Source organism: Amblyomma mixtum, chromosome 2, assembly GCF_055824585.1.
Source record: "Amblyomma mixtum isolate Tamu chromosome 2, ASM5582458v1, whole genome shotgun sequence".
Lineage (NCBI taxonomy): Eukaryota > Metazoa > Arthropoda > Arachnida > Ixodida > Ixodidae > Amblyomma > Amblyomma mixtum.
The window spans coordinates 19,822,161-19,879,029 of NC_143013.1; the positions used below are offsets into that span (position 1 = coordinate 19,822,161).

Genomic DNA, 56,869 nt, shown 5'->3' on the forward strand with positions numbered 1-56,869 from the left:
AGAGTATGTTTACGCATCTGACTTGTTCATTCCTGTGAGACACTAAAATGATGCCTTAGATTACTGCTGAGGTTGGCTAACGGAGTCATGCAGGACCCCATGCGCCACGGAGCACTCTTGACAATAGCTGTTAAGTAGTATCCTACCACTCTAGCGCTGAAATTAGCAGCAGCTTTGATGGTCGCCTAATAATTTTTTTGAGAACAAAGATAAATTTATTTTTAACGAATATGTCTTAAACAAGGGACGTTATAATCAGGAATGTTTTTGCAAGAGCTCATTGGACCTCTAATTCCAGTTGAAAATTTAATGTTCGAAGCGTAACCGTTTTTTACCCAGAAATAAATATATGACGGTTTCAAAGCACAGCCACCGAGGTTTGTAACTTGGAAACATTTTAATGACGTACCTGCCATTTATGATTTGAGACGAGTCAGCATTTTAGTGCGCAGCTGTAAACAGCGGCAGGCGTCAATCCGTAGTGCACGCGCTTGACAAGAAAAGGGCCAGCGCTCCCCCATGTGCATAAAAGTGGCACAGAAGATGCATGAAACGAAATGTGATGTGTTCTAAGTGGTTTCATCGCTCACGTCTGCTGTTTAAATCTCTCTGTGAGTTTTGCTGTTGTCTTTGTGTGACGCTGCTACACTTGCACGAGGGTCCACTAATTTTTCGAATAAAAACCCAGGAAAAAACTACCGAAGACACTTTGAAAATTCTAAAGTGTCCTTGGCGAAAGCATTGTGGTCAACTCACCGCCGCTTCCCCGAACCGCTTGGCGTGGAATCACTGGGCCACTCCGGAGCCATGCGTCTCACTCACTCGACTGCAACGAGACGACTGGCGAAGGAGCGGCGGTGCAGCTGCCACCGCCGACGCAAGCGCGCTCGTTCTAGGATGGATGGATGGATGGAAAAAACTTTATTGCCGATAAATTTAAAGTGTTCTTGACCCTTACGGATCACTAGGCGCCGTGGTTGATCCTTGGTCCAGGATGCCGCACTTGACTGCTGTCATCGTGGCTCGGCGTACAAGAAATCGCTGCTCTTCCTCGTCATCGCTGGCCAGCAAGTGCTCCCACTGCATCACACTCGGGTTGTTTATTCTTGGCTCTAAGCATGCCTTAGGGCAGGTCCATGTGACATGCTCCAGTGTAGGTTTACCCTGATACCACGGACATTCTTCTGCATATTGTGTAGTTTGTGCAGGCGCGGGTAGGTACCGGTCTGTATTCTGCGCCAGTCTACCGCGCCCTCTTTGGTAAGCCTTTTGTGTGGGGCTGGGTAGCGTTTCTGCTGACCCCTGTGATGGTCGAGTATATCTGAGGACGGGGGGGCAACTGGGTCAAAGGTGCCCGTGGTGCAAAGTGTTGTGTCTGCTCGGTTGACGTATCCTCGAGCTAACTCGTCTGCTGCCACGTTGTCCCTCATCCCCTCATGTCCGGGAACCGACACAATACTATGTTTAGTGTTTTTGTGTCCACCGCTACTGTGTGACGTCACGGTTGCTGCGCACAGCTGCGCCCTCCACCGGCGGTCCGGTTGCTAAGGGGGGGAGGAGGTTGCGCCGCTGCACGGAGGAGAGGCCATAGTTGGCACAATTCCAGCGCAAGGACGGACACCGCGAGCATGAGCCATTAAAGGCCTCCGCCTTAAAATTCTAAGCTACAGTGCTTCGTTCAATAAAGTGCGCGTGCTTTGCAGATGTTCGTGCACCATTATGCCATGCCTTAGGTCAACACAGAGAGAGTACTTCTGCCTACGCTTGCTGGTACAGAGCGTTCGTAACGTTACCCTGCACCGACGGAGCGCGTGGTAGACTGCAAAAATTTACATTTCTTTTCCTGTTTTCTTTTTTTTTCGCTGTTGAATCTCGTGGAGATGACAGCAGGGTTGTGTCTTGCATCGCGCTTGAATCTGTCCAAGAATGGTTTTAGTGCACCTACGTTTGTAAAACACGTTGGGGGCCGCTTACAGCTGCCACTGCACAGGTAGCCAGCCAGTCATCAACCACACTTCATCACCATCACCAGCCCAGCTACGGCCACTGTACGACAAAAGCCATGGCCATAAATTTCCGATTAACACTGCCCCATACCAGTTTCGAAACCCACTCATATGAGAAAAAAATTGGCAGTTGCTTAGCTCGGCCATGCCAGGATATACGTAGCGAAAGGTAAGGCATAGCTTGGTTAGTCTTGGTTAATCTTGATTGCAAGTCCTGGTTATTCTGGTTATCTAGCTATGTTGTTTCAATCCTCCGACATGATACCAGGCGCACGACAGCTGGTGAAGCGAGCGGAGGCGAGCGCAACGACGAGGCAAGCAGTGTGACGTCATACCAAACGGCGGTTCCGCTGCGAGGCGCGCGGTGTGACGTCATGCCAGATGGCGCGGCGAGCGCGCGGCATCCGCCAGCTGCGGTGGTTGCTAGGCAACGGCTCGGTCTCTGTGCCTCCTGTGAGCATCGCCACAGCGAAATCGCAAGTCCGTGGCCAATGTAGCTTTCGCTACAAAATCCGTCAGCTTGTTCTTCGTTCCTTAATTCGAATTGACAAAATTCAATCAGCACAGTTCTGATCACCTTTATTGACAAAACTCGGTAGGTGTGACAGCTCAGACAGTCATCACACAACGACAAGTACAAAGCCTCTGTGCCAAACGGCCACGGATTAGACATAAATGAGAAATACTGTACATATGTCTCAGCATATCAGCGCTCTAATATTGTCAGGTAAAAATAAATACCCCCTTCCCAAGTGGACTTCTCTTCATGTTGGCAAGAAATGTCTCGGCAGTGTTCTGCGTGCGTGAAAAACGGGAAAACCAAACACGTTTAATACACCAAATACGCTGACAAGAGGCAAGGCTTAACGGCAGGGAGTTGTTCCCTTCACAACGTGTTGCTCCTGGCACTGTAGGTCTGTTTTTGTGACATTCGCAACCACCAGTTCATTGCCGCACACGTAGTTTGTGCATCTAGACGCGCTCAAGACTTTGCTAAGGCGGTATGCATGAACGAAATTTTTATATCTGTGGCCTGTAGAGCGCACAGAAGACATGCATTCGGGTAAGAACAAAAAAATCAGAACAGCTGATGCACTTGGAGGCAACCACGTTATTAATGCAGCCGTTCCAATGAACGTAGTGCCACTTTTAAATTCTCATTAATTTTCCAACGTTTCCATATGCTACTTGTCGAATAAAAATGTTTTCAGTGCCTCTGTTTTATGACACTGCCAGGAAATGATTGTTACAGCACTTCTATTCTAAAAAGGAAACTTTACATTAGAGTGGATCGGGCAGGGTTGAGAAGAGGAGGGTTTCGTAAACTTTTGTACACACCACCCAACTTCCATTTGCCGCAGACAAGGGTTGCGTGAGACGGTTGTCGGCGCAACGTTTTGAATTAACGCATGTCCTAATGTATACGTGCGCTATTAATAATCTGCCGGATGTATCACAGCCTCAAGGGAAAAGCTAAGCGATGTTCACGTGGTCTGAACTTATCCGGTATTAGGAACGCCCCATCACTGGCACTCCTTGCTCAACGGATCTCCCTCTGGTGTTTCATTCCCCACAAGCAAGTAAAATAGCCTCGTTACTCCGCCACATTTGTTTCACAGAAATTTAATAGCACATATCTTGAATGCGCAATTTTTTACCCCTCTAATTTCGTAATTTAAGCGGCATGCTTCCAACGCGGAAGAATAATGAATTGCTGCTTTGTTATTGAATATTGTGAATGCAGCTTTGCTTTTTTTTTTGCAACATTCGATTGCTTCTGGGCTCTTTTCTGGTATACTCTCGTAATTCTTTGTTTATCCACCATTCAAGACATGTCTTCATAAACTCTTTTATACGCTCGGGGCTTTGTACGAGGGGGTACCCAAAAGAAACCGGACTAAATTTTTTGGTCGGCAGAGCTTCTGTGGCACCGCGTTTTGCCACTAGGAGCGCATAGAACGAACATTCCAGAGTCAGTAAGCCGAGTGCCGTCGTTGAAGGAGGTCAGACTAGTTTAGGCAGAGTTTTAGAGTGACGACTGTTTTGTGTGAATGTCGTTTTTGCAATGGCTGATTTTCGTGAACAGCGTGCGCCGGTGAAATTCTGATTTTTGCTCGGAAAAAGTTGAATGGAAACTCTTGAACTATTAAGAAAGACGTACAGGGACGATGCTATGGGGACAACTCAAGTGTTCCTGAATCGAATCCTGAATCAAAGCAACAATCATGCCAATGGAAAACTTCAAATTCACCTCGCCTCAAGAAAGCTCGTCAGGTGAAACCAAACCTCAAAACAATGCTGATTTGTTTTTTCGACGTGAGAGGAGTCGTCCGTTTATAATTTGTTCCGCAGGGTCAGACAGTTAGCCAGGCTTTCTACTTGGATGTTGTGAAAAGATTGGGCAACAGTGTGCGGTGGAAGTGGCCAGATTTGTGGCGGTCGGGTGACTGGTTTTTCCATCATGGCAATGCCCCTGCTCACACAGCCCTGTCTCTACGACATTTTTGGACCAATAATGGAATGACCCCTATTCCTCAACCCTCATACTCTCCCGACCTTGCACCGTGCTACTTTCTTTGTTTCCTAGAATGAAAAAATAGGTGAATGGAAAGCGTTTCGCTGATGTTGCTGAGGTGAAGAAAAAAACGACGGAAGCACTGTCAAGCATCACAAAATATGAATTTAAACAATGTTTTGAAAAATGGAATGAAAGATTCGACAAGCGTATCATTGTAAGTGGGGAATACTTTGAAGGAGATTGAAGATCTGTGCTTAAAATGTGAACAAATAAGTTCAAACAAAAATAAGTCCGGTTTCTTTTGGGTACCCCCTCGTATATGAAAACGTATGTGATCTCGCCGCATTAAGCATATGGTGACCAATCAGAGGTTAGGTTCTGTCGGTATTAACCTCCCATATATACACCTTACCTGGTATTATAAGTACCCTCTTAAGAAGCAGATAATTTACAAGTAATTGTACTCTTAGTCACTTCCTCGCCGAAGTGAAGGTCATGCATGCCATCACTCCTTGGGAAAAAAACTGACTGCACGAAAACCCGCTACGTGATCAAAATATATCAAAGCTCCCAATCGTGTTCCGTGGTCATCAACGTGAGAACCAGACAACGGGGTTTGTTACAAGGTGAATACATCGGTGCTGGTAGCTCAGGTCTCTATTTAGCCTCACTTGATAAAATTAACCGATTTTCTTGAAACAACTTTCAAATGATGCTTTGAAGAAATACACAGTACTTCCAGTACTGTCACATGGTTAACCATTTCGGGCTAAGTTCTGGGATGTATCAGGCAAAGCCGGCGATCCAAGCTGCTCTGTAAGTGAAATCAGCGCACAATATACAAGCATCGCGTGTTCAGTCAGGTCCAGGACGTTAAGTATAAACTTGAGTTCTTTAGAAATCGGCTTTTTCAGACTGGAACCGTTCTAACATCCTCCGCCATCAGTACACATTTGCATGTTCTATGCGGCCGAATACGAGCATGCCTTTCCGTTTATCTGCATTGTCCAGGAAGTCAGGCTGAACTGGAGGAAAACTTGTGTTCTACACAACAATGGCAGCACACCTCAACGACAGGCTGAATGGCATCCGATTGCGGCAGCGTACACCTTGCATCCCACAATTAATACGCTTCGTGCCCATTTTGTGCAGTACAAACGAGCCTGCAGTATACAAACAGGCGGCGCGCGTAGTAGCAAAAAGTCTGGGGCTGAGCGCAAAGACTTTGAATGAAGCCATCACTGACACCGCAAGCGGCTGTTCCGGTCACAGGAATGAGACGATCGAAAAGTGTACAGCGAATGCGTGAGCCCCTTCCACCGATGTCCAATAACAAGTCTAGCGGAAGCGCGACCTCTACAAGTGTGGTGTCCATTAATTCTCATCACGAAGACAAGCTAAAATGTTTCACACAGTGCTCGTCACTTCCTCAATGGGCGCCATCGTCGAGCGGAATAGGAGCGGCTCGTGGATGCAACGTGAAGCGTGCATCTTCTTGGGCGAAACGACAGTCCGGTCTCTGGAAGGCGCGCACTCGCACAGCGGTCCAGCCGCCACAGCACCGCACATAGCACACGTGCCGACTTCCCCTACGAGTCTCTCTTCAACGACACACTCCGACACCTGAGGGCGCGGCACTGCATCGCACAGTTCGTCCTCGACGCACTCTGCATCCAGCGCCAGCGTGCCCAGTCCAGGTTGGTCCAGATAGTCCACCGACGTGGCCCAGGACATGGTCCGCTGGTAACACAGCAAGGACCTCCGACAGGTGCAGGGCGTGTTGACCACTACCACTTCGCCGTCCGCGGGACTAGGCTGCTCGAAGGAGCCCTTGTTGGGGCTGTCGCCGGCGCTCGGGTGGCGAGTTTGCCGCGTGCACTGGTGGTCACCGCACATGGTCTCCTGCGAGTGGTTGCTGTTCTGCCGGTGGTGCAGGTGCTGCTGATGTGGCGGAGCATGGTGGCAGAGCAGAGACTCGACCCTGGCGTCCGGCAGGAAGAAGAGGCTGGTGGCCCCAGCGAATGTGCATGCGGCTGAGAAGTAAAAGCCAGCCTTGGGGTCCTCTCGCGATTTGCTGATGTAACCTGCACAGCGTGAAAGGCTCTGAACTAGCGCGAAGAAACGAGGACAGAGGAAGTAGAGAAAAGAAATGCTTTTGCTGTGGATGTATGTGACGCCTGTTCAGTTGTTTCTTTCTTTTTTTTGCATTGGTTAAGTTTGGGTTTGTCAATCATCTCAAAGTTTAATGTAAACTGCACAGAAGGCTATAAACAGAAGACTGACTATAAATACATAGGCTGCTAGCTTCCTCTTGTTCTGCTTCAAACATGTATTCAGTGCATGTAACCATGTTGAAATATCAATCAGCGCTGCTTTACAACTTCGTTACAAGATATCACCGGTACCTGTGACGGGCACTCCGACGAGGACGGGCAGGCACTGTACCCACTGCACGAAGCCCCAGGCGCGGCCGAAGTGCCTGGCCCGCAGCCGCTCGAAGACGAGCATGCGTAGCGCGTAGGCGACCCCTCCGGCGCTGGCCCCGTACACGGCGGCGAAGAGCGCGTAGCCGGCAAATCCGCTCAGGGCGCCCAGCGCTGTCATGGCCAGGCCGGCGCCCAGCAACGACAGCTGGCAGAGGCAGCGTCGGCTGAGCACGCACTGCGCCGAGCGCCGCCGCACCAGCAACAGGCCGGCCACTCCGGCGCCCCCAGCCGACGCCACGCCCAGCAGAGCCTGCAGCACCCAGGCACCCTGGACGCCCTCAGCCGCACTCAGGGGAACCTGGACAACGGGGAAGTGCAGATATGGGTGATGAAATTTCAGCAAAGCAAACTGTCGAGCCAACTGGGGCATTAATCTCTAGGTAAAAGACAAGAGTGCTGCACATGACGAAGGACTCCAAAAATGAAGCGCTGAACAGGACTGCCACTCAGCTTGCTTTGTCTGTGTGTCCTCGTACTGCATAGCGCTCTTCTCTTTTAGCAACAGTAATGGGTGAAGAAGTGATCATGGGCGGAGCACCTTAATGTACGGAAATGGTGTGTACTGGTGTGGTGTGTAATGTAGGGCCCAAACTCCAGAAACTATGTCCAAAGACGGGAATACAGAATCGCTAATTGAATCCCCGAAAGCTTTGTTAAGACCCTGTCTAGATAAGAGAAGACATGCACGAAGACTGAATCGAACGCAGCATTTTCTGGCCAGGCAGTGTCAGTGCTGGGAATCATCCAGACAGGAATCGGCCCAGTGTCCCGCATTACCTTGTTCTGTTTGCGATTAGGCACGGATTCAGGGCAGCAGGACAGCGTGCAGGGATTTAATTCCATGCATAATGTGGTTGATATAAAATCATTAAAAACGTCAGCAGGAAACCGTAGCCGCTATGAACGTTTCGTTCGAGCATCTGGGCGGTGCAGAAGATAAACTCTGAAACTGGAGGCCTAGTTTTGTTTATTGGTTTATTGGGGTTTAACGTCCCAAAGCAACTCAGGCTACGAGGGACGCCGTAGTGAAGGGCTCCGGAAATTTCGACCACCTGGGGCTATTTAACGTGAACTGACATCGCACAGTACAGGGGCCTCTAGAATTTAGCCTTATCGAAATTCAGCCGCCGCGGCCGGGATCGAACCCGCGTCTTTCGGGTCAGCAGCCGAGCGCCCTAACCACTGGGCCACCGCGGCGGGGTGGAGGCGTAGTGTCAGGTGCCAAAGTCAGTAGGGAATATAGGGAAGGCAGGCGGAGAGTGATCGTCCTGAGTGAAGGAGGACGCAGCGTACACCGCCACCCACTCAGCCAATACATATCTCAATCTCATTGGTTTGCTATACAGACAGCACATACGTACGAGGCAGAAGAATGGCGTGTACAGTCCCGCTGCGGCCAGGGCTGCGGCCACCATGACCACCCTTAGTGTGCGGGTGCGGAGTGCGGCGAAGTCGAAGAAGGGCGGCTTCTCGGTGCGCGGCTGCTTCTCCTTGATCTTGCGTCGCTGGTTCTTGAGGTGCACAATGGCGCGCCGCTGCGGGTGGTACAGCGACGCCGACCGGTAGAAGGCGCCCAGTAGGAAGTTGAGGGACACGATACCCGTGGCTGCCTGGAGGCCGTGGCGCCAACCTAGAGAACTGCGATGCCCAGGGAGGGAAAAGAGGAACAGGTTGTAAGCCAAAGTGGTCTTACTTGATTATTACGTGAATTCGTGCAATCTCGTGGCTGAACACGCGAGTAATGCTGCAGTAAGAATCATAGAGTGCGACGGATGATCAAGGCAGATGGTAACCTTTGCTTTTGTTGGACATTGACGACTAGTGATGGAAGAGTATAACTGTGGTAAAGAACTGAAGGCCTGGTTCCCTGTTAACCGCAGCGTGGAAGGTGACCTCCCTTCAACACCAAAAATTAAAGATACGGAGGGCACTTAAGACTGCTTGCGTGCTGTGAAGGCAAAAGCATCGTGAGTTTACTTTATAAGTCGTCGGTTGGAATCCCTGTGGCGAACTTGCCTCCAACTTGACTAGCAGCTGTATGCTATGAAAATTAGTTTTTGAGGAAAGGAAATGGCGCAGCATTTGTCTCACATCTCGAAGGACACCTGAACCGCCCGTAAGAGAAGGGGGAAGGTGGGAGTGAAAGAAGAAAGGAAGAAAGAGGAGCCATAGTGGAGGGCTCCGGAATAATTTTGACCAACTGGGGTTCTTAAAGTGCACTGACATCGCACAGAAAACTGGCGTCTTTTACGTTTCGCCTCCATCAAGCTTCTCTCTGTAGAAATATAGTAAGAGGAGTGTTCGTATGTAGACAGACTTCGACTGTGGTAACGGTGATAAAAGTGGAAAGGTATAGTGAAAGGTAATCTGATGCGGTTAGTTATGAACCGCCAGTCCCTCGCTAGTTAGGCTAAACGTATCATTCAAGTAAGGTTAGTGTACGTTATCTCCGTAAAAGCAGCCGTACTGAATTGAAAAGAAAGAAATCGGCGCATGAATCATCAGTTGAAGCGCGTTGTTAAACAGGAGGAGCCAACCATACCCAGTAGCGCAGAGCTTCCCTGCTCGCGAAAAGCCAGCTGGGATAAACTCTTAAAGAAAAGAAAGAATGAAACAAAGGAAGAAATTCAGAAAGGAGAACTTCTGTGACACGTGTGACCCAAATAGTGATGCGCTTAGGGGTAACATCCTAATCGTGCGCACGTGTGTAGGAAGAACTTTTTGGAAATGAAGATGTTTCCTGACAATGTAGGGCGAATGCGCCTAACGAGGGCTGTGAGGTACGTTTAATGGCTTTCATAGTTGCGCTCTTTCAGCAACCTCTGCCTTCAAAGAAAATAAACCTAAAAAAAATGCAAAAAGTTCTACTTTTCGCTGCTGTATGCTCACCTCCCTTGGGCTCCTTTCACAGTACCCATCCGAACGCAGTTTAGGCACCGTTCTGCCTTTTCATTTCAACAAAGCTGTCCCTGAAGCCCAAGAGGATTCAACACGAGCACGAGATAAGGGGCTTCCCGCTCGGCAACCAAACGGGGCGGTCATTTTTAAAGCGCGCGGAAAGCGACGATTCCATTAGCGAGTCCGCGACGTCCGGCCGACGCCCAAGCCGAGAACGTGCCGCTGAAATGGATCTGATACGGAGGCCTTAGCAGAGGGAATTTCTGTAATCGCACCAGCTTTCGTTTTTTTTGTGTTTTTTTTTTAGTAGCGCGAAGCACGGCCGCCGCGTTAACAAGGCGCGGCTTCTGCTGCTGCTGCACCCTTCGTCACGCTCTGCAGCCCAAACAACGGCCGGACGTGCCCACGGAACACGAGGATGTTGGGAGGCGGCGACTGATGTGACACTTTCCCGGGCGCTTGCGCTGTCGCCATTCGCCGGGATAGGCCCATGGGAGCGAATAGAGTTGAGATGGAGCGAATGAGACGGTAGGACTGGAAAGCAGACATGAATTGCAAAACACCTTCAAATGGCATGAACGAAGACACAGAGTTTACACACATGGTGCTGACTTTCAACCACGTTTAATCGCGGAAATTTTACATGTATGTTTAACCGTATCAAGTTTTATAATTTTGAAAACGCGATTACCGACGACGCTGTAGCTTCACAAATTAGGGTAAATCGCAAGTCAAAAGACGCATGCCCCGCGAAGTGGCGCATGCGTCACGTGACTTTCTCTTTCCCGTGTGAGCTGGAGCATTGAGCTGCAGTCAAGAGCCAGCGCTGTGTGTTGGTTTTGTGTCTTCGTACGTGTCGTTTGAACTGTTTGCGAGCACGAGCAACCAAATAGACTGTACTTTCAATATCGAAGACATGAATATTAGTTTGAGGTGGTTGAGGGAGGGCGTAGAAAGAGAGCTCCGCAGTTTCAACAGGCTGCATAATGTGTGTACAGGGGCGTCCACATGAGCAAACTATTAAAAAAAAAATTGCATTTTCTCGAAGACTCGACGCTCGACGCTTCCCAGAATTGATTTCCTTCGCGAAAGGAAAGGATTGAAACCTCATTGGTGCAGACACTTTAGAATGTCCTTTGATACAAAAATGCTATTTGGTAACATCACAGTGCCATAGTGCCTGAATGCACGGCCCCCTTAACCAGAATATGGCAACACGGCACATGATCTTCGCGTGACATAAGTGAAACAAGAAAAATATTCCACACAACTTTGACTCATTATTTTTCTGCGTCGAAAGAACAAGCAGTATGCAAAGGCCTCAACCGTTCTTTGCTGTGCCCCAGCTTCTATAGCCTAGGCCTAAGTGACGACAAGACTGCGAGTGGCATTACCAACAGTGAAGAACATTTGACCTCTGAAATGGTGCAGATATAAACATAAGTGCATCCTAGGTGGCAATGAATGATCGTATTTCATGGCATCCTCTTTAAATCAGGCAGCAGCAAGCGCCACCTTTCCTAATATGTTTAAGTATCGATACCAATTATTTCTATACAGTGTTTTTCTACTTTCAAATTGCAAAGAACAATTGTTCTTTGCTATTCTAAACTATCTTATGTTTTGAGCTACATTAGTTTGATTACTGCGATGGCTCATACGATTTCGCCACCACTACTCTAGTCTCCTCTTGCTTGTCTCTCCTGCCAATGTGCTAGTTTCAGTGTGTAAAGACAGTAGCAGCTCACCCAAGCGTCGAGTGGAGAAAGGCCGCCATGGCCGCAGTGCCGAGCCCAGAGCCCGCGCAGGCGACCACCTCGGCGCAGTGACGTCTTCTCTTGAAGTACTGCCCCAGCACCAGTCCTCCAGCGTCCCGAGCCATGCCCAGCCCCAGGCCCAGAACAAGGCCCTGGCTGAACAGGCCCTGGTGTAGCTGCGAGGCGAACGAGGAGAACAGGCAGCCCAGAGCAGCGACCAGGCCGCCCAGAACGGCCGTGAGCCGTGCGCTTTTCCGCCGGCACCAGGCCACCACCACGGGAGACACGAAGAGGGATGAGGCCAAGGACAGAGATCCCAGCCACGCTGCAATAAGCAGGACACATTGGCACTTCGTCTATACAGTCATTAATTCTCACATTCGAGCACGCAGGCCGTAAACATTGCTCAGAATGAATGAGTAAACGTACAGGGTCGGTCAGAAGTTCCGAAGCCACAGGGTCCGCTTTTCGTCGGTATATCTTGGCAATTAAGATGCCGACAAAACTATCAAGGTTCTCGGAGGGTAGAACGATCTTTCTTCTACCCTCTGCAGATATCTTGAGCTTCGAGGCTATCGTAACTGCCCGGTTATACGGATCGCAAGCAAATCCTGTGGCCTGGGAACTTTTTACCAACCCTGTAGGTGAGGCGAGGTTTCATCAGAAGGAGAAATGTTAGAGGAACTGCCAGGGGGGCATTAACAAGGAGCACCAACCCAATCTAAGGCCTTTGGATTTCAAGAAGCACAGCAATATCCACACGTCACTTTTCGGCGACTGTTTCGCTGGCACTCGAAGCGGCCTGAAAAGGTTTAAAAAAGTATGGCGCGTACCACGAAAATTGCTGCAAGTTACATGATGAAGCCATGTTGTTGGAAGGACTGTAGTAGGCAATAACAGGATAGCTTTGCTGACTGACGGCAATCTTAGCAAACGGGAAGCGAAAAGCGCTATAAATTGTTCCGTCTATATATATATACTCTACATCAAGGTCCCGAGCAGCAGGCAGACCTCTCCTTTATTCATTAAAGACGCTCTCTCTCTCTACCCTTAGGTGCCAGGTGGCCACCTAGGTCACTTCACTGAAATTGTCTGCCGTGGCAAGTGGCAGTTCAAATAATGATTTGTTGCGACAAGTTTCTCGGGAAGAGTAACCTGGGTCTCACAAGCACCACCGGTGTCAGCACCTTCCAGCGCAGGGCAGTGGCGCATCGCTTAACCTCTGCGCCAGTGTGCCAGGAGTGGTGTCAGTACTTCTAGTGATCTATGATTGCAAAGTGTCCAGTTGCGTATATATCATCATTAACCCATAAACGCTGTCGCATCATAGCCTTAAGGTGGAGCTTAAGTGTCCATTCCAGTTTCTTCTGTGCATGCTGCCATTGTATGCAGACACGAAAATAGGCCTTGCAAAATGGAGCTATAGACAAGGACGTCATCTCTGGGGCACGACTGAAAGACTTGCGCCAAATGTTTCATGGCAATCATAAGCCGTTCCTCCACAGAACCACCGCGTCTGAAGAAAAAGAAAAAAGGAGAGCTTATTGGCTTAAGCAAACAATGAAGAGCGACATCTTATTTATGCAGGCGCAGCCGCGGATGCTCTTTCATGCGTGGTGGTTAACAGACCGTTAAGAGGAACATAATGAAAACCCTCCAGCCGTCGGCCGCAGACTGGTTACGCCTGACCCAGTCAGAAAGCAAGATATCATGCCTTGAATGTAATTCTCCTTTTTATGTGGCGTCAGAACTCGGTTGAGTATAGTTTCTGTCACTGTACCACAAACCAGGTCGTCTGTGCAATAAAAGGAATTGTATTCCTATCAATTCATTTTTCTCGCAGTGTTCCACGTGATGTTCAGAAAAGTGAGAATAGAAGCGTTCTGAACTCTTGCGTATACCGCAAAGCCAAACTTCTGTGCGACTAAAAGAGAAAAAAGCAGTGTAATGCCTCCGCCACAAAGTCGTTTAAAGTCTTCATGACTTTATCCTTTAACTTTTCCTAACCCTGTCATTTTTGAGGCTGGGCTATATCTACATGAGCGATAAAGAAAGAGTTCACGGGTCATTTACGAGAACGAAAGGAATTCTGGCTCACGCGAAGATCGTTTTTCAAACGTGTGCAGCAGGAAAAGAAACAGTAAGAAAATTTGTAAATGCTTCCTTAACGCTTTAGTTTGTTCGACGAAGTTACCCTGTGCCATAAAGCGCAACCCAGGCACGAAAAATTTCATCTCTTTGCGATGGTAATATTGGTTGGTGCCAAAAAAATTAAGCTAGACATTTGCTCGAGCGCAAATTCTGCTGCATAGTTCTTTTCGCCTCCATGTCCATCTTACTATTTCAGTTTTTAATGTGCACACATCTTACTATATCTATATCATAGTGAAAATACCTAGAATGATGCTGCTAATGAGATTATGTTCAGAGTTAAGAATAAAAGCGGTGAAATCTTGTTCGGCTTGTTAACAGGACAAGGTGCTTTACACCTTTACTGCTGCAGCTTGAACTGTTCCCGGTCGGGCGCCGGCAGTCAGTCACTAGAGCAGCCCCAATACCATGAGTAGTCATCCACACGGAGTATTGGGCGCCGCTGTCACAGCGCTGAAGTGGCAATTCAAAAAGGGTTACCGAAGTATTTCATTTTGTTCTGAAGAAAATGACACGGCTAATGTTTTAACAGCGAACGGAATGGAAGACTCCACAGCACTACCTGTCGTTTGTACACTGTAAACATAAGGGAGTAAAAATGACCTCAAGCGCTTGCCCTTTTTTAAAGGGTGTGCGCTTGAGGACAGCTTTACTCCCTTTTTACCCCCATATAGGTGTATTCGTATTTAGTGTGTACGCTTAGATTTGCTTTTTACATGTTTCGTTCGTGTGCCATGTAAGTAGCCGTATTTATTGTACACTAAATTCTGTTTACCCAAGTTCCATGACCGAAAGAAATAAGCGTTAGTTACTCAAGCAATAACTGAAATGCATGATAAACACACTGCATACCGTTATCCTGGATTTTCAAACTCAGAGGCTATACTCTGTTTTCCATATGCTACATGTCAATATGTGCAATGAACGTAAATCGGCTTAAAGGCTCCCACATCGCCATTGAATACGCAGTTGGGTATTGTTTTTCTTTCTTTCTCGATTCAGTAAAGATGGGCGAGTTCCTTCCCTAGACAAAGACCGTTCACCTTGTAAGCCTTGTTTCCTGAGAAGGCTTAGCGCCTCAAATCCTGTAACTACCGACGAAAACGAGCTGCCTAAGCAAACACCGTGACTATACAAGTACACATTCATATCACACGTGCGTGATTCGCGCCGCACTTGGCAGAAATGAAGCTCTCTTCTCAAATACCTGTAGACGGGGGCGCCAGTCTTTCGCGCTTCTACTAAGCGGCTTTACTCTAGGCAAGAAGCGCGAAGTATGCGAGCGCCGTACTGAGCACTTCGCCTGAAGGAGAGAAAGCCCTCCTGTCGAAGGAATGCGTCGTTCAGCGGCTATTTCCGTAGCGCACTTTCGGCGCCGGCGCTTTCGTCGACGTCGTTCGCAGGAGGTGATGTTAACGCTTGCGGCTCTTACCAAGCGCTTACGGCTCGAAAGAGGAATGGGAGGCGGAATTGTTTGGGGACCTTCTTCTTTTCAGTTAAGTTGTTGGACTGAAGCAAAGAACGCTTCTGACTTGTTATTTTTGGTTTGTTTTTTGAATGCCAAACATTCTTAGAGCCAGCCACAGCTCTTTTTGCAATGCCTTCTGGAGCCTCGACAGAATAAAATGTGATCAAGGCGCTGCTTGCAGAAAGAAGAGAAACACTAAATACAGCGATTTACAGGTGAGCCGGGCAGAACAGGGAGAAGGACAGTGGGATGAAAAAGTGGGAAATGAAGGTGGTGGCATGAGTACTATACATGGGACTCAACAGACGTCAATAGCAACAGCAATAATATGGAAGGAATCCATTGCAATGCACATACACGTGCTTGCATATACGTGTATCCAGACCATTTTTTGGGGGGGTGGGGGCGTTAATGCTGATTCTTTAATTTCCCGTATAGCTGCACGTCGACCTGTACGCCCTACGGCAGGTATTTCGCCAACGCCAGCTGGCGTCGTTGGGTGAAGTCACGATGCTATTCTTCGGTCGTCGAGCTAAAAGCCGCGGCGGTCGAATTTCGATGGAGGCGAAATTCTGGAGGCCCGTGCACAGTGCGATCTCGGTGCACGTTAAAGAACCCCAGGTGGTCGACATTTCCGGAGCCCTTCACTACGGCGTCGCTCGTAGCCTGCGTCGCTTTGGGAGGTTAAACCCCCGTAAACCAAACCAAAGTAGTTTCTGTATGGTGCTGGGTGCCTATCAGTGATAAACCCTCTACTGAAGGCTGATCAATGTTCTTTATTAGCGGCGGCAGCAGCCGGCAGCAGATACTATCAGACCCGAACGTGAAGACACACGTGCTCGCCGGTGCAACTATCGTGTCTTTTTTAATGCGATGGCAATAGAAGTCCCATGGGACAAAAATACGTCGTCAGTCATGAAATTCGCTGATTGGATGGATGAAAGTGACGTCACCAGACCGGAAGGAATATCATATCCAGTGAGGGCATTAACAGCTGCTAATGCTTTCGCATTGACTACATGTAATGCAATTAGGTGTTCCTGTGAATTTTTTTGCTTCTTTGTAGTAAACATTCTTTGATGTTTGCTGTTTAATCTGCAGGGGAGTTCTTGACGTTGCTCTGGAGTTCTGGAGCGCGGGTGTCCCACGCTCCAGAACTCCAGAGCGGTATCCCGCGCTCCAGTCAACGTGCAGATAGTCGCCGGGCCAGCGATACGCGGTGCCAGTGTAAGGCGTTAGGTATTTGCACGAGCGCAAGTCCCGGCTACTGTATACATTTTTGTAAATATCGGTGCAAACAGGCTTCTTCTTCTGAATAGTCCTCAAGTGTCCGATCGCTTCGTTGAACCAGCGCGCTAGGGGAAGCCATATAACAGCCACGACTTCATTGTACGGCCCCCTGAGACCCTGTTGGAGCGGATAATGAGTAACGGAATTTAGACATATACCGTTTCCCCTGCAATCTTGTTTCTGAAATTCGCCGCCCTTCCTTTGTGATCCCTTTTTCCATACGTCTGCGCTGCCAACCTGACACATCATTGACAAGCTCCACTTATTATTACGCGGATAATTTGACACTGGTATGTCACATTATTCACCAGCGCCCAAAATCTAATTGCTCGAAGCAAACAAAAAATTTAAAAAACGCAACGTGCTGGAATTTCTATTGAACCTATCGGTGCCACGTGAACCAATAAATGAAATTATTTTATGAGAGGCGATCGATAGGTTCCTTCACTCCCCAAACATCGACGTCCATGAAATCGTCCTAATGTCAGCACATACGAAAGAAAACGTTTTCGTGAATTCGAATGCGTCACGTTCGCAGCAACCATAGGATAAAAAGTGGATAAGAGTAAAACATCTGCGTATTTTTTGCAAAATGGGTTGAAATTATTTAATCGATGTGAATGTTGGTATTTCGAAGACGTAGCAGACTATTCTAAACTGACTTGCGATGATCCATAAACCACTTTTCCAGCCTTCACTTATGTTTAAATAGGTGGACTTCCATGCGTGTACGTAGAGCACTGTTATAGTCAAGAGGCTTGAAAATGTCTGTAGTTTGTATTTAAATGAGGTCCTGCCGATTTAAAAGCATTTAATTAACGGTAGTTAAACTTGTTTTCTCTTATGAAGAAATAAAGACGATCGATTCATTCATTCATTCATTCATTCATTCATTCATTCATTCATTCATTCATTCATTCATTCATTGATTGATTGATTGATTGATTGATTGATTGATTGATTGATTGATTGATTGATTGATTGATTGATTGATTGATTGATTGAAAACTGCATGGATGGCACAGTTTGTACGACAATCGCACGTTTCGAGCAATGAGACTGCATATACGCGGTTAGGGACGTGCTTCTGAGTGAAAGGCACGGGAGTTTAATGTCTGCGGTTACGATAAGATAAAAAAGGCTCTTTAGTACGTGTTACACGAATGAAAAATATGTTTAGGGAGAAACTATCGCGGGCAAGGTTATCATAAAAATTGACTCGCCAACCTGTGTTCCTTTCGATTTTCGTTGGCTGTGTTTAAGCATTCTCTATCGTTCTTCGTTGACAGGCAGGGGAAACACGAAAGATGTCATTTTTCATTTTTCACAAGATAGCGAATTTCGTTATTTCAGGCAATTGAGACGAAATGGTACTTAGGGTACTGTTCGTGTGGAGGAGAACCATTTAGAAAGAAAAACCAAGAAAGTGCACTTATCCCTCAGACTTACGAAATAAACATTGCACGTTATTGATGTGTTTCTATTCAAACTGCAGCTTCCTCTAATTTTCAACATATGCTCTATGACGGGTATAGAATTTAACCGACGCTTATTTTTCTGCTTAAGTTTTCTATTCGTTTTTGCCATCTTTAGAAGAAAACAGGGCTGTTCTCTACCATGGCGTAAGCCGCGCATTCTCTCCACCGCCATCATCATGCGCAGTGGCCTGCAACCCAAAGCCGTAAAGTCTGTTCTTGGAAGAGGCAGTAACGGACGGATCGTATAACAGACGCGCCCCGCGCTGTAAGGAAAACTTGACACCTAAACCGGGATGGCAGATGGGACGAGACTAAAGCAACGAAGGTGAATGAAAAGCTTAACGCTCACAGCGTCGCTACGCTTTTGCTAGGAGAGCGCAAGAAAAGCTATTAAGGGTATTTCGTTCCTTTTCTTTAAATGTAAATCTCCGCCGAATAAGGTGCTGAAGCAAATCGGTTTTCTTACATCACCTCTATTCAGGCAGTCCCTTGCCAACAGCCGTTATGGCTTGACTACGCCCGTGTCATCTGACACCAACAGCCGGAAAGGAACAAACCTTTTTCTTTTTTTTTTTTCTGGTTAACCCTAAGCAAAGTATGAAGTCGCTTTTGTGCAGCTTAAAAAGTCAGCGCTGTTGTTTTTTCTCTTTGCTCTGTTATTTTTCTCACGCTATTCTAAAGGATTCGAATGTCAAAGAAATAAAAAATACTCATGCATGTGTATGTCGACAAAGACTTCGCACGCAACCTCAATTCGCGGCGCCGTTAGAGTTCTACCTCTTTTTTTGTTTTTACTAAGTGAATGGACTCATGGCTAGAGTGGAAGAGCGGGCAGTTTAACACTACCGCCGCTGTATATGTGCCCAGATTGCATAATTTTCTCCCAGAGAGGGTCAGACATAATATTAGATATAATGAAAATGCACATATGTAAAATTTATTCACTCTAGCTCCTCTTCAGTTATTCTAGACAGGCTCAGTTTGGACAGCACATTCCTCGAATAAAAGCTAGCCGGTGTTATTAAAGAAAAGAGAAAAGTCATTGCCCTATCCTCGCTATTCCGAAGAAAGTAGCGATCAAATATATTGCGATGGTGAACAATGAAGGTTCGGAGCTGGAAAGAACGCGGAGGAACGGATTTAGAGGGCTTTTCGCGCGCACAATTGTTTTGTACCACTGCCTCCTCTTTTGTCCCTTTGGGCGTCATACGCAGCTTGCAACCAAGCTAATTTCCGTAGAGTTAGGATTGAGACTCAAGCCCTTGGTCCGTACTTTCCAAAGTATAGACTGGCTGCTACCTTTGAAGCAAGGTCTACAGTCAGCCTGCACTCTTCCCATATACTCAATGGTGTCACTATAGATACTTTATTTTGTCTATTCTGGTCGTGCGCACTGCCTGTAGAAGAAAGTTGCGAAATCTATTCATTTCTGCGCTACCGTAGTCTACAAACGCAAGTCGATATGAATGTTTGCTTCTTCTGTCATTCTCCAGTCTACAGGCTATTCATAGACTACTGCTGATATGGAATGCGTTTCTCTTTGCCTATTGAGTGCCTACGGACAGCCTACAGGCTCAAGAAGGGAACGAGGTTTCCTCACTGTATTCACGTATATAAAATGCTGATACGTGAACCTCAACAGACACATTTATTTCTTTTGTATTTTTTATTGACATGTTTCGTCTCTTCTTGCAACACAAAACTTGGCAAACTTGATTTATCCCATGGCCTGAATGGCTAGTAGCGAGACCAATTGGACGGAGTATCCCAATCCTGTGCTCCTGTACTCAGTCATGCGGTCAGTCCAGCCTACCCATTGCGTATATCCCCCCTAAAGGCTGAGTACCTCGTTAGAATATTGTTGTATAGCCACAAAAGAAACCCTTGAGTACCGTGTGCGATAAACAAAAAATGGTCATAAGATATCGCGCATGCGACGGTTTTAATTTCGCCTCCCAGGAGACGGATTTACCTGTCTTCATACGCAAACATCATGGGTGACATCTTTTAGGAGTGTTTTCGTGTTAGGTGAGAAAGCTGAGTACGTATACGTGTTGCGCAGCATGCGTTAAGGCGGCCTCGAATTGGCCAAGATTTCTTAGCAGTAAAAGTACTGCAAGAAAATACTGCTCCTTGCTATCGAATCAGATATGGCAACGAGCTATGGCACGCCTAAGCAGGCTGGGACATGGCAGGCATTACCGGTCCTGACAACCTTCTCTGTGGAGGCCTCACAGCACGCACACTAGCTCCCTTCTAACGGACGCTAAAAACAGTCGACAACGATGACAGCGCCATCTTAAAGTAAACTTATAAAGAATATAACGTCAGTGAGGTAGTAAGCCAGGCGCCAGAATGATTAATGCCGACAGCTGTCAATGCCAGCCGCCGTTTGGCCGACAACCGTGGCCCGCGCAGGCAACGCTTCGTTTAGGACGCGGCGATGAGGGAACGAGCTCTCGGGAAGGCAAAGGCCGTGAACGGAACAAGAAAACAAAAAAAAAGAGCGCCAGGGGTAGAAAAGAACGTGGCATCGAAGGGAAGAAGTTTCCAAGAGTAAGCAGATATATGACAGCACCTCCACAATCCCGATGGCAGTGACGCGAGCCATTGGACGCTTGAGCGAATCAGAGAGCACAGGCTGTGATCGATGGGCCTCAATCCAGAGTTTCATCGGCACAAACACCACGTTCAGTGGTTACTTGTGACGACATTGTGCTTGTGAATGAGTGTTACAGAAATTAAATGAATGCGCTGCTGGTTACGCAGGTTACAATAAACCTGTGGAAAAGATGCATGCGTCCGGTTGTTGCTGCTACGTGGCATTGATTCCAGCGCGGTGTCAGTAAACAAGAGGTCAGTGCTTTCTTGTTTGTTTGTTTGTTTGTTTGTTTGTTTGTTTGTTTGTTTGTTTGCAGGTGATCAAGCTACGAGGCAGACACGCACACTATTTCCTCAGAAATCAAATGTACCGGGCACATTTGAAGCTTGGATCAGTCACACCAAGCAAGTAAAAAAAAAGGGAAAAAAGCCACAAGTGTAAAAAAATCCGCAAAAAGCCTGTCATAAAATTCTTATTCTGACAAAAAATACTTAGCATTTGCCCCAGCAGATTGAAGCGTCATCCTCGTTTCACACCTTACAGGCAAGTCAGACATCAAAGAAATCAATAAATCTTAAGAGTTCGATGAAATCAGAAGTGCGCACTGAGATTTGAACGCTTCGTTAGTTATGACAACCAAAGCCGTACAAACGGTTGCATGCATCGATTGGTCAGTATACCCTACGATCAGCCACAGAGCGAGATGAAACACGAAGTGGGGAACGGAGAGTCAAATTTGCGCCGAACTTTTCATCGGTGCTTGTAAGCTAGTTTTAGTTCTACTAGGAACGATAGTTCTGCTAGTAAGATAGTTCTACTAGAAAGTAGAGAAAAAGATGTTTTGAAATGCCCTTTCAGAACACTGCGTGCACTGCACACAATGGTCAGCGGGTAGTAACTAACAGGCATATCCCTCCGAGACTCTAATCCGTAACTCTGCCCAGACTGGAACCTTTAAACTAGGCCCACGCTGAGAATGATCAATAAAAAGGTGGTGTACTCCAGAGGGACTTTCTGGAAGCATTCGGTTGAAATGTTCCATTGTTCAAGAGTAAAGTGAAGGTAACGGCTCAGTTAGTATAAGCTGTAAGCTGAAGTTGTAACACTTAGGTCGCTTTAGAACAGCGCGAAAACGATAGGACAATGGAAGAACCCATTATGATAGGACGGGCGCTGTGCTTAACAATGCTTCTAAAAAGAACTAGTAGCATTAGTGCACTCGCCTAAAACAAGGTTCTGACAATGCAGTTTTGTGACCACGATCATATTTCTCAGGCAAGGTAAAGATAAAGCGATAAATGAAGCAAGAGAATGAAAACTACAGCGCCCTCAACACATACCGCGTGCTCCTTACTGCTCTGGAGCCCCACTCGGACATCCACTTTCTCCTCGAAGAAAAGGGGAGAGTTGTCTGTTCCGACATACTCCCTTATAAAAATGGCCTATAGACTTTCTATAGACTTTTATAGACTCATAGCCATCCTTTAGACTTTTTTCTTTTGTCTATAGACAGTGTATAGACCATCTATAGACTGAAGTCTATAATTGTATTAATTGCCTTTTGTCTACAGACGGTCTATAGACAATCTATATACTAAAGTCTATAACCACTTTAATTTACTTTTGTCAATAGATGATCTATAAACTGAAGTCTATAACCGCCTTAATTTCCTTTTGTATATAGTCTATTCAATAGACAATCTATAGACTAAAATCTGTGACCACCTTAATTTCCTTTTGTCTAAAGACCGTCTATAAACTTTCTATAGTCCAAAGTTTAAAAATGCCTTAATTTCCTTTTGTCTATAAACGATCTACAGACTATCTATAGACTGAAGTCTACAGCAGCCTTAGTTTTCCTTGTCTATAGCCGGTCTATAGACTAAAGTCTGTGACAGCCTTAGTTTTCCTTTGTGTATAGAGACGAACAGAAATTAAGGTGGTTTTAAACTTTAGTCTATAGATAGTCTATAGACCATGTATAGAAAAATGGAAATTAATGCGGTTATAGACGTTAGTCTGTAGATAGTCTATAGACCGTCTATAGACCGTCTATAGACAAGAGGAAATTAAGGCGGTTGTAAAATTTGGTCTATAGATACTCTATAGACTATCTATAGAAAACAAATTAATTCTGTTATAGACGACTTTAGTCTATAGATGGACTATAAACTGTCTATAGACAAAAGGAAAATAAGATGGTCAGTCTATAGACTGTTTATAGACTATCTACAGACTAAAGTCTACAGCACCCTTAGTGTTCCTTTGTCTATAGACGATCTATAGACTATCTGTGTACTAAAGTCTATAACCACCTTATTTCCTTTTGACTACAGACGGCCAATTGACTATAGATAATCTAGACACTATAGACAGTCTACTGTCTATAGACCAGTCTATAACAACCCCAATTTTACCTGACAATCTATACACTGCCTTTCGACTAAGTCCAGAACAATGACGATTTCTTTTTGCACTGCATGCGAGGGGAACCTCATCGGTTGACCGCAACTACGTATGGCTAGAGTCCTCCACGTCCTTCGCCATTGAACGAAATAAAAAAAACAATTGTGTCAGGACAGTACAACGCCCTCCTGCTGTTTTCAGAAGCCTTGAAAAGCACCTTTTCGTTATACTGTGACGAATATTGCGAATACAATTCAATAGTATTTAATACTAACAGGTAAAGCGAGCAAAGGCAGCCAATTCCTGAAGTAAGGGTGCCCGCAAACTGTACTATATCAAACGAATACGCTCTCCCTTAAAGGAATCGCGCGAGACAATTCGATTCCATCTTTCGATCGTTACTGTACAACGCGCTTAATCAGAAATATTTCACCAACGATCCTAAACTTCTCTTAAAAACGTCCTGCAAATAAAGGAGGAAAGACGGGCGTGAGAATTCAAGAATGTACCCATCTCTTAGAAACACCGTTAGAAGAGTCTCAAAGAGCATTGTCTTCTGCGCCATTACCGTCTGCCCTTTATGCCTTTGCAGTTTGCATTCACCTGAAAAAGTGCTGCGACGCAACAATCACAAAGCCAGTATTTTTTTGTTCCTCCTCATACGCCTGCAGCTTCGGGGCTGATGACAAGCTGATGTCGCCCATACCCGTTTTCTAAACGCGAACACAACCAAAAAATACGTTATGCTATGCAACATTATAATTATTATTCAAAAATTGGCTGTGGTTTATCTCTGGTTAAACCTGGAATGACGCGATAGCTACAGCGGGCCGAGTGGAACTCGCTGAGTCGAATTGCACTCAAGTCTTTAGCCGCTCCGTTTCGCTGGGCGTTGCTTCATCGTCCCTAGACGTGGATTCACTCTCTCCCCCTCCTCACCCCTTCTCCATTCCTCCCCCTCTCGGTTTCGCCGGCGCGCCGCGCCACCGGCAGCCGCTCCGCACCCCGCGACCAACCACGTGATCAGCCACGGCGCCGCCACGCTGAAGGCCCGAAATGCTAGCATAATGTAAACGCGCGGCGCGCACACCAGCTGCGTGCTCTGACGTCACTCAGGGCAAGCGCACAACTGACGAGGCGGGCGGCGTCTGCTCCGCCGTCGGTGCAGCGGCGAGGTGCGCGCACCAGCTGCGGTCTATGACGTCATTCCGCACATGTGCACAGCTGGCGAAGCGGTGGTGCCACGGCTCAGCGTGCAGCCACGCTGACGTCGCGAAGCTATCGTAGTGTAGCTATCGCTACAAAAGTGTGCCACATACTTTTCGGTGGGAGATGTGCCGCGTATGGACAAACAGTAAGATTTCGGTTTTGATTTCGCGAAAACAACAAGTTTTTTAAAGCGCGAATGGAGAATTTAAGCTTACAAACCAATTGTCCTCTGTGGTCTTGGGCACCAGATGAAGCTACACACGATAAGAGTGCGAGCGGTAAAGATACGACCACGAAATGGGCTTGTTTCACGTTTTACCCATTTTGCCCGCGAGACGGCGGAAAATCCTTCTGGCTGCAAACAACTGTGTGCTCTGATGTATCGGTGTCGTCAGCGTGTTCTCTCGTGGATTACGTTTTCATCGAAATCCAACTTAGTCGTCCAATTACTGTAAGTCAACACGATTATTTTTTATTCATTTGGTCTCCTAAACCACGCTCTAAGCAGAGCTGTGTGTGCAGAACAGATTATGTGCGCAGCGACAAACTTCCTATCCTCGTTTGTAAGCGGCATTATAAGCGGCGGAATCCATCGGGTTCTCGACTAATGCCGCTTATTTCTGTGCCGCTATATATGTTTTTCTTAACGCGCGGAAAGTCAGTCGGTGCGAAACTCGTGATGGTAAGCCGCTCCTCGCGAGCTGTCTTCTGGCTTTTCGTGTTACAAGCTGTATCTGCGGCCAGAAATATCGCTTAGCCCGTGAATGACGGCCGAAATGAAACTATGCGTTATTTAGCACCCTGTGAGCTCTATTTACTTGGCACCTCCGAAGACGCACACTCACGTTGTGAGGTGGATTACATTTATTTATTAATCTTTGTGCTATCACCTGTCTGGGCAGTGGAGTGCTGTTATTTGAGAGATGTGCATTGCTTGTTACATGTGGACGCTCGCTCCGTGCGCGTCGTGGGCAGCGACGTTTCAGCAAAAATATTTTGTAACGATATAGACTAGAGCACGGGACGTTTGTCAAAGTTGTAGTCAAGCGGCGCTGGAGGAGTGCTTATAGCTTGATGGTTGATTAAAAGTCGCCGGCCCGAATGGCCAGTGTGCATAAACACCGCGAAGAGCCTACGAGCTGCATCCGGTCTCCCCTTTCGTTGCGCACGTATGGATTCGTCCATCCCTGTTATCGCACCCGTTAGCCGCCGCCGCTGGCCTGTGGGAACTTCATTCTGAAAGCTGAGTAATGGTCGCCTCGACAAGAGATGGCTTACATTTCGTTCCGCGAGGCTCAATCATGAACCCCGCTCACGCATGCACAAATTTCGCCCATAGCGTTTGTGCGAGAGGCGTAGTATGCGTTTCTGATCTCAGACTGCTGCATTACGAAACGCCAATGTAACTCGGCGCCTATTTGCGCTACAAATGCAATTCAGCTCACTCTGTGTTATATAGGTACACCTGTTGATGAAGACGTCAATTGTTTCACTGAAATAGTTCCTACTTTGAGCACGTTTGTTTGCTTTCGTTGAATGTTTTAGTAGCGTTAAGTTAGAGTACCTGCATGCAACAACCACTCTTTATTGCGCTGTTCGGGCTGCACTTGAAGGAAAAACTGAGTGATTCAGACGATATTTTATTGTCACAGTAATGCGTATGTTGTTTCAAGCTCGCGACTGCGTTTGAAACGGCTCAGCTGCAGCCACTATGTGCTGTGTGAGTTTTTCTGAATAATGAGCGCGGCATGGAAGCGCTGCAACCCGCTTGCATCCAAGAGCGCGAGCTGATGTGTGCGTACGCAGTTACGTCTTAGTGCTTCAAGTTAAGGGCGCAAAACTGGGGTGAACCGGTTCCCGTCTGCCTGGTAGGTTTTACAGGGCTTGTGCCCGTTTGAGCTTCGGCTTACGTACCAGGCTTCACGCAAGTATTTTGAAGCGCTTGTTAAATAGCGGGTGTAAGAATAGACGCTGCAACATTCTCCTTTTTGGATCCCTGTGTAAGGAGCAATGAATGTGTATTTTATGGGGGCGGCATTCTCAACAGCTCGTAGCGAGTCAATGCGGATATGTGGCACAATTATTCGATGTCTTCTGTTATAATTAATGTAAATGGAATGTCGTACAGAGGTAAGTATACGCCATGTCAGCGTCATTTACTTCGAAAGAAGCCTCGAACAACTCATTGCACAGGAGCAGCGTGCCGACGATACCCACTGAAAGCAGTTTCCTTGTGTATCGTCGTTTCCCGTTGGTCCTTTACAATGAATCCTTACCAACTTTCCAAGATAGCCGTTCCAGCACACTTCATACAACTATCACCGTAAAAGAGAATGCCGGTGACACCACCACAATGTTTCGCTTTCGCAAGAAGTTCAGTCAGCAAACCGGACTGCTTTAAGCTTGCAGTGTACATAAATACGGAGACCTTTTTATGTCGCTCGACCTCATTAACTGTGATAGTGTCGCAAGTGTCAAACTGCTACCCCGGTGTAGGGGCAGTTGCCATATTTGTAGATCTGAATGACAATTTTTCATCACTGCCATGAAGGTGTTGGAGTAAAGCTGCCTAACAATGAAGAGAATACGCTCAAAAACGAAAAAGAATGACATGCAAATATTCACAATAACACGAACACGAGCATACTGGACTGGAATGTGTTCGTCGAATGAGTTGTTTAGTTGTTGCTGCCAAAGAACATGCTCTTTGCAGATGACTAAATATGCATTCAGTTACAAACTGCGTACGAACAGGTGTACTTGCAATATTTATAGCCGCGCTCGTCTCAGCGAAAGAGTAAAGCAATCTGCCCTTACCCTCCTGCCGAAAGGAGGGTATCCGTAAAGAAATAAAAAAAGCCGCACTAGCAGATGCGCCCCAAAAGCTCTACCCGTTCTTGACCTGAATACCATACTCGGCTATTATTTATGGCTGCAGCTCTCGAGGCCATTTACGACCTCGACAGGGCCAAAAGCTTCGAGCGCCATCTATCGAATTTCGTCACTCCTGACGGAAATTTTCGTCCCGCGAAGCCTTTTTTGCGGCAGCAGAGAAAAATACGAAGAAGACGATGGCGGCGAAAAACGAATTGCCGTTCGTGGCGCAATTCATGTAACAACCAAAATGTGCCTAAATTTTTCATATCTATCCCATGCCCCACGCTTCTAAATCCGGGAGAGCATCAGCTTTCGATGAGTGCGCTACGTATCGACTTATGAATATTACTTCCGGCAAGCATTCGACGCGAGTGCCATGCCGTGACGAAACTTTGGATGCGGAGGAGTGCGCGTGCCACAGCGTATCCGCCTCTATTTGTTGATTATTTCATATCTGTGAACTTTATCCCTCGCAGCCTTGTTCAACCAAGCTCATAGGAATGCATGGCGCAAGAGAGGTGCATTTGCAAATCTTTACTGTCCGTTCTGTGTTCAATTCACTCAGAAGCGAGACCTCAGTAAGCTTGTGAGGCAGAAACTAAACTCGTGTTGCTCGCGTACAGGTCGAGCATAGCGACTTATAGGCGTCAGTGCAGTTATTATTGCTTTTTTTTTTTACTTCCGCGTTGTTAGTCAGCTTTCTCCCGTATCAAAATCTGCGAAGATGCTACATCACAGAGGTGCAAGTCTCTGCGATATGAAAGGGAAAAATGAATTTACACAAAAAGACAAGACGAGTTTTTTATTTCTCTACTAAAGTTGAAAATTTAATTTTCGATATTGTGCGCTAAAAGGAAAGCCAGTTAGATATCTGATAGCAAGAAGTGTGCTTGTCACTTAATTATTGAGTAATAGTTATTTAAAATGCTTGAACTATTGTTCCTTTTCTTTCAAAGGAACTGGTTTGGTTTGGTTTATGGGGTTTAACGTCCCAAAGCGACTAAGGCTATGAGAGACGCCGTAGTGGAGGGCTCCGGAAATTTCGACCACCTGGGGTTCTTTAACGTGCACTGACATCGCACAGTACACGGGCCTCTAGAATTTCTCCTCCAAAGAAATTCTAGCCGCCGCGGCCGGGATCGAACCCGCGTCTTTTGGGTCAGCAGCCGAGCACCATAACCGCGGAGCCACCGCGGCGGCCTTTCAAAGGTACTGTACATATGCTGTTCAACTAGCGCTATGAACAAGATATTGTGCCTCGCTCATTCACACCTAAATCAGCGGCAGTCACATCGAAGTGACGGCCGCACGGTACTCTGTTAATCAAATCCTAGGGAAATCTTGTTTTGCGACCTTCTTCGACGCGGTTTTTAAAGAGGCGATACTTTGTTAGTTTGACACCGACGGCGATTTGCTCAACTTTGCCTCATGAATACACTAAGCCGATTCGACGTACTAATCACCTACTAACAACACAGTAGTTAAAAAAAGTGTCATTATAAATTCAAGCATGGATTAGCGGTGACGCCCGTAGAAACAAAGACATCGTCTGCTTCTTCATTCCTCGCTTTATCGAAGCTAGAGCGCTATCTATTGCAAGTATTGTCTTTATTATTAAAAGGACACTGAGTTGGCCTGTATCTATCGCATACAGCCTCTGAGAACGGAACTTTTTAGCCTAGAAAAGAGCACACGCGAAATGCAAGTGTCGCCATCACCGGCCGATTTCGAAATTAAAATGCATGCGTCGACACCAATTTTTTTCTACGAATCCCGGAGGCTACGCTACACCACCATTCACTTCCAAACAGTGGCAACCCGTACTTTTCCGTAAGGACATCAAGAGTTCGGATCGAGAGCCGGGAAGACTTTCAAGTCCAATTTTCTGAGCGATAAATGCATCCTTTGCTGCCGGAAAAACGTCGACATAACCAGAAAGAGCCAGGGAAGCAATGTTTACTGTGAACATTACTTGTGTGTAGCGTACTCACTGTTTCATTAACACGAGGCTTGTTGCGAGTGAAGATCTCCGGGAAAGCAAATCTTGTTCCACAAACATCTGATCGGGTGAGTATATCCCAACTCAGGGAAAATATCGAGGACACTGAAGAAAAAAATCGCAGAGCGCTATGTCCGCGCCAAGCCACTGTGTCAAAAAAAAAAAAAAAATGAGGAAACTGCTTTCAAAATACACAGAGAAGGCGATAATTTACGGTTGAGTTCAGAATAAGTGCATTATCTGATATAGAAATCCGTTTATTAACCTTGAAAATGCTTGGCATTTAAGTGCATTATGTAACTGCCTCTGAGAAGGCGTCCTAGCCTCATTTTTATTGTTTGGGCACAAGATTGCGCAAATGTCTTGAAAAAACAGCGACAGCAGCTCAATTATTAAGAATTTTTTTTAATATAAAGCGTGGTAGCTACGAAACAAAACGAACCGTAAAACTGATTCATTAAGCTCTCTATAATGCTGGGCAGCATGTCTATCTTTTAAATAATCTGAAGAGGAAGACTGGTGATTTGACTCTCTGTCGCCGAAATTTGCACATATCTTGACTTCGGTGATCTTTAGAACACTCATAGGTGAGCATATTGGCGTTCAAACGCGCAATCCCATACGAACAAACACCGCGTCTATACATACCCCAAATTATTAACATGCTTGTGTAAAAATCCTTATAATTAGCGCGGGAAATGCCTGCGTCCGCAAGGCATGAGCAGGTTTTTGCATAGGTTAGCAGGCAAGCGGGCTTCGCCAGTTAGGTATTGAGCAGTTACGTAACGTGCTCAGTATTCTCACGATGCGCATGCAATGCATCTTGCAAGTCTATCCAGATGCCGGCCAAGCCTATATACGTTACTCATTTCGTGAAGTTAAGTGAACCGCTAGCGCCAGCTGCACAGTCGTGTTTATTCTTTCTCTTCATTCTTCGTTATTGATCCTGAAGGAAGCACAAGAATAAAAGAGGTAGACGCGGTATTCGAGCAACAGAGGATGATTGGGCCACGCCAGCAAAAAAAGAAAGGCACAAAAGACTCCCTGGTCTCACTCACTCTCCCCTGCAAGCAAGCATCAACTGCGTCTCCCTCGCAACTCTCCTGCAAGATGCGGTTGCCGCTCAGCTATGCACTAAGTGCTGTGTAATATCGGTGGGCTCGTTTAACGGCTTCGTAAATGTGTGGGAAGATGCTGCATACGGCACGCTTACTCTGACCGCTGCCTGAATATCTTATTTGTCAGTTTTAACCCATTAATTTCGAAGACAGCCATAATTAGCGCGAGCCGGACCAGGCTTTTGGTTAATTGCGGCTTCTGCGGAGGCTGTAATCGACGCCTGCCAAATATTTCATCGTGATCTACTGTCCTAATAAAGAGGTAAGGAACGGTTGACCCGGGTTCCTTACATATACTCTTCTTCTTATTACCCTTGCTCGCCAGATTAATTAAATGGCCGCGGGCTATGACGGCTCTTTGATAGCCCACCCTGATGTCTCTTTCAGCCTAACCATGCAGCCTTCTCTGATTCTTTATCCTTCCTCCCCGTAATTTGCGGAAAAGCAAGAAAGAGCAGGACCAACTAATTAAGTCATGATGCCAGCCTTAATATCGGTCGGGCGCACTTTGGTAACCTTAATCTAAATGCTTCGCGTATCCCAAAAAATTGTCTTTTCGTGAACACTGCAACGCATTACTCGACCAAGGCTTCTGCGCGTTCCCCGCAGGTGTGTCGACAGTGTGCAGGTGTTTACTGTGTAGCGACACCACAGACCCAGGCACGCGTCATCTGGAACCGCTCAAGGCCCTGTAGGTCATGTAGGCCATGTCTGGTCTTCACTACACTCTGAAAAAAAAGGTAGTTGAGGTTACTACATTTTGGGGTAGCAACAACCGTCACATATATGACTACCTATGTAGTAACTGTACGTAGTAACTGCAAGGTAGTAACCTTTACTACCTCTGGAGAGAAAACATTGAACATGGATGCATCTTGTAGTAAACCAGAAGGAAAAATGAGCACAAGTCAGGCACAATAGCTTGGGGTTGGTGAAAGAGTGCAATTAAGAAATCAAACTAAATAATGGAACACGCTGCGTATATATTGTATTGAAAAAAGAAACAGCACTGGCAATTTTGTTAGATTTGCTGCCATTTAGGAAACCCTTTTCACTATGTAAAAACATGAGACATTGAGTAGCAATGTCACCGGGAATGTTAGTATACATACATGTGCAGGGTTATAATGAGGTAGTACAAGTGTAGTAACTGCCAAAAAACGTAGTTACAGCAGAAGTTACTACCTTGTTACCACTTAATTTTTTTTCGAGGTAGTAACAAGGTCGTAGCAACATAGTACATAGGTAGTAAGGGTTAAAAAAAGGTTGTAACAGCAGCCGTTACTACGTTTTCACTACCTTTTTTCTAAGAGTGTAGCTCTATTTTCTCTCCCCCTTGCCCCCGTTCTGTTAGGCTGAGCTGACCATTGCTCTGCAAATACCGCGTCTCTTGTTTTCTTGTGCAGAGGTGTCCGCTGGGTGTGTACTCTGTATACATCCATGTGCTGGCAGCTACTGCCGGGCTCTTTTGTACTTTTAGCTCCGCGCGCATGTGTGAAGTATGTGTGTGTCTGTGTACCCGGATGTATGAGTATGTGTGCATGCGTGCGTTTGCACACATGTACCTGACTTCGTGTGCGCAATTAAACTTGCCTGTTTTGGTCTTACCTTGCACTTCTCCGATCAGAGTATGCGGTACTTGCTGTTTTCGTCAGGCGTAAGTAATTAGTGTGAATACGCTGGTCGACACATGAAGGTCAGCAGTGCATGTAATGTCCTACATGTTATCCGCCATTCATGGTCGCTTTTTAACATGTCAAAAAAATTAATGGCCTCGCAATGTTCACCGCTTTGCTTTGAAATGATCATCATATATAAAGAGTAGCCTCTCCGCGCACTAATTCATTAGCCCACTGTTTCATTCCGCATTCAATTGCATGTAATAACACTCAGCTAAAGCCTTTTTGTGCATCAAAAGGTTTGTCTTTTTAATCTTTTTTCAAAGCACCGAACTCTCCGAAACATTCCGCCTTAGGGTCACGCCGACATGCATAAGAAAGCTCATCTCTCCAAGATGCGCTCTTTCTTAAACTGTCTAGTATGGCGCAAGACGGCTTGTCAACGCTAACGATCCCCCCCCCCCCCCCCCCTTGTTAACATCGACGCTCTGCTTAATGAAAGAGCGGCAGGATGTGATTAATGTGTAACTCGCTAATTAAGGAGAAGATCAAGTTAACATCATACCCGACACTCAGCAAGCCTTCCTCCAGTTTCGTCCATAAAGCTCATTCACTCAGGCCGGTAGCGGCTAGATCCTGGGCAGGTTCCATGGCCATCTTCGGAACCTACAGGTTTGCTCACACCGGAAATACCAGAACGTATGAATCACAGAAGACACGCTCGTTTGTGGCCCATCTAAGTGGTATGCATAGTTAAGAACCCATGAGTTAGCCCTCATGCATATGCGCATGTTGTGGAAGGTGCGGCATTGCTGCAGGGTCCGTATAGTCGCCGTTTATGGCTCGCTCTATGCTTGCACGGCAGCAGGTTTTCTGCAAGAGACGAATCGAACGGCACTCAGAATACAAATGACCGCGAATACACAGGGCTCGCTGGTTCCCAGGCTGTGAGGCCTGCACCAGCCTGGCGCCACTTGACAAAGTTTTTTATGTATTCTTGGAAAATGAGAGTAATTTCGGGAAAACATTGTTACTGGTCGTTACTAGGACTGCTGGAAAATGTATTCAGAGTACCACGTTCGATTTTCTACAAGCCAGCTGCCGCTGGTGCAGCCATATTAAACATCAATTTATCCACTGATTTGACTCTAGCGGCCACCTTCTTATAACCTTTTTTGATTGTTTTTGGTTGTTTGTAGGTGTGCGCATTTCTTGGCCCGTCGACGAAGTCGCGTCTACAGTTAGTGACGCCCGCGACATCTGGGCACTGCTGCGTAGTTATTTACGAACTATAGATACGTCCGTACAACTTCTGTCGTCCTGAAAATCAGTCCACCGAAAATATTTGTGAAATTATGCTATCAGGTTACTTAACCCGAACCAATAGAGCTAGTAGTAACTGTCGCTTTGACACGCTCTAAACTGCTGGCTGTCACAAAAAACCTTTGCCAGCGAGCTGTTTATTGCCAGACACTCGTTAAAAGCCAGATCTCAACTCGCGGCTGGGACTAGGAGCTTGATCAGGTGTTTTGTGCATTCGCACGTCCACTCGGTCCGCATCATCACTCATCTTAACCTTCGTTCGTGTCCTTGACAGCTCTTCAGAGCAAAATACCAAAACTCTGCTTTCCTTTGCGAATAAACCTCTCGCGCTCTCACTCCTAGGAACATATAAAATTATTTTCTGTGTCTTCATTCTATGTTGAGAACTTATCTGTTTTGTGCATGGAAGGAAGGATCGAAAACATATGTCAGCGGTTCCTATCAAACAATCTCAGACAGATCCATGCAGAATAGCCCAATCAGCAAGTAGACTTGCGGGGCTATGTAGAGATTTCTTCCTTCGAAATCATGCCAACGTACAGAAAGCTATAACTAGACGCTGGCGCAAATATAAGTAAACTATTTACGTAGACACAAGTAAAAATAAATACAAACGATAGCAGAAAGGACAACCGCTACAAATAAGAGGCTGTGTCTGCAGGTCCCAAGGAGATATGTAGAAACAGGTTTACGTGGGCTGCTGGCGCATCCCTAAGATCGATCTTGGAATGCTTCATGCGTTTTCACGGCCACGGCTGCTTCATGGCCTCTGATGCTTATCTTCAGCCCGACGTTCTCTCGAGGTCGTACACGGCCGATTCGGCAGTTGCTCGTGTTTTCATTTGCTCTTTCTGCACATCTGATGTACCAATACATGAGAAACGACGAGGTCGCCTTTTTGCCTCTTAAAACTAAATAAACCGAAAACACCAGTAGGAGCCTGGACACACTGTATACTAAGAAGACACTTTTCAGCAACATTTTGCCTAAACGATGTGCTAAGATTAGATGAGGGCGTTCTGCAAGAACCATTCTCAGGTGGCGTTTGGCTCACCGACGTGCTTACAGCGAGAAACGTAAAAGAAGCGAAGCTGGCAGCTCAAGCTTGCCTCGTGAAACGACGACTGGTCGTATCTTAAATGGGCGAGGCGATATTACGAACAAGCACAGTCATGTAGGCGTAAAATGCGCACTTGTAACAGCGTGGTGGAATTTTTTTATGCTTCTTGTTATTCGTTTCATATGAAGTATGAGAAAATTAAAAGCAAAATAAATAGACCAGAAGCCAGCTAGACGCTTTAAAGAGTGAAAAACAAAACTGGTTTCCAACACTTGTTGATTTGCCTCAGTCTGTTGTGTACCAAGAGAAGAGGTTGCGGTGCATAGCCAGCTGAGGAAGTCGGCTCTATTGAAGCATCCAAAACGGGAAAGCAACCTGGAAGCTAGCGCTGGCATCAGCTGTCCAGGGTGTCTTTCATTTTATGTAGGCGGGGGTGCGTAATCGTGTTTATTAATTCCGAGATTGGTAGGAGCCATCTTGCGTTCAAGGTGCTCCTGTTTCAGCACCTTTATCTATATAACGCTTTCCATAATGGTTTCCATAAAGCTTTCCGTACCTATATGTATCCGCGATTGGCCTCCTCACAGCGCCCAATCGCGATAGTCACCTACCTAAAAGAGAACGCGCCAGCCAATCGCGGATCGCTCAGTCGTTCCCAGAGGATATCGCTAATTCTGCCTCTGGTCTGCTGACACAATGCCTATCGCATCCCCAAAACTGCACGGATTTAGCGAGGCAGTGTGCGTAGCAGTAGTTTTACTAATAATACGCAGCAGTGTGCTAGTGCTGACGTCAGCTATTCAGCGTCTAAATCGACACATTCGCAAACAAGCTGAAACAGCTTGAGACTGCCAGAGCGCCCTTGCGAGGACTTATCACGATCACAAATATTGCGACATCCTGAGCGCTAGCGAGGAATGAGAACAACTTTACTGGCGGTACAATTGAGGGAATAACAAAATATAATGTAGGACAAAAGGAGGACCCATAGTTGTTGACTGTGTATGGATTTCCTGTCACATGTAAGCGATAATAAATCAACAAGCATCAATGCAGTATGCAGTCATATGTGTCGTGGAAAATACAAGGAAGGCAGAGAGTCGCCGCGCAGCGTACAGTGCGTGCACGTGTGGGCGGGATTGGTAATAGTACAAAAATGAATACATTTTTACCCACACATGGGAAAAGGTAAGTAGACCGAATACGCAGACTGTTCGACTGAACACGCCGAAGGGGCATCATCAACTCAATCGAAATTAACTCACAAATCCGTGAACGTTCGTGAACCCGCCTCTTGATGAGCTGACGCTTACTCTGGTCATTGCAGTACTGTACGCCTTCAGTGCGCACACGGCAACGTCGTGAAAACTGCGCGTGTCGCGCGAAAAGAGGTTCGGAATTCGGCGAATGAGGAGCGCGTGGCACGTGACACGCGCATTCCGCGCAATCCGGGCGATCACCGCGGACCGGGTCACGGAGGTCGGGGAGCTAGGTTGCAACGTGCGGGGCTATTTTCGGGACTCCAGGTCGGCGGATTTCGCCCGTGTCACGCTCAGGGGTGTTAACACTCTACAGAACGGCCTACAGCTGGCTGAAGTGGACCTCATCCGTCGCATCGGAGACATCGGCTGTGCTCACATGTGCTGAAATAGAAGTGAAAGGAGCGCGAGCGCGGGAGTCCTTGTGCGCGGTCTAGAAGCCCTGGTCCTTGATTAGCACGAGGGCAAAGGAAAGCTATGCCCACGGAGGTGACGTTTCGGTCGAACGATACCATAAAAAAATCGATAGTTCAAGGAGCCTTCGATCTGCACGAGTAGAATTGCTGGCGGATGAACATGTAAGAAAAAAGAACGGGAAGCCGGAGCTTAAATATCTCTCATTAGTTACTTTCTCGTTCAGGTTGTGCAGATGCTTAGGTTGTTCAAGACTTTAGTATCATCAGTGAAGGTGTTCCAAGACGCTGCTGAATTCTCCTTGCAGATCTGAATATGACACTGCATCAGTTCGTAAATAAGCATGGGCGTCCGGAAGGGGGGGCAAGGGGGGGCGGTTGCCCCCCCTTGGAATTACGGATATTATTTATGCCCTACCAGAAAACAACTACAAACCTACCGCCTCCCTCATCCCCAGACATCGGGTGCACCCCCCTGGAAAAAGTTCTGCGGACGCCCTTGTAAAATAAGATTAGAGAAAAGTTCACAGAAACGACTTCTAATTTGATTACATTGAGCATTACAACTTTAAAAGTCTCGTACCTGACTTCAGCTCTCCACTTGTTTCTACCTTGCGCTTTCGTTCCCGTCCCCTTCTATTCTTCTTTTTTTTTTTGAGGAGGGGGGGGGGGGGGGGGGGGGGGGCTTACTTACTTCACACGCTTAATAGCGACGCAACGTGAGAAATGAGATGGAAAAAATTTAAAGAAATTACAAAGAACGGCAATCCAGCATAGTTTTACTTTCGCCTTCCGAACACAAATTTTGCAAGATCCTTGTAGCTACCCTTCAGAAAAGTTTCTTCTTCAAAATCAAAATGCCCCAGCTTGCAGTTGATTGCTTTCGCAGCCTCCTGCAAAAACAGCGCATGCAGCTGGCAAGCTTTGCATGCAGACTTGTGGACACTAAACCCCGACCTTCAGCACAAACGTATACCCCTTGCACCAAGCTTGGAGAAAGGGGCAGATGCAAGGAGTAACAGGGGCGGAAAAAAAGACAAGTGAGCAGAACAAACAAGTCTCGCCGTCTCAGTGCATTCGCTGCAAAGGCTTTGCTCTCCTCGCAGGAAGCGGCTTTGGGCGGGAAATAATTGCAATCTAATTAGTCTCCCACGGGAGAGGAAAGCTCGTTACGGCAGCTGGGGCGCGCGCGGTTCAGGCCGGCCGAGAGGGGGCGCAGTGAACCTCGACCGCCACGCAACACGTAACGCGATACTTTCACGTAGCGAGCAGTCATTACGCTTGGCTGTTGTGCCTCTTCGGGACGGAAGAGCGATCCGGCATTATTACGCGACCTGATTACAGGTGCGCTGACAGGCCAGCCTGGGGCTCGCGATGCTGAACTATCACTGCAACTCCTTGGAGGCTGTGATATCGGCGCTGCAACGTCGCTGCAATTAGTGTACTGCTGCCACCCGTGACGTCACTGCTCACGTGGTGGTGTTTGCTTACTGCGCCTGTACAGGCAGGATCTCAACAATGCCTATGCTACGCTTTGTAGCGTACACGGAATGTACGTGTGGGACCGCAGTACATTCAAGGCCCTGTGCCCCAGTTTTAACAGTAAGTCGAACCTCGTTTTAACGAAACGGTTTATAACGAAATATTCGATATAACGAAGGAATGACGATTCCCCTTGGAAGCTCGGTAAACACGGGATATAACGAAGCTACGGCTATAACGACGCGATCGCCGGGCCCCTTCAACTTCGTTATAACGAGGTTCATCTGTATGCAATTTCGAAAAGGAAACTGAGGACAAATTGAAGTTGGCTTGTAACGATAGCGTATCGCGGTCACATCACAAAGAGATCTACCCTCATCGAAAACGGAGCTTTTGTTAGCTAGAAAACACACACAAAAAATTGCTGAGGCTTAACTTGGTTAAGCCTGGAGAATGCGAAGCATCATCGTGTCGCGTAATTTGGAGGCGCACAACCACAGCGACGGCGCGAGGTGGGCCCCCGTTTCTCCACTGTCGTGACGTCATCGTGTCACGTGGTGTGACGTCATGTATCACGTGATTTGGAGGCGCATAACCACGGTGAAGGGCTGAAGTGGTAGCTAAAGTAGTATGCTTCGCATAAAAAAATACAAGTGTCGCCATCAGCGGCCGATATAGGAAGTGAGCGATGACAGCGATTTTGTGGCGCGGATACCGGAGGCTGGGTCACACCGCCATTCACTACAAAACTCTGGCAACACGACGTTTTCGGTAAGGACGTCACGAGTTAGAATCGACTCACGGGAAGATTTTAAAATCCAGTTTTCTAGGTAATAAATGCGTCTTTTGCTGCCAGGAAAACGTCAGCTCAGCCTGAAAGAGCAAGAGGAACAATTTCATGCTGAGAACAAAAATTGGGTGGAGCTTTTCTTTGTGTCCCTTTAAGCTACCCCTTTTAATTATTGGCAGAGAACGGTGAGCCTTAGGTTTCTGTACAAAGCATATGGCTAACTAATTCAATAGTGGCAGCTAAATTATTGTCCTCGCGTTTTAAAAAAGTGGCAATGTCTCGTTGGGCACTTCTTGTGGTAAGTTTATGCTACCTAGAGAGATGCCGTTACTTGTTTCCTTAGCTTATCGATATGTATCAAAATGACGGAGATATCTCTAGTTCAATATGTACGCTCTGCCGACTGTAGAGCCCACTGTGTCAGGACAGTTCTTCTCGATGGTAAATAGCTATCATCCCTTATGCCACTAGCTCAGATTTTGTAAATATGCGTGTCTTGTAATGTTTCATAAGCCTTTATCTTAGATGTTGCTGCAGTTGTATTTATTAGAGCTCTTCAGTAAACTAAGGCTACGGTGCTCTAACGTACAGCTTAACGTATAACGTAACGTAACATACAGCTTAACTGCCGCAAAGCCCAGTGCTGTGTTCATAAACGTTCATCCATCATACACGAAAAAGTCAACCAAATTGTATTTTCAAGTGACTGTTTATACTTACTTCACGTGGGAGGCAAAGAAAGCTTTTTTGTTGTTTTTACTAATCAACTGACTCGCCGGAGATAAAGGCACCATAACACTGTCAGCCTCCAGTGAAGCGTAGACGGGGTTCATTGAAAACTTTGCACGGCCTGAGAGCCGCAAATGAATGGGTGCAGTGCTCCCAACGGCATCAAAGAAAAAAGAAGAAAGGAAACATACCCTCCGTCCCGAGCAACAAGGGAGGTGGTCAGTACAGCGTAGAAGCAAAGTGCTTGCCTCGGCTCAGCCGTTGTGTCGGCGGTGGCCTCATCGTGCCTTGTTTACGCTATAAACAGTGTTTACGGCAAGCCCGCCTCCAGTTCAAGATGCAACGAATTCAGACGCCGTCGGGTGCTCGGCTCTGTTGGGTCGAGCTCATAACTCTTTAGCGCCGAGCCCGACGGAGCTCGACACCAATGGTGTTTATTTGCTTTCGATGTGTTATTTCTTCGAGTCTTTCGACCGCCGTCTCTACTCTCGAGTATAGTTGAGTCAACAAATAATTCCCCGATATTGAGTCTTCCTTGCCGTACGTCCTATTTGCGGCTCTCAGCTATAGCGTGACTTTTACTCGAAGGCTTTGGTCGAAGATTTATCGCGAATAAGAAAGCGTCAATATGTTCCCAGATGCTCCGTATATGCGTATGCTCTCGAAGTGGTGTGCGGTTAGTTGAATTTAAGAAGAGCATCTCGCTACTGTTTCGGGCGAAAAATAACGCGTTTGCCGAAGAACAAAAATTCATACTGGCTGTGCTTTTCTCGCAAAGTCGTAAATGTGCAATTGCTTCATTTATTTTAACCTCCCTTCTCTTATCTTTTGTACTTCGCAATCCTTTCTTTCCGCACCTTTTGTAAGGTACAAAGCGTTCTACAGGAAGCACGGGCATCTTTTATAGCTTCTTCAACATTTTCCCAGGAAATCATCTTTGTGGTTATGACAGCATCTAAATACAATATTTTTAATGTCACCTTTCCTCATTTTTCACCTCATGATTATTCTTTCCTTCTTGATATATCAGTGCCGGTGGTTGTTGGAACTTTTGATGTAATCAGGCAGCACCTGTGGTGGCGGTATGCTGACGTGAAATGCGCACGCCACGGTTTTTATCGCTGTGTTTGACCTCTACAGTATAAATGTGTAGCTCTCTATGAAATAAACTAGTTGGAAGTTGCGCATTGTACATGTCGTCTGTGTTTCCTTGTTTTCGTCCCGTCTTTCGCGCAAGTACGTACCCCTTTCAGTCTTAGATGAACATGGCACGAATATCGAAAAGTCTGAATGCCGATAACCAGCCAAGAATCTGTTACTTCGACAGCTCTGCGGACATGGATGGAGGTAAACAAAAGGGGCCCCAGCTTTCGCGGAAAGCATGCTGGAAGTCGTTAGCTTTTTTCGCAAAAGAGCTCTGGGATTCTCTGGCACCACAACAGCGTAGCCATAGCGACGAGGCCTGCAGCAAGCTCGGTCACTCGGTTGACCGAGGTGGGATAAATTTTCCGCAGCTGTTGTAGCGCCGAAATGCTCAGCACACGCTTGAGGGTTGCTGTAGCAACGATGACGCTAGTCGCTCTCGGCTTTCTGGTTGGTGGCCGACTTGCATAAAAGCGCCCTCACTTCCGACTTCAAAAAAGGTGACGTGAGGGCCTCACTAAACTGTTTCCACCCTCCAGACAGTCGGAAGAAGATGGAGCTAACCGGAGCATCAATTCAACACTAATCCATTGAGCTTTGAGCGTTCCATCAGCTAGAGACAGTGAAAGATGCTGCGAACATCAGCGGCGGCTGTGCGCTTCACCGTCTCATTTCATCAGTAACATCGCAAGGCGGCTCAGTTGAGCGAACAAAAAGCTCTGAAATAAGCAGCACCTTTTACGGTCGCCTCATTTTTTTTTTATATCATCAACACAGGCTGATGCCAAATGGCCGCTATGTAAGGCATCGAGAGGAGCAGGCCCTGTCAAGCCTTTTTCAGGCTTTTTGCTTGCCCCCCCTCAACATCACACCTGTCTAGCGGACGTTTGATGTTGAAAATAAATTTGGCTTTGTCTTTGACTTTTGACTTTGGCAAACTGCAGAAACCAATTTTCGTATGTTTCTATCCTTTATAACTGCCGCGTTTAATGCTCTAGGAAAACTGAACCGCAGGTTTGCTGAAACCTTGGAGTCGGCAGTTCGGCAGCCTACACCATCGCCTTGCGCTCGTCAAGTAACGTGTCATTCAGTACAGTACAGCGGTTACTGAGTAGTAAAACAGCTTATGATCGATACAGTAATGATCCAAACTGTGGAGAATGAACGAAAACATAGTGAAGATATATATCACGAACACAACAGCAAACCAGCAGCAACAGCGAGCACAACACAACACAACCCAACAGCACAAACCAACAGCAACAACGAGCACAACAGCCCTAGGTATATATCACGAATACAACAGCAACCGCAGACACATCACAAATCGCGTACTCAGGATGGATAGCTGGAGGGAGGAATGGCAGGAAAGGGAAATAGAGATTAACCAGTCAGAAAAATATGGGGAGGCTGACCCCAGACACAATGAATGGGATAGCAGGACACGATTTTGGCCGAGAGAAAAAAAATACGATGAAAATAAATGTTGCGTGTATAAACAAGAAGAGAGAAGTAGGCGTCATTAAAAACGACGCCTGTGTCGAAGGTATTATCAAGCACGCCACCCTACATACAAAACCGCAGCTAGTACTCAGAGGGTCGTAGCAACCGCCGCTGTCGCGACGTTATTAATCGTTGTCGGTTACGTTATTAGCAGCTGTCCGCAGAGGCAGTTTGGTATGCTTTATCAAGTACGCGTCTCCTCCTGCTGACCACGAGCGAAACTATCTGCATTAAGCAGCGGGCAATAAACACTCTGCCGCTTTCCAGCGTAAGCGTTCCAGCTGATGACACTGTGGTTATAGATAGATACGGCAACGAAGAGACAAAGTGTGGTGACGAAAAGCTCGGAGGTCATCCTTATCATTACGATATCACCGGGCGCCAAAAAATGCAGATGAAGCGACCAGTATCGAGGACTTGTAATTAAAAGTTCCTAACCCGTTAATGTAATGAAGTTAACATCTCGGGTGAAAGAAATGAAATTCAATTTTTGCTTCACAGGCAAGGTAAGCGGGAAATTATACGTGCGTATTGCACTTTATAAAGTGTCCCGGACGCGCTACAGGGATTCTATGCGGTACGGAACCCTAGCTGTAGAATCAATCGCTGGGTATCTCTGGAGAAACTAACAAAGTATGAAGACCTTTTATGAAGTTACCTGACGGAAGGTTGTTGGTTAGTCTGCCGCTTTGAAACCTAACCTAAAGTACGTGAGAGCGGTCGAACAGAAACGTACACACTACGGGAAAAGAAGAGTTACTTTAAGCATTAGATAAGCGACAAAAAAAAAATCAAGTGGACAACGAGACAAAAAGTTTCGAGCTTGTTTTTTGAGTGAAAGAGACAAATAATGCTGATATTATGTTGGCGGCCACCTTCCTGAAACCTTGTATTCCTTAAAATAAATTTGTCGATGGCATCTACGAAAAGGGATGTCAAAATCGGCATATCTTGGTTTTCTCGGGCCGTGCTGTTGCAGTGTTGGCTGCAGAAAAGAACTGGGTGTGCCTGCTTCACCTGTCTCTTATCAGCTTACGGCCAATGAATTACATCTCGCTGGCTTGTGCAATGCCACAAGCAGAGAAGGAGATCTGGCAGAGCCTGTCGCGCATACATCCGCCAGGCATGCACGCTGCGACGCCAAGAAGGCCTTCACGTTGTAGGATGAATGGCCTTCGGGGTTTCGAAGCAATAAACACTTTGCACTTTACGAGTCTCATGGCCCTGATCTGGCAGCACGCAACTGACAGGGACGTAAACCTTGACTGAACGTAACGACGATGCAGACGAATCTGATTACAAGTGCTAGTTATTGTTTTGTTTTGTTTTTTGTTTTTTTGCTTTCGTTTGGTTCCTGACAGCGAGAAGTAGCGCCTGTTCCCAAACACAAGAACCAAGGAAAAAGCCAGCACGTGACTTTTGCCTTGTTGTTTTACTTTATAGTGTTGAAACAACTTGAAAAAAAAAAACGACGATAGTTGCAAAACAACAAAAACATTATTTTACACGACCTTACAGACCTTTGCAGACTGCGGTTGATTCGATCTTGAACTGACCAGGGCTTTATCCTGTGTAGGTTCTGCTGTATGCAATGCGGGAAAGGTGTCACGTTAGCTATATACTCCCACTTTAGGCGCTAAATGTCAAGAAGTATATACATTGCCGTTAAAGATTTTGTCGCAGTAGAGTTAAAGGTGCACTGAAGAGGAATCTGGACTCGTCTTTTTCCCGCGGGAAATCGATCTACACGTTCCGAGAATTCTTAGAAGCTTCGAATTATTGCCCTGTAACAGTTTATGATTGTGAACTAAAGTATCTTAATCCAGGTGATTCTGTATCACTATGGATTTTGGTGTTGCCATGCGCTCTTGGTTGTCAATGGAGTATATATTGCGTGTTATTTCTAATGAACTTTCAGTTGATAATCAGCGCCGGTCCTGTTTTCTTCTTCTTTCTTTGTCCCTCGTCTCAGCGCGTTTTATTTTTTCCAGCAGTATGCAACTAGCTCAACTCTCCGTTTTATTGACGTATCACTCCGCCGACGGTAGAGCGGCAAGCCGCCACGGGACTCGTTGAAAGGTTAGCTGACTCCTCCCACCGTCTTTTTTTTTTTTTTAAAAAAAAAAAAAGGTGGGAGCCGGGGCGTTTAATCGGATTTAAATTATGGAAATCGGCCGCACAGGACAATAAGTTGAAGTTTCTAAGAATGCTCGGAACATGTAGATCAAGTTCCCGCGGTAAAAAAATGAGTTCAGATTCCTCTTTAGTGCACCTTTAAGCCACGTGTGTGACGCGATTGATCCTTCATTGATGAAGGTACAAAGCACTGCAACCTGAAAAAGCTGGGGAATTTTACGTCCCATTCCAGGACACACGGATCACGCACAGTCAGGACTAACTTACTCTCATGTTACAGCGAGTCTGAAAGAAGGCACCTCGTTACAGAACGAGATTTCTTCATATAATGCGCAAGCCCAGTTTGGTTTGAATGCAGTGGTTCCTTTTGAGGCGACGATACCCGATTGTCCCCATGTCCACTAAGCATGACGCCACATGATTCAGAATGTTTTTTCCCTTTAGTTAACAGTGCATGTGCGGCGCTCGCCTTTAGGAGAACAGACGAGTGACTTCCCAGGTGTGCCTGTCCTTCAGCAACGAAACAGAGGAGTCAGACAGAATCTGTATTCGCCATCCGGCAGGTGACAGAAAGAGCAGGAAGTGCATTGAGTGACCCGATGAACGTATATTGAAGAAACCAGTACTGCTGACACTTCTCGCAGTAACTCTATTTGTTCAAATTTTTACCGACCTTTGTGAAGGTGATATTTTTCTTGCAAATTTTTTTCATGGCCTTCAGCAACATTACGAGTTTTTGTTTACTTTAGTTTTTTTTTAATGGGGCGAACGACTGCTTCCAATATAGCGAAGCTATTTACCACATAAAAATAAATTTGCTACAGTCGTGTATAAATCTGGTAGAGAAAAAACAGCGGACGTGAAGGATAAAACATAGAGCAAGGCAACTGCATATTCCTACACATTAACGACCCCACGGATGTCTTTAACGCGTCACCGAGTGGGCGGGTTTCGTACGTAACTTTACACCATCTCTACCAGTGCCTAGACGTTTGCAAAAAAAAAAGAAAGAAAAAAAACGAGACGAAGCATTTGTGAGAGAGGCCCAATCTACGACAAGCCCTTTTCGTGGGCAGTCGAGGGGCTTCCTTGTTGACACGTTCCAATACAAAGTGCTCGCCGTTTCGGCTACTTTGTGCCTCACCGCGAGGTATTCAGGAGTCAGGGCGCGGTGGGGGGCTACGGAGAGAGGCGCTCTCACCGCTAAAATCAGCGTGGTCTGCGGATTGCTACAGAGTCGGCCGTAGTCGTTAAAGCCTGCGTTCGATTAGAGACGCCTAATTGTGCGGGCCCGGCCCCTGTCTTCCGCGCCGCCCGATTGATGGCCAGGTACCCCGTTCGGATGCGGGGCCAGCCGTCGGCAAACTTTTAGACCGGCGCGTACGTCGCAAAGGGCGTGTGCAACTCGGAAAAGACTGAATCGCCGAGACAGCGCACGGACTTCCTAGGCAGGTGTGCCGGCAGTATTACCGAACCGAAGCTGGGTCTTCTTAACACCACTACTTGGTACAGTTCATCTCGTCTCTTTCTCTCTCTCTCAATCTTTCTCCCTCTCTTATTGAGATCTATTGTAGACAGATGCGTATATTCGAAGGCTGCCGCATCAGTGTGAACGGAAGCGACTTCTATCTGCCTTTTTGCTAGCGATAAGGAGCCTGGTACAAGCCAAGCACGTGAGCGATTTTGTAGGGTTTAGGAAACGCGATTGCAGTGGCAAGAATGCTGGTTCTGTCTATCCTGAACGCTCCCCACTGCATTGTGTTAGTTCGACTATCTGCATTGTTGAGAACAGCGAGTGTTTTGCCCTCAATACAACTTAGATTCGAGTGTACATCATAAACTGAATGCCCAGAGGTTCCCGTTGGATAAGATAATACTGATTGAAACCCCGATAAAGAGTGAGACGTTATAACTCTATTTGTTATGCATTTAAATGAAATGCATGCCAAATAGGCACGGTTCACGAAGATCTTAAATTGGGCGAGTTAGAAGCGATCAAGCATAGCACGACCTCAGACACAGAACAGCAAGCTATTAACAAACAAGGCGTTGCGCTCTCAAATAAATTTTAATAAATTAAGCACGCAGAGAAACGACTAACCATAGTGCGTTGCACAGTTGAAACTCAACTCAACGAATTCGTCTAGAGAAAGCATAAAACCAAGAAATACAGGCACAAAAATTTACTTAAGAAAGGAGCGTGTAAACAAAAAATAACTATATCTCTGTACAAAAACAGGCATCGAATCAACTCTCCCCATAACCAAGAAAGCTCTGTACCAGTTGAGGTAACAGATGGCTGGCTTGTAGTTGCCGAAGCTTTTTTTACGTGGCAGGCTTCTTTCTCCTCCCTTGCTGGAAAATAGTCGCATGTTACTAGAAACGCATAATAAATCGCATGTTACTAGAAACGAGCACATAACCGCACTGTTCCAATGTTGCGAAACAGCGGGAGTGAGTATTCCCGTGCAATGACGCCAGTGACGACGGGAATATTAAGCGCCTGATGCTTACATACTCTCCGAATTGTTTTTTTTTTTTATTTTCTAAGAATGCTTAACGCTACGAAAGAAGAATGTGTAATATTACATTCGTTTCGTGGGGAATGTCTTGCCGCTGCCGCACGCGTTCGCATGAACACGAGCACATCGCCCGAAATTGCTGGGAGTCCGGGAGTTTTTCTGTTTCTAACAATGCTGAAACTCTTCCCAATCGTGAAAATCAGTTTACAATAGAGGGCTTGAAGCCCATAACATAAGGAGGAACTCGGGCAGGTGCTTGGGTGATCTTTATATCATCTTAACTTGCAAAAAATAAAATATATTCGTGTGCGTACGATGTGAAGTACTAAACTAAATAACAGGAAAATGACCGAGCTGGAGTGCGTTCATTACAATACTGAAGCGCGAAAAGACGGGGACTGATTAAGCACTCGTTTGTCTTCATCTTTCTTCAGACCTCGTATGTTCGCGCTTGATACCAGTAATGAATTAAATATAGCTTCGCATACGTTTATTTCTTCAGACTGACTTTGTAAAATTAGGTCTTTTTTGTCAGTACGTACATGCGTGCAACAGTGCGTGTTTCTTAGTTGCATCTGCATATTTCCAGTGGACGCATTCGCCGTGAGTTTCACCTATGTGATGTATTCTAGTCGCGAATCATACCCGTGATTATAAGCTTAATTATAAGAACAAGAACTGCGCAAAAAATGACGAGACAAGAAAGGAGAAGTATAGCGTAGTAGTGAATACAGCACTTTCGGTGCTTAACACGTATTTCCTTTTCATATGCATATTGTTATGCTTCTTGTTTCGTCAATCTTGACCTTACACGTTTTCCCTGTGCCGTAAATCCCGAGCACTGCACGAATGCTGCCTAAGAACTGTGAAACATGGAAATTTAATCCCGCCAAACTGGCCTCGAGAATTAGTATTTTTGTTTCCTCTCCGAAGCCAACTCGCCTCGAATCCTTGACACGCAAGACGGTGAATCGAAGACGCCTTTGTCCTTGACGGTCCTTGACGCCCTTAACATTTTAAAGTGATTAGTGTCAAAGCCACCCGGCTCTGTGCGACGCGACGCAGCACGGAGACGAGACGCGAGCGAAGGAAATGGAGCGAGTACAGAGATCAACGGAGACGACTGACGGCTCTTCGCTTTGTTCGACGCAACACGATGAGTTTATTGGTGTTTATCTACAGCGGTATCGAGAATCGCTCCCGAGAATCTGGAGCACGAAGAGGTTTGGCTTCCAGTTAGACTTCAGGATGAGCCCGGCTGGCGAATCTATAGCAATGACTAAAAAAAAGGTAAATAAGTTTGGACGCAGCATGAAAAAGGCGGCAGCGATAATGCTCCAGTTCTCGGTGATGGATATCACCGCCAGAGTGACGACATTTTATGGGTTTCACTTTCGACTGCGTCTGTGTTACGAACATAACAAGCACAAACATATTGCCTTTAATGCTGTGTAGGAAGAACGTTTCGCGAACAAAAGCGTTAGCAAACGTTAGATAATTTCTCCGATAAGACCGCGCCTCGCTGTACACTTTTTTTTTTACTTGTTTCAGGTCGAAGTTTTAAGAGCAAGGCAGGGAAACCGGCCTCAAATTCTTGGAACAGCACTTAAGTTGTGCCTGCCGCTTATCGAGACTGCAAGTCTGCTATTGGCATGATGGCGATCGACCCTTCGAATTTTTCGCCGAGCGTTTAAAGTGATACCAGTAATATGTATGCTAGTGACGTTAAATCGACTCTGTTACTCATGCGTGTCTAGGGACTGTCGCAATCTCAGGGAGAAATGGAGACTCGTAAATACTTCCAGTAACATCTCAACTGCCATCAAAAATGGCAGTGCGCAGATTCGCTTGCAGGAATTTAGTTAGGGACTTACAGACAGCACAAATTGAAGAAAATGGCTAGAATAACACAAAAGGACTTTCATTCTCTTGTCCGCCATGGTGGCCCTGTACATACACAAGGACATGGGAACATATCCCGGCTGCGGCAGCCACCCTTGCGAAACACTAAAGACGTACGTGTGTTGTGCCATGTCAATGCACTTAAAAAACCACAGGCGGTTGAAATCATTCCAGAGCACTCTCATACTGCGCACCGCATAGCTCACACGGGTGCTTTCACACGTAAAAATTCATCACTCTATTATCCTTTAAGTGGGCTGCTGTTCGGCCTTTTCATTTGAGGCGCACGTTTTCCTAGACAGTGTTTATGCGAACAGAAGTCTGTTTTTACTTTTCGTTACGAAGCTCAGACTTCATATATGTATACGGGAAACGGAGCCAGATCGCAAGGCCATCAAGCCCATATTTTCCTTTTTTACTTTCCCATTAAAGTTGAGTACCTCGCCTTTAACGAGTGTCGTTACTATACAGAGTGTTTCACCTAAGACTTTACACAATTTTCAAAATAGGCTTTTTGAGTTAGACGAGCGCTTTTTTGGGCATAACATTGTCAATGGTGTAGAACATCAGAATACAGCTAAGATGTGCTAACTAGCACTCTGGTTAACTGATATTGAATAGATAACTTTTTAACTATTACTGCAAGGCTCTTAATTATTGAAAGGCGTGTAGCCCACCGTAAGTGATATCCATATCAGTTTTTAGAATTTCGAATGCATGCTTACCCTCAGAGCTGTGACCCAACAAATTCGGGCTATTTCGACGAATTACGTGCACTGGAAAGGTCGCTTTGCCTGCAAGGTTTCCGAAATCGCATGTATTTTGGCGCGATGTAGCCAGAATTTGTGGGGCCACAGCTCCGTAGGCAACTGCATTTTCTATATTCTAAAAGCTGATATGATATTAATTACAGTGAGCTACACTCCCCTCAATAACTAAGGAGCCTAACAGAAATAGTTAAAAATTTACTCAATATTAGTTAACCAGCCTGCTAGTTAGCACACCTTGGCTGTACTTTGATGTACTGCACCGCTGAAAATGCTGTGCCGAAAAAAGCGCACTTCTAACTCAAAAAGCCTATTTTTTTAAATTGTCCAAAGCCTTAGATGAAACATCGTGTACAGCTGTGGAGCCTTCAAAAACTGTACATCATGTTCATTTTTTCTGCAGTACGCTTCTAAAGATAGTGTAACTGCTCTGATAACCTTCAACTCTTTCTCTGTGTCCATCCAGCCGCAGTTTTGCGTCACTCGTTCGCTGTTTACCTTGTAACAAACGTGAGCCGACTATTGCGGAACGCCGCATCGCTGCCGCTGTACGGTCTCGTTACAGGAAGATACTTAGGTCCTCCGGGCGATGGCCAATAAAACGCCCCCGAAGAGCTCTCCTACGCAGTGAGGGCAGGAGCAGTTTCGAGGAGCAACCCTTTCTAGCCCTTGCCGAAGGAAAAAGCCGCGACAATGTGGGCGGCTATAAAGCCACCTCATCGCCCTAAGCACTTCCGTGTCAACAGCCCATGAAAATGGCGTCTCCTTCGCACCCAAGGTCTCCGAACGCATACTTAATATTTTGTAAAGCATAACCACTTTTTCTCAAGTTTCACGAACATTGCCTCGCATTGTTAGAAGCGGAGGGCAGTGCGAAAGTGAATCTTAAAGCAACACTAACCGCAGGCCTTAGAGGGTTCAAAAGTAAAGAAAATACAGATCGAAACGCAGCGAGTCAAAATGGGAAGCGCAACGTTCATTCACTGAAGAGCAAGCGGGCGTTTGTGGCCTTTACGAGAGGAGCACAATTCTGAAAATTCTTGCTTAGTCATTACTCCTGGACAAAGCAGTGTTTGGATATTAACAACAATGGACAATCCTCTTCGTTTCCCTCTGTTGGGCCCATTGCTTTGGAGCGAGCGTATCGTCCTCGACAAAGCAGCATTAAAAATTAATCTCGTTGCTGCGCGGTCTGATGACGGTCTTTCCGCGTTGGGAAATGGTTGGGAAAAATAACGACTAAAGCTTCCGCGGAATGTGTGAGGAATTTATCAAGAAAGAAACACTCTTTTTTTTTACGCTGCAAATAATTGACGACGAGTGGCGCATTTGGATGAGCAGCCTGGGTTAAAAAGAAAAAAAAAAGCCTGGGCAAGCGTCAGTTTTCGCGACTGCATTTCGGGCAGTGTGCAAATACGAACACATCACTCACACTAAAAGCAGCTGATAGAAGCCACAACACTACGGCTGTCATTGATGTACTCGGGAAGACGTATTTGCCGAGAAACGACGCCACACACACGGTAGCGCAGACGCAAGTTGTTAATGGGCAGACCGCAGAACGCTGGAAATGAATGAAGCAATGGATTCCCTCAGTCTCACCGCATACAAAATAAAAATGGCTTTGCAAGAGGTCACCGGAATGGCTTTCTTTTTCCCGTGCGCCCAAACTGACGACGCTGCTAGGGTGTGTATACATACAGTGCATGCGACGCCGACGACGAATGAGGGCGTCTTTTCACTCACGAATAGCAATGGATGTTCGGCCCAGCAGGGCTTCCCTCCGCGCAGCTCGGCGGCTCCCTGCCTCATTGTGTCCGAGCACTCATTTCCTACTCCGCTGGGCCCCGTGACTAATGTGCGGTCTGCGCGAGAGAGTAAAGAGCTAGACAGGTATACAGACGCAAGTCTAAGGAAAAAGGACGCTGCGCCTAGGGTAGATGAGGGGAAATGCGAGCACAGGCAAGATTGCCGAAAGAAGAATGAATGAGGTGGAGATGGAGAAGGAGGCAGAAAGAGAAGATTCGACGAAAGTAGGTAATGGAGTCGACGGGAAACAAGGCTGGACGTCGCGGTGGCGGCGAGAACGGGAAGAATGACGGAAAGACGCGGGGGCGAAGCTTTAAGGAATGGTCCTTAGCTAATGGCCAATGAGACAGAATGGGTGGAGGTCATCACTCACGCGGAGGCCACACTAGCCCATTGCTGTAGCCCAAAGTGCCGCCCCGCGAGCCAGTTCGAACCCGGTGCGGATCGATGTGAGATGAAAGGAAGCCGCCGAGTGTTAGGTGCCCTTCGCTGGAGGAATGACGCGCCAACGCGTGGTGCTCTGTGTGTGTATACACTCCACGGTGAACCGTGAAAGTCGACGGCTCGCTGAGTAAAGATGAGCACAGGGGAGGATTCGGAAACGGAGGCAAACACCATTTGCTTCCTCCAAACATCCACGTCACTCTTGTCGCGGTAGAACATGTTCTTTAACGTGCAACAATGTTTCGCAGTCGGTGGATTGGAAAGCCTGAGAATTAATTCTGTGTGCTTAGAGTTGGCTGTTTGGAATCAGGTCGATGGCCGCGTACGGCTTTGCTATAGCTTATTCATGGCACTCCTTTCATATATAATGCCAGTGGGGCTCAGAATTTAACGGATGAGTGCGGTAGAAAACGCTCATAAAATTCCAGTGGTGCTTCGAACTTTTTAGGCGTTTATTAAGCATATTTGAATCACCTGAGAAGGTAAGCGTAGCACCGGCCGGCACAAAGTTAGGTGGGTGGATGAGATTAGAAAGTTTGCGGGGATAAGGTGGTCGCAGCTGGCACAGGACCCCACAACGCTCACGTTAACGTGACGTCACGCATGGAATGAAAGTGATTGAAACATGACATTTAATGCGAATTAAAGGTCCCCGCATGTATACCCATACTTTTAAGCGCGATGCGAACCCACGACCCTTGTATTGCGAGGTAGACACGCTGCCGTCTAAGGAACGAAAGGCAGGCTTGTACGGCTTGTGAACAAGCGCGGGTTTTACATTTATGTCGTGTGGTTTTTCATGTAAAGTGGTATCTTATGAATGTACGCTAATTAACAGGTGTGTAAGGTGTGTAATGACTACAGCCAGCTATCGCGTCACAATCTTAAGTGGGAGCTTAAGTTTCCCTAATGTTTGCTCAAGTCACGAACTGCAGTTTAAGGTGAGGCGAAATTATCGAAACATTCATGGAAAACAAATTTAAAAGCAGGAAAGTGGACAACTAACGAAACCACAGCCACCGTACAGATTTTCGCGGATATGCATGCATCCTGTTTGCGGCGGGCTTTGGTATTACCGCGCTATCCGACAACGCACGATTTATGTTCGAATTAGGCGCGCAGCCCTTAAATGCACATCTCGGGGTCATTACAGGGCTCTCGCAAGAGCCACACAACTGCGTGGTAGTGGATGTCGTCCAAGACAGGCGTAACTAATTTCTATTCGTTATCTGACTCCCAGAACACCACACACTCGCAGAAATTCAGTTCGTGGCGCAATTATACCCATACCTCTTGCGTTTGCAAACCTCACTTACACGGAGGGGGACGCTGTAATTCGGTCATCACACGACCATTTCATCGGCTGGGCCCACGAACTGCTGCTTTTTTGTTTCGACGGCAAACAGATAGCTTAAACGGTTAGCTAACCAATGCTCGACATTGCAAAGAAATCCGAAACACTGGGATAACACTCGAGAGTGCTCGTTACAGATGTCAGACATGTTTATTTGGGGCTCATTAACCGAGAGTCGAACCCGTAATTTATTGTTTCAGCGATCAGGCCCATCCGGACATGCATGCCTTCATAGCTTCACATCGGCGGCTTCTTGCGGTAACTAGTGCCTAATCAGTATCGTGAAGCGTGAACTGACGGCAATTATTATCTCTTTCTAGCGTTACAGCTACCTCCACTTGTCCTGAGAAGTGTACGAAAAATTAAGATAACCACTCACGTTTTTGTTTTGTGTTGTTTTTCGTTGAAGGCTCAATGCTAAAGAATGTTTCTGCCTAAGTTATGTCCGGGACCTTTCATCGAAAGACGATTATGTTTCCCGCGACGTCTTTCTTCAGAATAGGGTCATACTCACTGAATTTTGTTTACGTCACGATGCTGCGTGATTGGAGCGGTGCGCAGGTGTACGCCGATCCCAATCACGGCAGTCAACTAATCAACCAACTAATCGTTACAGCTGAAGAGAAGCACGCCGGCCGGCAACACGCTGCTCTTTCACGAGAAAAGTTTCTTTGAATCCGCCTATTTCAGGATACAGTTCTGGACTGAAACTCTCTTCCGCGTAAGCCATCTCGCAGTCCTCCAGTTTTATTCGGGCACTTGAAAATCATTTGTTGGGCCGATTACGGGATGTCAGTGTTGTTAGTTATTATCGTGTTTTTCTTGGCCCTTTAAACTGCCAGTGCTTAAGGGTTAAGATTTAAGAGGCCTGAGTTGTGCGTTGTTTGTACATTTGTTTCGCCCTCATCCTCGTACGAGAAACAGAAATTCAGGCTTCCTGTATGCTGAAATATATTAGTAAACAAATATATACATAAGAATTAAATTCTATATCTATTTAAACAGCAGCCAATAAGTGACAGCACAGAGCAAGGAGACACGACACGAGGCGACACATGTCGTGTCTCCTTGCTCTGTGCTGTCCTTCGTTGGCTGCAGTTTAAATTGCAGTGTGAACCAACTAGTTCAGATCCAGATAATCCTATAAATTTTATAAGCGGAAGCTGTACAGAAATCAAAGGTAATAGGCACAGAAGAAAGTGACCAAGTGCGTGCGCAAAGATGTGAAGGACGGAATGGGAAGGTGAGATGCAGCAAGTATACTCACGGACGTCGTCGGCGTGCTCTTCTCCGAACTGCTGCACGGCGGCGGCGTGGAGGACGCCGTAGTTGAGCTGCAGCCCCCAGCTGAGCGCGTTGACGAGGCACACGCAGGCGCACACCACCCAGCCCCAGCCACCTTCCGGGTAGTAGTGCTGCCTGATGGTGGCCGCTATGCGCTGCTCGGCACTCGTCAGCCGAGGCGTCGCGGTCTCGGACCGGGACGCAGGCCTCTCCGGACGGCCGCCGCTGTCTGATCGTCCGTGCTGAGGGCGACGCTGTTGGTGATGACCGCCAGGCGCCTCACCGCTTTTACCGTCAGCCCTGTCCTCAGCGTCGTGTTCGACGTCCTCTTCAATTTCATCGCAAAGCTCTAACCTCGTTGGCGACGCCACTCTCCTGGAACCCGGCAGTGAAGAGACTGCCTTTGAAGCGGTCGATGCGGAAGCCATGCTTCCCACTGTCTTTGTTCCCATTACACTAATGGCATGTGGTTCTGTGCTGTGTCTGGGCTCGATCAGTTGCTGAGCTGAGGCCCCTCGAGCTCAGTGGAAAAGTCTCATGCACGATGTGAAGTGAAATGTCGCTCTTGTTGCCACCCAAGTTCGACAAGACGTAGCAGTTGAACGGTAGCAGTGAGTGTTCAATCAATCAGGCGGGCACAGAAGTGACATATGCGTTCGGGATTCGCTAGGGGTCAGCGTGTTCCCTTGTGAGTTTTCAAATACTCGTATTAGACTCCTATAAAAATATCAGCATAAGTGTTCCGGTAAGACGTATATTGGTTACTGCCCACTCGCTTCGCATATCCTGACATTTTACTTACAAACGCCGGCTCAACTCATACGTCAGATTATTATTTCACACTTGCCACATCGTACGTTCAAGTTTTTGCAGACCTGACGTCATGCGTTTGCGGTTTATATTCGGTATTTACGTTCACATAGATTTCTGTTGGCTGTGACACCTCTAAAATTAAAATCAATTATTTTTCAAAATATGTACATCGCAATTTTCTTGCTATTAAGCGCAAAAATTAGTGCCCAATATTTCTAAATTTCAATCCAATGCCTATCATTACATGCATCGCCGTAGCTTTTACGTGTATCAATTAGAATTAGATTTTGCAAAAATCGTGTGCTAATTTATAATGCTGATTAACGATAGTTTCGAGGTCAGTTGTGAAGGACACTCTCCTAACATGCAAAAACAAGTCTTACGAGCTCCTCGGAGTGATCTAGTCACTCTGAATTTTAAGGCTAATAGACGGGAAGCAACTCATTGAATATATAGAGCAATACTTCACCCGGATAGGCGCCGCACCTGTGACCGCTTTTCAAAGTAAGCAGACACCATTTATCATGCCTGTGGTAGACAACACGCTCATCGGAGGTTTCAGGGCAGGAAATCAATCACTTTCTATCTGTTCGGGTGACAGAAAATCTGGGGCACAGAAAATATTGCGTCCTAAAGCACAAGTGTATATGGCAGTGTACGCGTTAGCTGAAGTTGCTCTCACATGTGACTTTCAATGTTAGGCGCTCATCACTGTCCTTTGTGTATCTCTCCCACTGATAAGGCGATCTACTCAACTGCAGTAACCATTCTAACATGGTAAGGTGAACTGCGATGTGACATTAAAATTCGCTCGACGTACGAAAATGGAAGCAGTTTAACGAAATAACAGAGACAAATCATCGTATCCTTTTTTCACGTATTGCAAGTTGGCAATAAACTATCAATCCCGAAAATTTCTGAGAAAAACCGTCATCAACCCTAAGCCCGCTGACTGCAGAGTAAAAGAACGACTGCCGCTTTAATTTTGTGGTCCTGTCGTTTAACGAGATTTACCGTGTTGTTCTGACAAATTCAAATGTGCGCTCTTAGTGGTGAAAGCTTGACAAGCTTGCTGTCTGCAAAAGCACGGTTGTAATCAGCCAGAAGTGCTGGCGGCGTTCAGGTGATCGTCAATCACTCATGCAACGTGACGAGGCTTCGTCATGAACACGCGCTTCAAGCTTCATGAACTTTCTGTCATTCCTTCGATGAAGGTGGTCTCCCACTCAAGTGATCCAAATCTGTCGTCCTTGCTTCGCAGTGAAGCCAGATCGGGATAGTTCATTCCGGTTACAGATGCGTGCAATACTAAGTCGGCATGAATAGTAACGATGCACTCACTTATAAAGTCGCCTTGGTCTCTGGCACTACCACGCTTACAATCACACTCACCATTCGCCTTCGTCCTACCAAGTCATGTACTGATGTGAACGTATTCTGAGTGCTTGCGGAGAACAAAAAAAAAGAAAGAAAGAAAGCTCAGTGATCTCGCAAGACCCTCGGGAGCCTCCAGAATAATGAGCAAATCGTTGGAGGCGTCAAGTGCAGTCAGGGGTACCGAAGGCCACAAGCAAGTTTCACAGCACAAACACACACATCGAATGGGAATACAGTTTTCACTGCCCGTAGTTTCCGGATGTTTCTCACACTGCACACAAACAGACACGCACTGAGGACGAATCGCCGCGGTATCTTCAGAAACTTCCTAATACACAAAAAGGAACTCGCGCAACCTGTCTCGTTCGGCAATTGGCGGAGGCAGACACCCTACGACACAGACGCAGCGACGGGGCGTCGCGGAACGGGACGCAAACGAGGAGGTGTACCTCCTCCCATCGGCGGAGGCAGTGGTCGGGTGGTCGCCATCGAGGAGGGTCCGTCGCGCTGCCGACTCGAGACCGCTCCGCTCTCGCCGCTGGCCGCGCGCGCGAGTGACTGCACATCTGAGCGGGAGGAGCCGGCCGCGCTGCTCCTCGGAGCCGCCGCCGTTGCCTGCGCAAGCGCGCAGAAGCGCTCGTTTCTCCGGCTGCCGCTGATGCGCCGCTCTCCGTTTTTGCACGTGGTCTCCCTGACGCTCCCAAACACTAGATGGGTGCTGCGTTGGGGAGGCTGTGTAGCACTGTAGTAGTGGGGTACGGCGTTTTGCGGTTCCGCTGTAGAAACGACGAGCGGGAGCCGTCAAACCTGTGTGGCTGGCTAGCGTGCGCGTGAGAAGTGAAGGTCGTTTATGGAGGCATTCGTTTAGCGCTCGCAG

The 56,869-nt window shown here is 46.7% G+C and overlaps 1 protein-coding gene and 1 non-coding gene across 2 annotated transcripts; both read right to left on the reverse strand.

Moving 5' to 3' along the window:
* Positions 1-2,568: 2,568 nt before the first annotated feature.
* Positions 2,569-56,573, reverse strand: LOC149358591 (monocarboxylate transporter 11-like). The gene is made up of 5 exons (XM_089570711.1): positions 53,786-56,573; positions 11,657-11,990; positions 8,372-8,648; positions 6,930-7,308; positions 2,569-6,608 (listed from the first exon to the last, which is right to left on the reverse strand). Exons 1-5 carry the CDS (start codon positions 54,252-54,254, stop codon positions 5,932-5,934), a joined length of 2,136 nt encoding a protein of 711 aa, XP_089426837.1. The 5' UTR covers positions 54,255-56,573; the 3' UTR covers positions 2,569-5,931.
* Positions 8,136-8,207, reverse strand: TRNAS-GCU (transfer RNA serine (anticodon GCU)). Its single transcript has one exon. It is a non-coding gene; the product is annotated as a tRNA-Ser (tRNA).
* Positions 56,574-56,869: the final 296 nt, after the last annotated feature.

Coding starts and splice junctions, on each gene's coding strand:
- LOC149358591 (XM_089570711.1), bottom strand. CDS start 54,254: ATGGGAACAAAGACAGTGGGAAGCATGGCTTCCGCATCGACCGCTTCA. Junction 7,309..8,371: donor ACACGCCATTCTTCTGCCTC/GTACGTATGTGC, acceptor CCCGTTGTCCAG/GTTCCCCTGAGTGCGGCTGA. Junction 6,609..6,929: donor CGTCGGAGTGCCCGTCACAG/GTACCGGTGATA, acceptor CACGCTGTGCAG/GTTACATCAGCAAATCGCGA.